The following is a 72,089-nucleotide window of genomic DNA, read 5'->3' as shown; positions in this document are numbered from 1 at the left end:
CACAAGATCATGCATCCTTGATTAGGGTTTCATGATGCACCCCCCTAATCAAGGTCTTCAAACTAAGCATGAAACTCCATATTTAATCTCCCAACACACGGGACCACAATTAGAGTTTAGTGGCCAAATCAATGCTCAAGAGGTCAAACACAAGATCCCAGAGGAACAAAGCCAAAAATTAGGGTTTTCATGCACGTATGAATGTCATGATGTGGTCTCCTTGAATCAAAGTCCCAAAGATCAAGAAACTAGGGTTTTAACCCCATTGATTCCATATGAAGAGTCATACCACATCTTTAGGGGTTGATCCACAAGCAAACCTTAACTTTTTTAGCCACAAACTTTGAATCTATGATGATTATTAAAAAGTGTTAACATGAATGAATGATCCATATGAACGAGTGTAGATGAATTTCAAGCCCAAGGTTAGATGAAAAATGAAAAGAGGAGGAAAAATTTGGGGGTATGACACCTAGTAAATTGATTTTGGAAATAATCATATGCAAACTTATCAACTATCTATCTATTAAAATAACATGCATACAAAACTACCAATAATACCTTTATACTTTAAATCTTTTTACACTTGCCAAAGGTTAAAATAGTAAAAAAATTAATCTCTCAATTAATTCACCTTACTTCAACCAAATGCTACCAAATGTCAAGCTTTTATTTGATACTTTTTAAACTTTCACTTTTTCCTCTAATTCTCACCTTTCACTCATCATATCATTCTTCTCTCTCTTTTCATTTTATTATTTTATCTTTTCACCTAATTATTTTATCTTCTCCTAAATATTGACATTTAGTTTTGTTTTTAAGATAAAATTTATTTATTTATTATTATTAAAAATATTAATTAATCTATTTTTAAATTTTAATAAAATTAAGAATTTATTTTATGAAATTAGATAATACTTAATAGTTGTATAGATAATTAACTTTCCATCTTATAGATCACTATAAAAAAATATCTAATATATTTTAATTAATAATTTTCATTATTTAAAATACAAAATTCATATTTTTAAATGTCAAAATTTCTCTTTTTTTCACAAATCACTATTAACAAAATACTTATTTTATTTTAATTAACAATTATCTTTATTTGAGACACATAATTCTTATTTTTAAGTCAAAATTTCTTTATTTCTTACGGATCATTATCAGTAAAATATCTATTTTATTTTAATTAGTAATTATCTTTATTTGAGGCACAAAATTCTTATTTTCATATGTCAAAATTTCTCTTTTTCTCACGGGTCACTATTAGTAAAATACCTATTTTATCTACTTAAAAATTCATTTTATTTGAGACACAAAATTCTAATTTTCAAATGTCAATTTTTTTATTTTTTTTCCTTTCTCCATTTCACGATACTTTATTTTTCCTATTTGTATGATTATTTAACACAATTGAGTTTATATTATCATTATTCATTTTATAATTAAAAAAATCATCTTAAATTTACATGTATATTTAAATAAAATTTATATCACATTAAATAAATTGACCCGTGCGAATGCCCGGGTATTTTGCTAGTGTTGTATCTGAAACTTATCTTACACGGATTAATGGTTGTCTATCATTCTGCAACTCATCATTCATCTCACGTTGTTTTATTGTTAAAACCTCTCAAGTACTTTTAGTTTTTGTTCAACTTTCTTCCATATTTATTTATTTTTCAAAGCATCAAATTTTATGCTTTCAAGAATGAATTAGTAGAAAATGAAGTGTTGAATAAAGAACTTGAAACATTGGAAAGATTTTAACCATAAAATAACATGATAAGAATGATGAGTTGCAGAATGCTTCAAAATCATAATCAATGTAAGTTGTTCTTCAAATATAACACAATTGTTCATATAATTATTTTCCTAACCATTTTTTAGAAGTTATATGTTTAGTGCAGGGTTTAGTGAAATTAGCAATCCATATTAGATTTAATAAACTCAAAAATTGTTTTACCCCTCGATTTTATGAGATAACCGAGGTGAAAATATGATACATCCTTCGGCGAAACTACAAAACCGAGGGAACATGTGTTTTCGCCATTTCAGAATTCCAAAAAGGTTTCCCTGGGTATCAAACCCATGACCTTTTCACATACCCGTCGATTATTTTAAAATCGGGAGTAAAATATGCACTTTTCACGACGTCATTTGTTACCTCGCCTCTATAGCTGAGGTTAAATGCATCTTGTGTTCGACGTTAAATGTGCTTTTTCTAGTAGTGATTCTTTTATATTTTTGATTGATGACAAAGAGGGAGAAGAGTGGACACGATTTTGATATACTTATTTCCCTTCTGAATCTCAAACATCTGACTCTGATACTTCTTATTTTTATGACTCTGATCACTAATATGGGAACTTTGATAAAGTTCACCAATATTGTTAAGAAGACCTTTTTCAGTCAAGTTAACTAGGTTATTCAGAAGTTAAGCTAACTAAGATCTTGCAAAAGTTAACTAGGACTTCATAATTAAGCATGCGTTCACCAAGCTTATATGGTTTTTGAACCCAGTTCTGATTGAAGACAATTTTCAACTAGGCATTGATAAAAGAAATTGAAATTTCTAATCAAGTTCTGATACAAGGAATTTCTCCCATTAAGATCTGATACAAGTCTAACCAAGACTCTAACACAAGAAATATTTCTGATAATCAGACTTTCTGATACTTGTAGACAAATCAGAAGTTATTTCAACCAGGCTTCCTCGTTCAGAGAAGTTATTTCTTTGATGTTGATTGAAATATTTTGTGTGTTAAGATTATTTTAAGTCTCAAACTCAGGGGGAGCTTTCAAACCTAACTCTGAAGTTCTAAGTTGAGAAATAATTTTAATAGTATAAAACTCAGGTGGGGTAGGGGGGGGATTACAAACCTCACTATGATGTTTTTATATGATTAAACCAAGTAAAAACTGTTCATCAAAATTCATGGTTGTGTCATCATCAAACAGAGGGAGATTGTAAGAAGAAGATCTAGTTTTGTATCAAGCCTTATGTTTTGATGATAATAATACATAGACTCTTAGAGAATAGTTTTGTACCCTAATGATTTTGTTTAGTGCACAAATACTAGATACAAGTTATGACTCTGATTGAGTGACGTGTAACATCATTATATTCTGAACCTAACATACTATGGTTATAAGATATGTGTTCTACAAGACAATCAAGTTCTGGATTTTGTACTCGATGTTTTTGAACATTGTCTATCCAAAGCTTTGTGACTCTGAAGCTTCTAACGATATTAAGCTCTGAAGCCCTGTGACTAGGGGTGTTCGCAGTGTTGTTTGGGAGGTTTTGACGCTAAAAGTCATTCGAATCGCAAGAGAAAAAAGTATGTGGTTCAATTGGATTTTTGAAATAAAACTGAACCAAACCAATGTGGTTTAGGTTGGTTCGTTTTTTTACTTACTGAGTCATACATGCACATACAGAGAACAACATAACTTTGTGTTTAGTCATTCATACATTAACAGATAAAACAAAACTCATCATATTTTGACAAAAACTTCTCATTTAATATACATAAATAAGGTTATACAAAAGTATAACAAAAAAACATAAAATGGTAGCATAAAAAATATTAAAAACATTATAGTAAAACAGAAAAAATAGAGAACATGAGAGATTATAGAAAATGAAAAAGAAAGAACATAAGATATGCGAGATTAGAGAAGAAATGTGCGATAAAAATATAATTGGAAGAAAGAACAGTAGCATAAAAATGAAAAGATGAAAAAGAAAGAATATAAGAGATAAGAGATTATAATAGAAGATGTGAGATGTACATGGCCAAGAAGATGAGAAGAATACATGATACTACTGTGAGAGATTTGAGAAGGCTGAAATTGTAACCCTAAGTTTGATTAAAATAAAAATGCTCGTAATTGTAAGGTTAAAGTATAATAGGTTTAAGTTTTGAGTTAGATGTGAGATAAGTAAAATTTAGGTTGTAACATAATGCAGTTTGATTTGGTTTAGTTCGGTTTGCAAAACCAAAATGAACCGCGCAGTTTTATTGAAAAATGGCACAAACACAACCGAACTAAATATGGTTTTTTGCGATTTCTGTATGATTTGGTTTGCTTTGCAGTTTTCTATGGGGTTGATTCAATTTTGAACACCCCTACTTGCGCCCAGACAACTCTGATGAACTATGTCAACAGACAAGGAACTTTTGTAAGGAATATTTGAGAGAAAAAAAACATACACACAAGGAACTTTTGTTCATACTCTCCATAGAAAATATTTTGTGTGTTATACTTGTAATTCATTCATGTATTATGCTTTTCTTAGAAACATTTTGTAAACAGACTTTGTATCCCAATCTTTGTGATTGTATTTCCTTGAGTGGCCAGGGTTTAGTCAGAATTACTCAAGAAGACATTGACAATTGATCTTTATGTTCTAATCAAGTTTGATTATAATATGTTAAGTCCTTATGATAAGGTGAAATCACCTTGGCGGGTGGATTGGAGATAACTTTGTTAACAGCGAACTAGGATAAAAGTAATTATGTTCATTATTATTGTTCTTAGTTTTCTGTTTGTATTTTTGGGTTGCAAAAGTTTTATTTCTTGAAACCCAATTTAAACCCCCTATTTCTTATGTTTCCATTATCTTCAGTGATCGTGGGTTGGGTTGGATTTGATCAAATCCAATACTTAACCCATTCAATGGTATATGATTTGAGTTGAGTGTTCAACTTATATTTCTAAGACTAAACTCAAATCAAACCAACTTATTCATTAATGAGTTGCGTTGAATTAGGTTCGCGAGTCATCCACTAATAATAATTTATTAAATTCTAAAAAAAATATCAATTTATATATATATATATATATATATATATATATATATATATATATATATATATATATATATATATATATATATATATATATATATATATATATATATATATATATATATAGTCTTAAAGAACCCTATATATTTTTAATGCACCACGTGAATTTCCACAAATGCCCCCCATTTCAGGAGATATATTTTCGGACGCACCTCTTGCACACTCAAGTAAGGTCATTCTGAGAGGCCTCTTATGTGTTGGATAATTTTTATTTCGGAGATGCATCTCCAGAACATTTTAAGAAATACCTTAATTATTTAACAGTTCAGTAGATATTCTGGAGATGCATCTCCAGAATTATGGGCGACATTTTGAAATTTAGATCACCTTTGCATGTCAGATATTTCTGGAGATGCATCTTCAAAATATCTGATAAAAGAACCAACTACATGATCACACAACCATTGTTTACATAGTTGGTTTTCAACCAAACCCTTCACCCTAAAAACCATTCATTCTCAATCCATTTTTCCACTCCAAATCTCCACCCTTTTGGTTCATCACATCATAGGGAGCAAAAGAAGATAGAATTTTAGGTAAGGATTCTTCTTTTCCCTATGTATTGCTCACACTAATCTTCCATTTTTATGGAAAAAGTTACATCGTGTCCGAAAATGTATATCCGGAACGTATATGAACTTGTCCGGAGATGCATTTCTGAAATTTGTTTGTGTTTATTTTTGATGTCATTCTGCAGCAGTAGTAACACTTATGTTCTTTTATAATTTTAATTGTTTTCATTAGATATGGTGCACCTCGATGTTTTCTCAAAACAAGTTGTTTCTCTAGATGTCAAAGGTGTGGTTGTTTCTTCGAATGTTCAAGGTGTTGTTGTGAAGACGGTAGATGTTAGAACACATATTTGGTCGGAGCATCACAATTTTGGAACATAAATTTAAAGACAACACTCTATATTCTCAGTTGGTTGGTAACATTTCTCGGGAGGGTTTGAACTATATTTTTCATGAGACTAAATGAGTTGATTATGTAGGCTCCAATAGCGCAAAGTGTCGATGCACAATTGTGAAAACATATGGCCTCCCACGTGCTTATGTTATTGCTAAAAAAAGTGAAACTTGGTGACCTAATAAGAATGGACGAGGTTTGCACTCATTAGAAGAAACTTAGGTTTGATGATGATGGATGCATGGATGACAGTAAATCGAATATCTCTATTTTGATTGAATGAGAAGTAATATACGAGAGATTTTTGAAAACCTATTACAACATGAAACTCCACATTAAAGAAAATGAAGCTTACACTGAATGACAATTCGACTACACAATATCATTCATATTTTAAACATGTTGATAAAAAATTTCCCGACTCACCGACTCCAAAATCTCAAAAAAGTGTTGCCAAAGGCGTTCGCATTAGCAAACCACCTCCGACACCGCTCCCACAGAAGATTCCATTCATCGACGAGATGCCGGTTTTTATGCGCAAATATATTGAGTGGATCGTCAATTTTATGCGGGACGATAATTGCGGTTACCATGCCGTTTCAGCTTTACTCGATAAAGGAGAAGATAATCATACACTTGTCCGACATCAACTTATTCAAGAGTTGAAGACACATAAAGATCATATACACGGTTGTACGGAAAGAAAGAAAAATTTGATGCAGTTTATGAGTCTCTTGTTCCTTGCTTGAGCAGTACGACACAAGAGGCAAAATGAAAGCGCTTATCTTAAATGGGTCACCTAATAGCATGTGCGTATGATAAAGTGTGTGTTGACCTGACACTACAGTTTTTTGGAAACCTTTTTCCCACTATGCACTGCCCATCCTAAAATCCAAATGATCGTATCATGTGTATTGAATGACTTTCAAAATCAAGTCATTTTGTTCAAGTTTACTTGAAACTGGGATGCCCTATACCAGTTACATCACCAGAATGGATGACTAATTCAAATACAAAAGCCAAGAGTTGGCCGAATCATTTTATGAAAATGATGCAAGAATTCGAGAGATTGAACAACATTGAAAAAGAATCAAATGCACAAAATTCTAAGGAGGTACCACCTATAGATTTCGTCGGCAACATATGTTTTGATTCGTTTTAATTTCTTGTTTAGCCAGACAAATAATTGTATGTAATTCTGTCCCAATATAAATGAAGTGTTTAATATTCATTTTTTGTTCATATTTTGTCTTTATACATTTTTTTATCTTCCCCATGACAATATTTATGTTTTTGTCAATGAAAAAATAGGTTATTTTTAGTGTTTTGTTTTGAAACTGGTTCAGGATAAGTTCCGGATATGCATCTCCGAAACAAGATAATAGGGTGCGATTCCGGAGATATATCTCCGGAATCAATATGTTAGTTAATGAATGGTCAATATTGATCTTTGCATTCTATAAATTAGGTGCTCTTATGTTATATTTCACGTAAATTGGAAATGTCTCAAATATCACAAATAAACATCCATTGGTATGTCGCAAATGTCTCCTTCTCCGGTTCTACATCCAGGCGAACGTTTAAGCTCACCGATTTCACCTCCCTCGAAGATATCTAAGACGGAATCCACTATCTCCTACCTTACGGAGATAAATTAAGGATTGTGAAGCTCGAGTACCATTCACCATCAATTGACAACGGAGGGAAAATTGAGTTCAGCAAATTTGAGCTCAAGATGCAAGCAGATGTTAGGGCTATGTGGAATACGTATTTCCGTTTCGAAACAAAAACTCCGCTCGAGTTGGAAGCGACACTACAAAGATCAGTCGAAGATATTCTGAAGATGCGTAAGCGTCCATAGGGATATTGAAATGTAATATTGTAGTTTATGTTGAAATCATCATTGTAATGCTTGTTTTATGTTATGAATGTCAAATTTATTTTGGAAAATTACTTTTCTATTGATTCTGAAACTAATGTGTCTCTCTGGATATGTAACTACAAAATCATTTCGGAGATGCATCTCCGAAATAAAGTAAACAAAAAAAGGCGTAATTCATAATGATCTTTGTTAAGTGTGTGTTGCATCTTCGGAAGGGGAGACATTTGTGGAAATTCACATGGTACATTAGAAACATCTAGGATGCCATAAGAAGTTCTCTAAATATAAAGGTTAGATTAGATTGGGTGATATGGTTCACGGGCTGTGAACATCCCTATATGCCACTTTTAACTTACAAATATATACATTCTTTTTATTTTTTATTAATTTCTATCTTACAAACATATACATTATTTTTATTTTTTATTAATTTCTATCGTTATTAAAAAAACTATTGATTGTATTTTTTAAAAAATCATAATAAATTATTATAATATAAATATATTGATTATAGTTATAATTTTTTTTAAAAAATAATTAAAATTTAATACAAAATAAATTAAAATTAATATTAATTATTTTCACATCATTAAATTTTTTTATATAAATTGTCACAACAATATTTTTTAAGTTTAATTCTAAAAAATAATATTTAAATTTTATTTTTAAAATATTCAAAAATTAACAAATAAAATATAAAATTTACACATCATGCTGGTTATATGTATTTTAAACTTAAAATTATACATCCAAAATAGATACAAATATAAAAAAATGAAATCAAATAAAAAATAAATCATTGATCACATCTCTTATAATTATTTATATTTTAAAAACTAAATCTTATACATCACACTTAACTTACAAGCACATACATTTCTTTATATTTGTGATTAGTTTTTATCGTTGTTCAAAAGAAAATTAATTATGTTTGTACAAAAAATTATAATAAAATGTTGTATTATAAATGTATTGACTAGAATTGTAAAAAAAAAACTTAAAATATTTAAAACTCAACACAAAATATACTAAACTAATTTGCATCCACACGAACTTAGTCTAGTTTCTATTTATTGTTATTTCTATTTCTTTTCATTTAAATCATATTTATTGTTATTATTTCTTATGATTTTTATAACTGTTTGTTTTTTACCTTTCAAGTTCATATGTTCTACTCAATGTATATCATAAAATTGTTGAAGTTTCAAATCCATTTTGATAATATTTTATTAGTTTTATAATATTGTCTATATTATTTTTTATGTATAAACAATATTAAAATTATGTATTCTGAATATATATTTATTTGTTGTATTCATCTTATTGCATTTCAGTATAAATGTATTGTTCAAAATTTTATTTACATAGTCATTTATATCTTATAATAATCGATATATAATTGATTAATTGTATTCTTTAAATTATATATTTAATATAATATAATACGTACAACACACTTAAAAAAATCATGTACTTGATATATATGTACAACACATTATAAAAAAAATCATGGAAACTCATTTCTGATATAAAGATTATGTACTCTAATGATTTTGTTTAGTGCGGAGATATTAGATACAAGTTATGGTTCTGATTGAATGACGTGTAACATCATCATATTCCGAGCCTAGCATACTATGACTATAAGATGTGTGTTCTACAAGACAATCAAGTTCTGGATTTTGTACTCAATGCTTTTGAACATTGTCTATCCAAAGCTTTGTGACTCTGAAGCTTCTAACGATATTAAGCTCTGAAGCCCTGTGACTAGGTGTGTTCGCGGTGCTGTTTGGGCGGTTTTGACGCTAAAAGTCATCTGAACTGCAAGAGAAAAAAGTATGTGGTTCAGTTGACTTTTTGAAATAAAACTGAACCAACCCAATGTGGTTTAGGTTGGTTAGGTTGGTTCGTTTTTTACAAGATTTTTATTGAGTCATATATACACATATAGAGAACAACATAACTTTGTGTTTAGTCATTCATACATTAATAGATAAAAACAAAACTCATCATATTTAGACAAAAACTTCTCATTTAATATACATAAATAAGATTAGACAAAAGTATAACAAAAAAACATAAAATGGTAACATAAAAAATATCAAAAACATTATAGTAAAACAAAAAAATTAGAGAACATGAGAGGTTATAGAAAATGAAAAAGAAAGAACATAAGAGATGCGAGATTAGAGAAGAAATGTGCGATAAAAACATAATTGGAAGAGAGAACAGTAGCATAAAAATGAAAAGATGAAAAAGAAAGAATATAAGAGATGAGAGATTATAATAGAAGAGGTGAGACGTACATGACCAAGAAGATGAGAAGAATACATGATATTACTGTGAGAGATTTGAGAAAGCTGAAATTGAAACCCTGAGTTTGATTAAAATAAAAATGTTTGTAATTATAAGGTTAACATATAATAGGTTTAAGTTTTGAGTTGGATGTGATATAAGTAAAATTTAGGTTGTAACATAATGCGGTTTGGTTTGGTTTAGTTCGGTTTGCAAAAACAACCGAATCGAACCACGCAGTTTTGTTGAAAAATGGCACAAACATAACTGAACTAACTGTGATTTTTTGCGATTTAGGTTTGATTTGGTTTGTTTTGCGATTTTTTATTGGGTTGATTCAGTTTTGAACAGCCCTACTTGCGCCCAAACAACTCTGATGAACTATGTCAACAGACTCTAAAGACAAGGTTCTGATGAACTGGATAAAGACCCTGAAGACCAAGTTTATGAAGATTCTCTCAACCATACTATTCTTCTTCTTTCTATGCACACTACATCACATCTCTATCATAAGCCTCTGAATATTGAAGATAATATAAAAAAAGGTTTTATGTGATAAAATAGTACATAATACAAAATCAAATATTCATTCCACTACATTGATTTTGTGGGATAAGGATTGTATTATTGTACCATTGTGTCTCCCCTTTTAACTGACCGTTATGCAAGGATACAATTGCATTTAAGTATTCTAATTCTACCCTATAATGAATCTCTTCATTGTCTATATAAAGAATACATGGAAGAATGAAAAAATGCTACACTCTAAGAGATTATCATATACATGAATAATTCATTTTGTGAAATATTTGAGAGAGAAAAAACATACACACAAGGAACTTTTGTTCATACTTTTCATAGAAAATATTTTGTGTGATATACTTGTAATTCATTTATGTATTGTGCTTTCTTAGAAACATTTTGTAAACACATTTTGTATCCCAATCTTTATGATTGTATTTCCTTAAGTGGCTAGGGTTTAGTCAGAATTATTCAAGAAGACATTGACAATTGGTCTTTGTGTTCATATAAAGTTTGATTATAATAGATTAAGTCCCTGTGATAAGGCGAAATCACCTTGGTTGGTGGACTGAAGATAACTTTGTTAACAACGAACCATGATAAAAATGATTGTGTTTATTATTATTGTTCTTAGTTTTCTGTGTGTATTTTTGGGTTGCAAAAGGTTTATTTCTTGAAACCCAATTCAAACCCCATATTTCTTATGTTTCCATTATCTTCAGTGATCGCGGGTTGGGTTGGATTTGATCAAATCCAATATTTAACCCATTCAATGGTATATGATTTGGGTTGAGTGTTCAACCTGTATTTCTAAGAGTAAACTCGAATCAAACCAACATTTTCATTAATGAGTTGCGTTGAATTAGGTTCGCGAGTCATCCACTAATAATAATTTATTAAATCCTAAATAAAATATCAATTTAATTAACATATTTAATTTAAAGAAACATTAAAAAACCATCAAATTTTAGTACTTAATTTGAATAAAACATTTATTTTAATATCTAGAAGCTCTTTCACAATTCGAATAAAGTCCAAAATCAAATACAAATTATATAAAAATATAATTTAAAGGGGAAAATGCATCTCTCTATTTTAAATAAATGAATTCGGTCTCTCAAATTTTTATTTATACTTAGGTTTTTATAATTAATAACAACTACAATTATATATATATATATATATATATATATATATATATATATATATATATATATATATATATATATATATATATATATATATATATATATATATATATATATATATATATATATATATATATATATATATATATATATATATATATATATAATCTCTTAAAGCATCCTAGATTTTTCTAGTGCACCACGTGAATTTCCATAAATACTCCATATTTTAGAAGATATATCTTCAGACGCACCTCTTGCACACTCAAGTAAGAATATTCTGAGAGGGCTCCTATATGTTGGATAATTTTTATTCCGGAGATGCATCTCTGGAACATTTTAAGAAATACCTAAATTATTTAACAGTTCAGTTAATATTTTGGAGATGCATCTCCAGAATTATGGGCGACATTTTGAAATTTACATCACCATTGCATGTCAGTAATTTCCGAATATGCATCTTCAAAATATCTGATGAAAGAATCAGCTGCATGATCACACAACCATTGTTGCCATAGTTGGTTTTCAACCAAACCCTTCACCCTAAAAACCATTCGTTCTCAATCCATTTTTCACTCCAAATCTCCATCCTTTTGGTTCATCACATCGTAAGGAGCAAAAGAATCAAGAGTTGGCCGAATCATTTTATGAAAATGATGCAAGAATTCGAGAGATTGAACGACATTGAAAAAGAATCAAATGCACAAAATTCTAAGGAGGTACCACCTATAGATTTAGTCGGCAACATATGTTTTGATTCGTTTTAATTTCTTGTTTAGCCAGACAAATAATTGTATGTAATTCTGTCCCAATATAAATGAAGTGTTTAATATTCATTTTTTGTTCATATTTTGTCTTTATGCATTTTTTATCTTCCCCATGACAACATTTGTATTTTTGTCAATGGAAAAATAGGTTATTTTTTAGTGTTCTGTTTTGAAACTAGTTCAGGATAAGTTTCGAATATGCATCTCCGAAACAAGATAATAGGGTACGATTCCGGAGATATATCTCCGGAATTAATATGTTAGTTAATGAGTGGTCAATATTGATCTTTGCATTCTATAAATTAGGTGTTCTTATGTTATATTTCACGTAAACTGAAAATGTCTTAAATGTCACAAATAAACATCCATTGGTATGTCACAAATGTCTCCTTCTCCGGTTCTACATCCAGGCGAACGTTTAAGCTCATCGATTTCACCTCTCTCAATGATATCTAAGACAAAATCCACTATCTCCTACCTTACGGAGATAAATTAAGGATTGTGAAGCTCGAGTACCGTTCACCATCAATTAACAACGGAAGGAAAATTGAGTTCAGCAAATTTGAGCTCAAGATGCAAGCAGATGTTAGGGCTATGTGGAATACGTATTTCCATTTCGAAACAAAAACTCCGCTTGAGTTGGAAGCAACACTATAAAGATCAGTCGAAGATATTCTGAAGATGCGCAAGCGTCCACCGGGATATTGAAATGTAATATTGTAGTTTATGTTGAAATCATCATTGTAATGCTTGTTTTATATTATGAATGTCAAATTTATTTTGGAAAATTACTTTTCTATTGATTTTGAAACTAATGTGTCTCTCTGGATATGTAACTACAAAATCATTTCGGAGATGCATCTCCGAAATAAAGTAAACAAAAAAAGGCGTAATTCATAATGATCTTTGTTAAGTGTGTGTTGCATCTTCTGAAGCAGGAGACATTTGTGGAAATTCACATGGTGCATTAGAAACATCTAGGATGCCATAAGAAGTTCTCTAAATATAAAGGTTGGATTAGATTAGGTGATATGGTTCATGGACTCTGAACACCCCTATATGCTACTTTTAACTTACAAACATATACATTCTTTTTTATTTTTTATTAATTTCTATCTTACAAACATATACATTATTTTTTATTTTTTATTAATTTTTATTGTTATTCAAAAAAAAACTATTGATTGTATTTGTTAAAAAGTCTTAATAAATTATTATAATATAAATGTATTGATTATAGTTGTAATTTTTTAAAAAAATAATTAAAATTTAACACAAAATAAATTAAAACTAATATTAATTATTTTCACATCATTAAATTTTTTATATAAATTGTCACAATAATATTTTTTAAATTTAATTCTACAAAATAATATTTAAATTTTATTTTTAAAATATTCAAAAATTAACAAATAAGATATATATTTTCCGCATCATGCTGGTTATATGTATTTTAAACTTAAAATTTTACATCCAAAATAGATACAATTATTAAAAAAATGAAATCAAGTAAAAAATAAATCATTGATCACATCTCTTATAGTTATTTATATTTTCAAAACTAAATCTTATATATCATACTTAACTTACAAGCATATACATTTCTTTATATTTGTGATTAGTTTTTATCGTTGTTCAAAAGAAAATTAATTATGTTTGTAAAAATAATTATAATGAAATGTTGTATTATAAATGTATTGACTAGAATTGTAAAAAAAAACTTTGAAATATTTAAAACTCAACACAAAATATATTAAAACTAATTTGCATCCGCACGAACTTAGTCTAGTTTCTATTTATTGTTATTTCTATTTCTTTTCATATAAATCATATTTATTGTTATTATTTCTTATGATTTTTATAACTTTTTTTTTTACCTTTCAAGTTCATATAGTCTACTCAATGTATATCATAAAATATTTTGATAACATTTTATTAGTTTTATAATATTGTCTCTATTATATTTTTATGTATAAACAATATTAAAATTATGTATTATGAATATATATTTATTTATTATATTCATTTTATTGCATTTCATTATAAATGTATTGTTCAAAATTTTATTTACATAGTCATTTATATCTTATAATAATCAATATATAATTGATTAATTGTATTCTTTAAATGATATACTTAATATAATATAATACGTATAACACACTTAAAAAAATTATGTACTTGATATATACCTACAACACATTATAAAAAAAATCATGGAAACTCATTTCTGATATAAATATTATATCTTTAGTATTCTTACTTGTTTTCTTTTATATATATATATATATATATATATATATATATATATATATATATATATATATATATATATATATATATATATATATATATATATATATATATATATATATATATATATATATATATATATATATATATATATATATATATATATATATATTCCTACTAGACTGAATCGTTTGATTTGATTTAGGCACCCAACCAAAGAATAAAAAGTATACATTTTTTTTTAATCGATGACTTTGATATTCGGTTCCTCGTATCCTTTTCCCCCTAGCTCATCAATCAAAGTAAGAATATTGTCCTTCTTTTTTTTGTCGAAGAAATCAAGTAAGAATATTAAAGATGTGGTGTTATATAGTTTAAATGAATTTCCAGGAAATTTCGTGCAACCAAAACTTGATGACTAGTACATGTTATGTACGTGTATGAGTGGAGCAATAACGTCGACATATGCGCGTTGTTAAAAGCAAATCCTTTGATTTGGTTTTAAAGTGGATTTGGTTTAAAGCTTCATTAGTGATATAATGGTGTTGGTTGTGGTTGTTCAGTGGTCACATTCCCTTTTCTCTTTATGGTGGTGCAGACTACAGACATGATGTACTATATGTACAATTATGTACACTATTAGTAACTTCCAAGAAGACCCCCCTTAGTTCCTACCGTGGCCAACAAGTTAATACTAGTATTTTTGTATTGTACTTTTTTTAAATGTTTTTTGGTGACATAAATCTATCATAAATATGATTCACTTTATTTCACTTTTTATTATAATTTTTAATATATTTAAATTTTAATTTGTATATAATTCAAAATATTTACATTATTATATTTATTATATCAAACTTAAAAATGAATTTCATAAAATATTTTTTAATATTTTCAAATTATTTAATTTATATTTGCATAGTGCATATTTGAATAATCATATTAATATCAAATCCGCTATATTTTACATTAATTTTTTTTTATATTTGTATCAATAATGTAAATGTTTAACGAACATACAATATTTATTATGCTAAATTACAGTTTTGCTCTCGCCTATTATAATCCACTCACAAAATCGGTTGTCCTATTTTATTGTTAAACCATTTTTCTCTCCCTTTACCATTTATGGTAAAAAAAAGTGTAGATGTACATACTTTTTTTAATTGTTCGCACATTTTGAGTGGCATGTATGGATAGGACTGGACAAAAACCCGTGGCCCAGTTCAACCCGCCAAAAATCGGACAAAAAAATGGAATTAGGCGGTTATAAACGGGCTCATAGTTTTGCGGCCCAATCCATCAGTTTAGACTGGGTGGAAATGGACGTGACCGGATAGGAAAAGTGTATCCGCGGGTATCCTAACCCGCCCGCAGAAACTATTAAAAACAATGTTGCTTTTTATCCGCCTCATATGTCAAATCCCCCAGAATTCAACATGCTCTTCTCGGTATAAATCTGAGGTAACATAGCAACAAGAAAGAATCTCCAAGATGACTGGAAGATGTAACCAGGAATATAAGAAACAAAGAGGTTTTTAGAGATTCTATGTATCAATATTTTTCGATTCTATATCTTGTAAAAAATGGTAGGGGAATATCTATATAAGAGAGAGAAAAGTTGACTAAGTCAAGTCAAACGAATTAAATTTAATTATTTGACCAAGTTAAATTATTATAAATCATAAAATTAATAATAATAAAAATAATTAATATTGTAAAAATATTTTTCCTCATATTTGTCTTTCAAAGATGTGACAAAATTTATTTAGAATTTTTGAAATATAATCAAAATTTCCAACACTACTTTGGTATGTGAATAAAACCTTTTCAAGTGATTTTTATAAAACGGGAGAGGATTCAAAAGTATTTATGTGAGATAGAAAGACAATTGTATTAGTATCTTAGGAGATAGTCTTATACTTTTTAATACAATGATCACTCAGATACATGATCAGACGAGTTTTCACACTTAATTTTGTTCACAACCTTGAAACTTCAAGATTCTTGATTGATACATCATTTATTCAACATTTCATATGGAATTGACTTATTCTAACTAATGAGGCTTGATATGACTTATTTGATAGACATCATCTTCAGAGGATGTTTGATATGAGATCCTTAAGAACTCCACTGAATGTCATTTGACATTATGTGTCATCATCATGAACATTTGACGGTTGTAGATAGGGGTGAGAATAAGTCAGACCAACTAACAGGGACCTACGACTTAGCCTACACAGGCCCAAGTCAGACCAAATTTTTTTAAATAAAAGATACCTAAGCTTTTTATAAGTCTAATTAGCTAAAAAGGCTAGGTCACAGACTATAAAAAACCTTTTAAGCCTATCAGACCGACCTATTTAAATATAAATAAATAAGTTTATTATTATTATATTATATTTTATACTTAAAATTAAAATACGAAAATAAAGCTTAATTATCTTGAAGAACATAAGTTCTCTAAAATAAATTGTATCACAAAACTTATGTTAATATGTAAACTTGAATAAGTCAATAAAAACACGTTGAGTGTCATTGATCTTTTAATTTATTAGTCTATCTATCATTAGTTGAATTTCTTATTTACAAATGTTTAAATGAAATAGACTTTTAAGTATGCTAGTAGGCCAACCAGATATTCGAAAAAGTCAGACTCAGACATAAAAATAAGCATATGATATGCTACATACCAGACTTAAGTTTTGAATTTTTTAGTAGATCAAGCTCAGACTTGGTAAAGTCTAACTCTATTGTCATCTCGAGTTACATACAGTTGTACGTGCAAACACATAGATCAACATACTCTTTCTATTTCTTTCTTCAATCTATCTTGAAGTTTTTATGCAAAATAAAACAAAAAACCTATATCAGAAGACAAAACTCAATATTGTATACAAACCATAGGTTAGAAGACAAAACTCAATATTACGTACAAATTATAGGCAGGAGTCAAAACTTAATTCTTCAATCTCATTGGCATCATAGGCATAGATATTGAGCGAAAATTCTTGAAATTATCATAATCGATAAAATGCATGAAGAAATCAATTTGGTGTGCGCACATGCATAACTTATGAAGATTTGTTATCGTTTGAACTCCAAATTAGATTGAAAATGGTAGAAGAGAGAAAGTATAGAAAGGTAGTGGAAGGAGTGATGAATCTAGATTTTCCATTTTGAAATGAGGGGTTTTATGAATTGTATATGTTTTTACTTAATTTTTATTTAATTTATTTATTATTTTGCAATTTATTTTAATTTGCAATTATATAATTAATGATCTATAATTCAATAATATTGTTGGACTCTTTCACATCATCGAATTTTGTGTCATGTCATTAACTAAATGACACATAGTCAATTTCGAGTTAAGAAGCATGAGGGAATGACTAAAGTTGTATGATTTTGAAATCAAGAGACTAATTTTGTAAATGAGTTTAAGAGTATCAAAATTATGATTTAGTATTTTTATTATTACAAATGTCAAATAAATATGAATTTTAATATTATTTATATTTTACCCACACAATTTTTAACATATAATATGCATGAATTTATGGGTTGATTTTTTTAATTATTATTTTTTTAACTTCATTTATACGGTATTTGGATATTGTATCAATTTTTTTATTTCAAATAAAACTCCTCTTATTATTTTTATTTTGAAACTGTAAATACTTTCTTTTCAAATAAATCTTCAATTTGAATAACACATGAATAAATACAATTAATAAAAAAAGAATAAAAATAAAAAGGATTATTTTTTTCTTTATAAAAATGAATAAAAATATAATAACAATGAAATATAAAAAAAACATATTAAAAATATTATTTACGAATTTATTTGCAATTTTGACACAGTATTTTTATAAAATAATATGATTTATATAAAAAATTACATTTTAAAGTTGCAAGAAATTATAAATTTATCATTAATAAAAATTGTTTATCTTTTTGTTATTATTATTTAATTTTCAAACTAAGAACCAAAACCTCTGAAACCAATATTTTTTTAGTTTTCAAAATGCATTAATAGAGGGTAGTTTTAAAAAATAATTTTGTAAAACTAGATTACCAAACAAGTTTTATCATTTTAAAATTTTAAAAACTGAAAAATTATTTTACAAAACTAAATCAAACAATGAGTTTTAACTTTTAATTTTTTAAACTATTTTGTAAATTAATTTTAAAAAATAGTTTTAAAATAAACAAATAAAAGAAAACATATTTCACTATCTTATTTTTAAAAACTCTTTTAAAGTTGCATAATATTATTAATTTGCCATTAATTAAAAAATATATATAAAAATTAAACCTCTAAAAACTATTTTTAAAACTCTTAAATAGAGAATATTTTTCAAAAATAATTTTGTAAAATTAGACACTCAAACAAGTTTTATTCATTTTAAATTTTAAAAATTAAAAAACAATTTTACAAAATCAAATCAAACGGACACTAAGGGCTTGTTTGATTCAATTTCAATTTTTTGTTTTTAAAAACTGTTTTATAAATTAGTTTTAAGAATTATTTTTAGGATGAAAACAAAATAAAAATTCATTTCGAAGCTGTATTTTCTAAAATTATTTTTGAGATGATAAAAGAAAAAAACATGTTTGGCTGGTTTGTTTTTAAAATCCAATTCAAATATTATTTGATTTTACTTTTAGAAATAGTGTGATTATATAAGTAAATGATAAATAATTATCTATATTAAATAGTTATTAAAAAAATTATAAAATCATTTATTTCAATCTGTATAATAGTAATCAATTATGTATCAATTAAATTAATTATTATTTTTTAATTTAGAATTTTAAACAATTATTTTATAATTGAGAAAATGGATGATACTCTGATATTATAAATTAATTTTACACTATCAATCAATAACGATTATATCCCACTAAGTCAGATTAATTTTTTTAAAATTATTTACATGAGATAGCATAATGATATATTTACATTGGATGACTGTGTAAAATACTCTTTACAAGTTAATTTTATTCCGATCATATCATTTTACTTGTGTTTTTTGTTAAAATTTAATTTATTTACAAAGGATAAAATTTATAAATTATTATTTTACAATTTTACTATTTTTTATTTATTTTCTATAAGTTAAATATTTTTCAATGTAATTTCACGACGTATTGTAAAAAAAGACAAACAATCACAAAGAATGATAATTAAATTTTATTAAAAAATAAAAAGTAGTTTTCGTGTGTTTTTAATTTTGATGTTTTACGGTCAATGTAATAGCAAAACATATTTTTTATTACAAATTCATATTTAACAAATCAATGTAATTACGGTCATGCCATTAATAAAAATTTACAATTTTTCGTGTGTTTTTAGTTTTGATGTTTTAAAAATTCAAAAACAAAATAATTTTTATAAATTTTGGTTTTTTAGTTTTTAAAACTAAAAAATAAAAACAGTTTTCAAAACCATTTTCTTAAAAATTATTTATCAAATAAATTTTTAGTTTTTCAATTTTTAAAAATTAAAATACTGTTTTTAAAAGGGACCCTAAATATTTAGTACAGAGTTTTGATAAATTAAATATGAAGGCAAAGGTAAAATAATAATGTAACTAAGTTGAAAGAAAATAATGCATACAAATTTTTAAAACTAAAATTCCCACAAATTTAAATACATTAATAAAAAAACTAATTAAAATAATTAATTATTAACATTCTAAAAGACACAAGTAGATTGAGATGTAAATAAAAAAATCAATTAAATATTGAAGAATAAAATTACATACGTCAGTAAATTTTTAACTGAAAGTAGTCAATATTAAGAGAATGAACGTCATAGAGTTAAAACCTTGATATTCACAATTGTGTGTATGATTCTAGTAGTTATTACCACTTTGTATACAGACTAAAAACAATTTACATGCTTGAACCACAAAATTAGATTTAAAGGTTGAAAGAATTATAAATATTGTTGTTTTGGATCGAGTTTTTGGTGACTTAAGTCTAATATTTTATTTTTAAGGTTATATAATTATAATATCACTATCATGTAAGACACACATAATTCTAACCTTAAAAAACTCACAACAAATACTAGATTAAATGTTGAAGTACTCGCATAACTCTTCTCTGAGGTCAACAACGTGAATCCTGTCAGTATTATCATTCTCAACAGATCTGCCACTACCATTGCGAACATGAGTAATTTACTCGAACAACTGTTTTAACGAATTATAAAAAGCAAGTAAAGAAGAACATGAATACTTATTAAATAAAAGGTGAAATAAAACAAAACAACCAAATGTTATTCCATTAAATGGAGTCAACTATATTGATTAAATTGCACCATAATATTTTATCAAAGACCAATGAAGTAAAGACACGAAGTAAAATCGAAGTTAAGTAAATGCATACTTAAAATTATAGAGAGTCCACTATCATTATAGTTAGATGTGATTTACGAAAAGTTAAGCAACATTTAATACATAGTTTTCAAGACCTTTTTATAATTTTTTACAAATTTCCTATTGACTTACACATGCGACTTGTAACCTAAATACAGTCAAACGAATATTTGATATTGATTTCTATCTCTTGACAATATTTTCTTTGATATAAGCTTTCCTTGTATAACTCATTTGTTAGTTAAACATATTTAATTTCATTCCTTAATTTTTCAACATTCATTTGTGTTAGAACCAAACTAATTTAAAGAACAATAACCTTTAATTCTTGTTTTAATTATAACAAAATGTAAGAGAATAATTGTATCTTCTAATGTGTGTTACATGTGTAGAAAGCCATTTGGAATAGGATAAAGAATATATGCTATAGGATAACACATAAAAATTAAATATATACTTTCTTTATGACACTTATATTTTCACCATAAGAAACGAGATCAACATATTTTGATGCCATGATCATCAGAAATAGCAAGCTCATTGTTGTCTAGTGAAGCATCGTTTGCCCTTAGCACCATGTGCAAATTTAAAATGATCATCATACACTATCTTTGTGGTAGTGTATGAGGATAAACTTTTATATATAAACTCTCTTTTATTTCTTTACCTTTAACATTTACTTTAAGCATTGGAATTACTTATGTGCACAAAATTAAAATTGATATTAATTATAATAGAAATTGTACTTACACATACCATAACTATAGTATCTTTATGTTTAGCCACTCCTTTTCAAACAAAAAGTTATGTATATCTTTAGGATCAATATAGAAAACCTATATATTTGGATCATGCTCAAATTGAAGAGGAACAAATTCTTTAATATCCATGATGAAACATACCAATTTTATTAATGAATCATCAGAAGGAACTGCCCTCTCATTTTTGTTATGGTTATGAGTGGCTGTACAACTTCCTTTTATGCTCGCAGCACCTAAAACAACTTTTTATGGCAGTTCATTTTCTTCATTTTTACTCGGTTGGATGATTACACCCACCAGTGTTAATTTTTGCATCATAAAAACAACAACAACACACAATACATATATCATGTTATAAGACCATAAAATAGATGCAACACACAAAACATTGTTTTCACATACCACATAAAGCTTGTCCAACTTCTTATCGCGCAATTCCCGCTCTTGTGCTAATATTTCTTCTAACTTCTTATCATACATCTCGTCCATATCTTTCTTTTGCAATTCTCAATGTGCTAATATTTCTTCAAACATCTTATCATAATGCTCATCCGTCCCTTTCTTTTAGGATTACCATTCTTGTACTAACTTCTTATCAATGAGTTCGTCCATCTCTTTTTTCCTAAATCTTTACTCTTTATTGGTGTACCAAAGTACAATCTTAGGTTGATGTCTTGTCCAACGTCATATACATGTCCACCTTGCTTTTTTATTCCAATTATTTCTATTAATATATCATGTCATGTATGTGGTACAATGGAACATTGACTGACCATATCAATCAACATATCCTACACACAACATTAATAAGATATCAGTACCAAAGCAATTTAAGTTACACATGATAAATCCTAAACACAACAAACCCTACATTTAATATTCTAATTGACCAAAAGGATATTATACTAATAATCTTCTCAACGACTGCACGTAAGGCATATGAAGTGAATTCTCCAGTTGGTCTTCGTTGGATCCTATTCCACTTCTCATGTCGTAATGGTGGAGATGGGTTGCGAACACAACTTATTTAGTCATCTCCCAGTTGTTGTTTTTTACATTAATCATTTCTTCCTCAAGTTTCATGTAACCTCCACGAGATAATCTATGGGGATATTTATTCCTTTCCTTGTTTTTATTTGTTGATTAACTTTTAATATATTATAAATATAGCGAAAATATTAATTTACACAGTTGTATCTAAAAAGAATAAGCATAAAAGCATAATAAAATTATTATTCAAAAAATAAGATTACTACTAACCACGAAATCAGTAGAACTACGAGACTTGATAAACTTATCTCAAACGTGCTTCTCAATATAGTTATATTTTATAGTTGGATGCTAAAGATCAAACCTAGTTGTCATAATGTAATCATGTGTGAGTTGTGACTTAAAGCCCCTCAAACGCTCACTAACATAAGAGATCCACTTACTTTTCAACTTATCATCATCATTAATTTTTTCAAACTCAAAAACATACTACAATTACATTAATAAATAGGTATTAATAATTCAAAAACTTTCAAATAGTGTAAATTAATATTAATACCATAATATATGTCCATATGCTTTGTTTCAAATCAGTTGCTACCTATGTTTAATCATCTATACAAAAACTCATTTTGTTATATCCAAGGAATGTTAAATAACTCCAAAAAAGGGAAGCATTCTTAACATAACAAGTCCAAATTTTATGATCAAACTCGATGGATAACCTAACACCTAAGTTTCAGACTTTTATTAATTTATCCTTCATTAATGCATCTCTTCTTCTTAGTAGAACACCCATTTGTATGAGTGATGCTAGATGAATAGTCCATATATGTTCACCACGACAACAAAAGAAAAAAATAACAACACATTAAAACTTTATAGTTTAAGCTCTTAACAATAACAACAACAACATTATCCTCAATCATTCAATATAGCAACAACACTAAAAAACCTTCAGTAAACCTTCAATAACACAATAACAACAACAATAAACCTTCAATAACTCAATAACAACGAAAACAACAACAATAATATTAAACCTTCATTATCTTAATAACAACAAACTACAATATCTCAATAACACAAAATATGCAATAACTCAATAACAACAACAACATTAAACCTTCATTATTTCAATAACAAAAAAACTACAATACCTCAATAACACAAAACCAGCAATAACTCAATAACAAGAACACTAAACCATCATGATCTCAATAACATTAACTCAATAACAATAACAACATTATACCTTCATTAACATTCTCATCAACAACAACAAATAAACCTTTAGGGTTTATGCATTAAACATCATCATCAACAACAACAAAATCACAATATATCTCAACAACATTATTGTTACATGCATGGTAGAGATTATTTACTTAACATGAATGTGATGAAGAAGTCAAAGAGCTAAATATCGTATGAGTTTCCTATTTTCTTCTAGCAAGTTTCATTTGTGTTTCTCCTTCAAGTTTCTTCTTTGTATTTATTGTTTTGTACAACCTGAAGCGATATTGATGGAGTTTTTTCCCCATGTTTACTGAAGAAATAGGTTGAAAATATATAATGGTAAATAAATAAAAATGACACGACGGTGAACAATTTGGAGATGAAATATATTTATAGTTCTCTTAGTTAATGAAAATGAAAAACTTGTTAGGGTTTTAAATGACTTTTCTAAGCGTTGAATGTGGGTTTTGTAAGGAATTGGAAACTGAATAGACATGACAAAGTAGACTTTGTTTCTTGAATAAGAATAACACATTTCACCACTTTGTATATTCTAATTGCGGTGATATCCTATTTATTTAATTTAATTTTATCAGAGCGCCAATTTTTAAACATTAATATTTATTTTTAATAAAGTAAAACATTTCACCACTGTTGGAAATTCTAACAGTGAAAAAATATGGATTATATTAAGTTTACAAATAAATTAAAAATAAGTGTTCCACTATAATATTAAAGAAATCAAAAAAATTTAATTACTGAGATTCGAACTCATGAACTTTACGATATTCCCCACAGTTGCTATGTCCTACTGTGGTAAAATGTAAATTATTTTTAAATAAACAAAATGATGGAGCCTGATTTTCAAGATGTCACAATGGTCCTTCAAACAAATATGGTGGAATGGGCTTCATAGTATGTATTATTTATAGTAGTGTTTGTAACTCCTCTCTCTTGGGACCCATCATAGGTGCAGACTCTGGTCCTTGAAGTTGAAGCAAAAGGGTTTGCTGATTTAGGGCCTCACTGTTTTCAATTTATGCTTGCGAATTGCATTCCTTATATGATCAAATTGACAATTTTAATATGTAATTGCATTGCTTCCGATGATACTCAAACATTGAGGAATGCATAACTCAATGGCAAATTGGATCAAGCGAGATCAAAAGCTTAAAAGAATTATGAGACTCTTCTTCAGGTTCATGTTAAGCTGGATGAAGTTAATAAGAGACTGATGAAACGTGATGAGGAACTTTGTCTTTATCACTGAAGTTTGAAAACAATTGTTTAAAATTACTGGACGATAGAGAAGTTTTTAAGGATCATATCTAATTATTAAATGAAGCGATAAACGAGACTAAGGTTCTCATGGCCATTAGAAATAAAGAGACGAAGATCATAAAGGTACAAATTTTGGATTCATAAGATAGGTATTCTTCCCTCAAGCGTGAAAATGAAATCTTAAAAAGGCATTCTTGTCAGTTTAGATTTGAAGGACCAAAATAGGAGGTAGTGTCATTTGTAGGTGACATATCTTCTCCCTAGTGGAGATCCGGGGAGTGAGGTCATTTTGCCATCGATGGTGACTTTGATATTATATTCTATTTTTCATACGTGGCATTTTATTCTTTCCGCCACTATTTTCAAACAAAAAATACCACTTTAAACTGTGTAAATTACGGAAGTTTGCATGGTGTTTAATTTAAACCGCTACTATTTTCCTCGCGGCAGACAAATTTATGGCATTTTTAAAAACGACATATTTGTGCTTTGTGGCGGTTTAAACCACCACAATTTTCTTGAATTAACATTTACTTTTTGTGACAGGTCAGAGTTTTGGAAATAACATAAGAGCAATGATATGCAGAAAATAATTTTAACACCTACGTCGTATATTTATCCAATACAATATACTTTTTTCTTTTATTTTTATTTTTATAAAAATTAAAATTTATGACAATTAAAAGTAAAGTTTTAAGAGCAACGGTATATAAGGTATTACAGTTTTATCGTAAAAAAGGGCTGTTTAGTTTAAAATAGAGTTGGACATGAGTCGAGTCGAGTCGAATTCGTCTCAGTTTGGTTCAAGTCGTTAAGAATTGGTTCAACTTAAGTCGTAGCTTGAGTTCGACACATTTTTTTTAGCTCAAACTCGATTCATTATAAATTCACGGACAACTCAATTTAACTCGTTAGATTCATCTCGTTAGATTTAACTCATTTATTTCACGAAATTAAAAACAATTTTTTTTAAAGTCTATTTTTTTAATATATATGATATTTTAAATCAATACTTTTTAAAAATAAAATAAAAGTTATCCGATTGAAATTTAATTTAATTTAAAAAATCTATTAATTCAAAAATTACACAACTTTCAAAAGATACATTTAAAAGTCTAATTCTAAGACTAATCAATTAGAGTTTATATGATGTTGATTTTATTTGTATAATTATTTTTAAAAATATATTTTGCTCACTTGAGAATATAAATTATCAATTAAAATAGTTAGATTATAAGAAAATAAAGGATTAAGATTTGAAGTAAATATTTTTAAACCAAGACAATATAATCATTCTCATATATGATCGAGTTGACTCATGAACCTTACGAGTCGAATTATGTATAGTTTAAGTTTGATTCATTTAGTTAACGATCTTAATTTTTTCTCATATTCAACTCATTTGATTTATAAATCTACTTCAACGATTTAATTGTCAAACCGAATACTAAATTATTTTCGAGTCAAAATAATAATGTTTTGTATGGCTAAAGTCATCAAAGCTTAACATAGATTAAAACAAAATAAAGAATGATATCTTTAGGGCTTCCATTGTTTTGGAGCAGTTGGCTGATTTCTTTGATATGTCTCAATTGATTTTATTTGGAGATCCTTTGCTTTTGCTTTCCTTTGTCCTTGATTCTCAGCTCTGTAAGACCTTTCTTATATTTGACAATCAACTGTTGTTTGTGTTTGGCGTGAGCTCTCTTTTGATGGAGCTTGAGCAATATATATTGCTTTTATAATTCAAAATATTTAATTAGTTATGTTGGTAATTTTTTAGAATTAATTACCTAAGTTTTTTTAACATAAAAGGTTTAATAGTTATGTTTTTTGTTCAATAAAGTTTAAATTACATTAATGTTAGTTCTTATGCAAAACGAAAGGTTCAATTTTATAAAATAAAAATTAGTGTCTAAATATTATTTGAAGTGCATCAATTTTATCCCTTCTCATTCATCTGTTTCTCATTCTTCTTAAAAGTAGATAAAATTATTAGTTATGGGACTCACCAACTTTTACTTCTATCTTCTCAAATTCTCACCTTACCAATGAGAAAAAGTTTGAGTATTTTATTTTATTTCTCTCTTCTCTTACCAACTTCTCTCAAACCTATCAAGGGTAAGTGAGAAAGATGTGGTTTTAGTTTTAGCCGAATCAAGAAGCCAAAGACAATTCAATATACATATATATATATGCCAACCCTTACCTAGCAACCAACAACTCACTATCACACCTAATATAATAATGGAAAGTGCACTTCACAGTTTCTTTGTATTTCAATGACATCTCAATAAGTCGTTGTAAATTCCTTGCTTGATCCTCTAGAACAATGGAGCCAACAAACAAAGTTGAAACTGGCCCCATGATGCATATATATTAATCATTATGTCAGTGTTAAGAACGGATATAAATATATGTTGCATGCAATATTTATTCTACGACATTATTAAAGCTTTAAAAAATTCAAAAGCATTGAAGAGGCGTAGTATTCAAGTTATACGAAAGAAAAGTCCAGATTAATCATATTAAATAAGACTATAAATTAAAAAGAAACTTATGCAAATAATAAATCATTGCTTATTCTTATATATTAATCTAGAACGCATCAGTCAAAATTCTAATGTTGTCTTTATTATTCTTATATATTATTTTAGAACGCTGCTTGAGTCAAATTTTAATATTATTTATACAAGAATACATCATTGCTTAATTTCTTATATATTAATTTATAATGTTTAATCAAAATTTAAGTTAATGAATGTACGTATATATATCTTTTAAAGGTGAAATAATATATATATATATATATATATATATATATATATATATATATATATATATATATATATATATATATATATAATTCTATGACTAGACAAAAACTATAAATGATACAAATTATATTAAGATAAAGGACCAATCAGTCAAAATATAAAAAGGAGAAAAAATACAACAACAAAACCGCAACTAAGGAGTAAGGACTAAAATAAAAAAGGAGAAAAAATACAACAACAAAACTGCAACTAAGGAGTAAGGACTAAAAGAGAAAATTCCAAAAAGAGCATCACTCACCGAAGTACCGTCCAACAAGAAACTCCGTTAGAGTTCAGACAATCATTTTCATCAATAGGGGAACACAAAATTTCTAGCAAAATCAAAACCGTTGAACATCTCTTGGAGTAAGTCTGAATTTTTGACTTGCTATCAATCTCGACACATGATAGAGTTTTAAAGCTAATTAAAGAAGGGGCTTGGCTTGAATTCAATAAAGACATGCTTAGAAGTCAATTTCAAGAAAAAAAATACTCTCATATTCCAATTCTTTCACATTTTTTAACGAATTAGAAAATAACTTATCATTATGAACCGACCAAACGGTCCACACCACAAAATAGCAAATGATAGAAAAATCTCCTATACTCTTAAACTTAGAACTTAAAGATATAAAAAAAACTCAAAATGAATCATAGGTTCCCAAGGAATAACCACATGAAAAACCTACCACTTAAAGATTCTATATCACGCAACAGAAGCTAAACTACAAGTGATAAACAAATAAGAGGCAAACTTTAGATGATACCATCATAAAATACAGGAAAGGCCATCAGGATTAACATAAACCTTGTGCATGAACAAAATCTCTTTAGATGGAAACCTGTACAACAATAGTTTCCGATAGAAAACCACAACCTTATACGAGGAACCCAAATATCCCAAATACAAGGAAGCCCCGAGATAGCCCTCACACACTACAAGAAAATCATGTATTAGCTGCAACAAATTAGCATCGCCTTTGACTCTGATGCTTATAGCGTCGAATATATGTCTCCTAATTGGCTAAATCATTTTTCTTATTTTTATTCTCTCTTTAAAACTCGTGTCAATCACAACCGACACTAACTATGAATTTGATTTATCTTATATTTAATAATTTATTTATTAAAATCTTAGCAGCAATCGTGGCCAACACTAATTCATAAGTGTGTAATTTTGTTAATTTCTATTTATTTACTAAATTTTTTTATACTGTGGCAATATAAGTCGACGCTAAAGTTAGAGCGATAAAATTTGTATTTTCTTCCACAAATTTTGTTTGCCTCCTTTTTGTTAGTGTAATAAGTAATTATTTATTTTTTTATATAGCGGCAGCTAGGGTTGATGCTAACATATATTTAAATATTTGTTTATTTAGTTTTTATTATTTTTTATTTTAGCAACGGCCTTATGTGACGATAATATTGGTGTGAATTTTTTTTTTATTTTTCTCACAAGTTTCGGTTGCCTCCTTTTATTGTTATTTCTAATTATTGATTTGTTTTTTAAATAGCGGCGACTTGGGCATGGTGAAAAAAATAATTTTCCCCACACATTTTTAAGTTGCCTCCGTTTTTCTATTTTAAATTAATAAAACAAAATAATTTAAAAATAAAACCAAATAAAAACAAATATTCTTTAACCAAATAAAACTAAAATTAAAAATTAAAAATAATTAAATAAAATTATAAATCAAAACTAAAGCTAAATTCGTAAAATGAAATTTATAAATTAACAAAATAAAACCAAAACTTAATTAAAATCAAAATTATAAGATAAAACCAAAATTATAAATTAAAATAAAATTACAACTAAATTAATAAAATAAAACCAAAACTAAATTTAAAACTTAATTATAGAATAAAAACAAAATTATAAATTAATATAATGAAATAAAAATACAATTAAATTAATAGAATCAAATAAAATTAAATTAAAACAATAAGTTAATAATAAAGTAAAATAAAAACAAAAATAAACCTTCAATATCTCTCTCCAGCATCCTATTAGATACCCTCAAACGAAAAAAAAGAAAAACCCTTGCTTTCATTACTCTTTAATCACATCCTCAAATGAACCCTAATTCTCAATCACTCCGCCTCTCAACTTTCTCTCTCGCTGCAAAATGAATGACTTAACCGAGAGAAACGGGAAAAGGGGACAATAGAATTTCTGCGTTTTATTACCCTTCTCCCAATAACCCAAACCAACACTCTCTCTCTTTCTCTTCTTCTCGTCTTCAAAACTTCTTCCATACACACTCCGAAAAATGCTTGTTGCTTATTCGAGGTACGTCAGGTTACTCAATTCCCACCACAACAGGTTACTGCCATTGTTACACTAACATGATCAGTTTCAATAACCGCAACACCAAAATATCCCCAAGCTTAATTTTCTATGTTAAAGAGTTTCTCTCTTATTCTCATCATCATACGACAGAGTAACTAATCCATTCATACCATAATTTGTTTGTTCAAATACATGACTTAATTTTTCTTTTTTCATTTTGATTTTTTAATTGTTTTGATTTTTAATGTGATTGCATGTATCGAAGGTAGATGGAAGAGCGTTGTTATCGATTTTAGTTAAAATTGATGATGAAAGTCAAAACCAAAAAAGTTCTATTGTTGCTAAATTGCCTCCAGGTGGTGGATAAGTTGTCGATATTAAGATTCTTCGTGTGCTTGGGATTCACCTTTGGAAGAAGATAATCTCGAATTTTGGTTTCAGGTTGTTGCTGCATTATTTTTACTTGTTTGAGCTAAGTTAGTTATATGGTCACTTAATGTCCTTTGGTAAATAAATAAATTGCTTATGTAGAAGTTGTCGATAAAAGGAGATGCTAAATAATCACATGCTACAAGCTAGCATTGTGAAAAACCAACACTACAAGAAAACCATTAATACAATGGTGTTGATCAATACCAACACTACATGATAACGTGTAATATATTTGCGTTGCCCTTGACCGATGATACATGATGACATGTATTATACCAACCTTGCATTGAACCGTCGCTACAGAATAACGTGTAAAACATAGTTGATGTGGGCAAGCTAACCATATGTAAACACATATCACCTGCTAGCGTTGCCAAAAATGGACGCTAAAACTTGCAATAGCGTTGCCTAACCTAATTAACCATATATTAGTGTCACCTTAGCGTTTCTAGAAGTTGCGCTAGACCTAGTGTTTGCTTGACGCTACCCTTAGACTCGAGCTTTGAGGCATCCGCCCTGACACCAACGCTAACTATTATTAGCGTCAATTTTTGTCTTTTAGCAAGGGTATATGGCCGACGCTAAAACACAGTTTTCTTGTAGTGACAAGGTTGTACTCAAATATTGGATTGGCCTGAGTATGCATATATCACTGAAAAAGTACCATACTTATTATGCTTCCAAGTCCACTTATATATCTCCTCACTAAACTATAACTAGCTGAGGAAAGAGAAAAACTCAGAGACTAAAGGTTCTTCATGAACGAAAAGCGATTTCTTCCATATAAGATTTCAAACGATCCTCCTATCTTCATACTTCCCTATCTCACTCACCTTACCTTCTTGAGTTTGGGAGAGAGAAAAAAGTCTAGTAAACCTAATATTCAAAGGTATACCCTCACTCCAAGACCCTAAAAAAGAGAGGTGAAAAGGCCATACTCGACCCTCTTAACCAGCCTCACGCTCAAACCAATTATGATGGTCATCTTTTTTGGACCCAATGAGGGAGATTTCTCTCTACCACGAGGACACCAAGAGAAGGATCAAGTCCTTACCCCCACATAAGAAGTGACTAGGAAAACACCATATATGGAGGCAAGAATATCAAACCAAAGGCTAGAAGCATCCAAATAAGATCCTTCATCTCCATTTGGCTAATAGAGCTACATTAACTAGTCAAAGATCTCATACAACCAATCCCCATCGTTCTTAGATTTGCAAACATCATATGATTTCACCCAATAAATCTATTCCTCATTTGCATCATGGTCGTCTCTTGTTGATTTTAGAGGGGGGTGTTGAGTATAATGTTGGAAGAGGAGGTATGATGGATGTCAACATCTTCTTCTTGTTGTCGTGCTCTTGATGGTGCTTTTTGTGGTAGTGGAATAATTTTCCCATTTTTAATTATGAACCTCGTAGAGTGCTTTTTCCTATTCCTGAGTGTCCTGTCTCCTCCTCCCCCTCCTCTAAATCTTATCCAGTATGCACCAAGATTTTTGTGACTAGTTCATTATATGGTAGAAGCATGTTCTTCCGTTTGCTCCTCACCATATGATAGATTACGACGTCAACCAAATTTTTGCTCAACTCTATTTGTAAAAAAATAAACTGAAGCTATGTCGAATTTGTTTATATGACTTAAGTTTCTTTTCCTTGGGAAAAGAACATGATTCACCATATCATAAATTAAACGAATATCTATATGTATTATACCTGAAATTCTGGTGTAGTCAGAATTCAGATGTTCTACTCCAAGTCATGACATCTGATCCAACATTGTAACTAATACAACAAGATAGTTATTAACCACTGTCCTAATATGCACACGTTCACAGATGTTGTAACACCCCGATAAAATAAGATAATTATTTAAATTGAGTTAATAATATATTTATTAATTTAATTAAATAATTGGAATTTTTATTATTATTGGAATAATAATTATTGGAATATTATTGGGATTATTATTATTGGATTATTTTTATTGTTATTATTGGAATAAAAGTAGAAATCAATAAAAAGGTTCCATTTGGTAAAAAGAGTTATTTTCATGTGAAAAGGGAAAAGAGGCAGAAAAGTGGAAAAGGGCAAAGAAAGCCAGAGAACAAGGGTTGAAGAGGGAAAAAGCTTGAAGCTCAGAGATTTGCCGGATTAACTCAGGTAAGGGGGGTTTATCGTCGATTAATGGGTATTATGGGATAATATGTCATGGGTAGTGATAAACCATTGATTTACCTCTGATTGGAATAATTATGCTGAAAATTGGGAACTTTTGGGATGAACGAATCTGGATTAAAATTGAAGGAAATTCGTAGGAATTAGATGCAATAGTGTTAGAAATTGTGAGATCGAATAGGTTATGATTCGTGTTAGATGATATGAACAATTATTGTGAAAAATTGGACTGTGAAAGGTTGAATTGGATAGATCTCGTAGCAGAGAAAGCCATAGCAGATTTAGAAGTCTGGTTTCTGGTCATACGCGTATGGCACTAGGCAATACGCGTATGAGATGGCATGGTACGCGTATGGCACTAGGCAATACGCGTATGGATGAGGAAGATGATGTTTTGAACGTAGATTGGTCTCTGTTGGTACGCGTATGGAGAAGTGGTACGCGTAGCATACGCGTATGAGATGGTGTTACGCGTATGGGATTTTGTCAGGAGATGGGCCATACGCGTATGGGGTTAGGCAATACGCGTATGGGCAGGATTGTGATTTTCCTGAGCTGTTGTTGTGCAGTTTTTAACTGTTCAGCTGAGTAACGTAATGCAGATGATGTATGATATATTAGGGATCATTTCCCGTTGTTTTGAGTAGTATAGGTATTAGTAGAGTGTGCTAATATTGTGGTTGTTATTTGGCATGATATGATATGCTTATGTGATAAAATACTGCTGATGTGTGATATTATGCGTGATACTGTGAATGTATCAGTTATGTGTGCATTGGTGAATAGACTGTTTTATGGCTTAGAGTGTGAGCATATATCTATTCTTGAATTGTTGTTGATGATGTAGCATTGCTAGGTGATTAGCATGCATGTTGTGGCCTTTATGGTGGTAGCTAATTCCCATGGTGAGGAATTAGTGATGAGTTATTGTGGATTGTTGTTGATGTTTGCATGCTAGGTGATTTAGCGTGCATAGCATAGCCCTTGGGGTGGTAGCTAATTCCCATGGTGAGGAATTAGTGATGTGAGTCACTAGGTCTCAAATGAGTGGGACTAGTGAGCTTGGTAGCCGTACCTGGATTTGGTCGGTGAGGTTGAACTATATGTTCACGAGTAGTCGGTACCGCATGCATGGAGTCTCATTGTATAATATATGTATGTATGGCGTATAATATGAATGGATGTATTCCAATATTATACGTGTGTTTTATGGTTGTTTTGAGTTTGAGTATGATGATGGTGATGATTATGAGTTGATATTGCTGTTGCTGAATATGTGTAATCTGATTAGGGTAATGATATGTGTTATATTACTTAGCATTACATGATATTTTATAATGCTTATTATATCGATTGAAGGACTCACCCTTACAACTATGTTTTCAGGTAACGAGCAGTGATCGAATAGAAGCTAGTCCTGGGAGTCTAGTGTAGTCCTTAGTGGGTCATGCTCTGGTAGATGTAACATCGGGATGGGATGTTTTACTATGTTTTCTTTTGGTTGTTGAACAACTTTACATGTAATGTAGTACATGATTTGAATGTTGTTCTTTTGTATCCGCTGCGAATTATGCAAAAGTGTTCTATTTTGATTGAATAAATGAGCATGACAGGATATATTGATGATTGGTGTGAAATGATTGTGTGACACCCTTCAGGGCATAATTACTCTGATTGATATTTTTATTATTTTAATTAAATATTTGGGGTATTTTAGAAGGGTGTTACATTAGTGGTATCAGAGCATAGTCGGTCGAGTCGAGTCATAATTATTCTGTTCCCCTGTACGTGATAGGTGTTGTGTAACCCTATCAGTACTTATTGTTTTAGCTTGTTGGGTTTTCAGAATAGAGATGGCTGGAAGAGGTAGAGACGATGCTGCGATTGCTGAGGCTCTGGGTATGCTAGCTGGAGTACTTGGAGGGAATCCGAATGTTGTGGGAATGGGAGCTGCTCGTCAACTGAGTGAGTTCCAGAAGAACAATCCTCCAATGTTCAAGGGAGCATACGATCCAGATGGTGCTCAGAAGTGGTTGAAGGAGATCGAGAGGATCTTCCGAGTGACTGAGTGTGCCGATAACCAGAAGGTCAGGTTCGGTACGCATATGCTGTCAGAGGAAGCAGATGATTGGTGGGTTGCTACCCGCGCTGAGTTGGAATCTGCTGGGAATGCTGAGATTACTTGGGCAGTGTTCAGAGAGAGATTCCTGAGGAAGTATTTTCCAGAGGATGTCAGAGGAAAGAAAGAGATAGAATTCTTGGAATTGAAACAGGGTAACAGGTCTGTTACTGAGTATGCTGCTAAGTTCACAGAGCTGTCAAAGTATTATACTCCCTATAACGAGGCTACTGGGGAATTTTCGAAATGTGTGAAGTTTGAGAACGGGTTGCGTCCCGAGATCAAGCAGGCTATTGGGTATCAGCGGATCAGAGTGTTTTCTGATGTGGTTGACTGTTGCAGGATTTTTGAACAGGATTCCAAGGCTAGAGCAGAGAGCTATCAGCAAAGGGTTGATAGGAAAGGCAAGAATCAGAATGATCGTGGGAAACCGTATGCAGCTGGCAAAGGTTTCCAGAGACAGAGTGGGATGAAGAGGCCTAGTGGGGGAGACTCCAGTGCCCCTGCCAAGTGTTACAGATGTGGTCAGGCTGGACATCGTTTCCATGAGTGTACCAGTGCTGAGAAGAAGTGTTTCAAGTGTGGCAAGGGTGGTCACTTGGCTGCAGAGTGTCGGTTGAAGACTATGACTTGTTTCAACTGTGGAGAGGTGGGTCATATCAGTCCGCAGTGTCCTAAGCCGAAGAAGGAGAATCAGTCGGGAGGCAAGGTCTTTGCTTTATCGGGTTCTGAGACTGCTGCAGATGATCGGTTGATCCGAGGTACGTGTTATATTAATGGCTTTCCTCTTGTAGCTATTATTGACACAGGTGCAACTCATTCCTTTATATCTTTGGATTGTGCTGTGAAACTTAAGTTAGAGATATCTGAGATGCTTGGAAGTATGGTGATTGATACTCCTGCGAAGGGTTCAGTGACTACTACTTCAGTTTGTTTAAATTGCCCTTTGAGTATTTTTGGTAGAGACTTTGGAGTGGACCTAGTGTGTCTTCCACTAGTGCAGATCGATGTTATCTTGGGTATGAACTGGTTGGTGTTTAACCGAGTTTCTATCAACTGTTTTGATAAGACTGTGATCTTTCCTGAGATTGAGGAAGGAAAGAGTTTGTTTCTATCAGCGAGGCAGGTGAATGAGGCAGTAGCAGATGGGGCAGAGTTGTTTATGCTGTTAGCGACTTTGGAGGCTAAAGATAAACTGGTGATTTGCGATCTAGTCGTGGTGTGTGATTTTCCTGATGTATTTCCGAAAGAAGTGAATGAATTACCGCCAGAGCGTGAAGTTGAGTTCTCGATTGATTTGGTACCTGGTACTAGGCCGGTGTCGATGGCTCCGTACCGTATGTCTGCTGTTGAGTTAACTGAATTGAAGAGTCAGCTGGAAGATCTGTTGGATAAGAAATTTATTCGTCCGAGTGTGTCACCGTGGGGTGCACCAGTGTTATTGGTTAAGAAGAAAGAAGGTACTATGAGGCTGTGTGTGGACTACAGGCAACTGAATAAGGTGACGATCAAGAATCGGTATCCTTTACCGAGGATCGATGATTTGATGGATCAGTTGGTTGGTGCGAGTGTGTTCAGCAAGATAGATTTGAGATTTGGGTATCATCAGATACGTGTGAAAATTGAGGATATTCAGAAGACTGCTTTCAGAACAAGGTATGGACATTATGAGTATTCTGTAATGCCTTTTGGTGTGACTAATGCGCCTGGAGTATTTATGGAGTATATGAATAGGATTTTCCATCAGTACCTAGACAAGTTTGTTGTGGTGTTTATTGATGATATTTTGGTGTATTCGAAATCTGAAGAAGAGCATGCTGAACATTTGAGAGTGGTTTTAGGAGTTCTCCGAGAAAAGAAGTTATTTGCTAAACTGTCGAAGTGTGAATTTTGGTTAGAAGAAGTTAGTTTTCTTGGTCATGTGATTTCAAGAGGTGGTGTTGCTGTTGATCCTTCTAAGATAGAAGCGGTATCTAAGTGGGAAGCTCCGAAGTCAGTTTCTGAGATAAGGAGTTTTCTTGGACTTGCAGGTTATTATAGGAAATTTATTGAGGGATTTTCTAAGTTGGCGTTACCATTGACGATGTTGACTAGAAAGGGGCAAGCGTTTGTTTGGGACTCAAAATGTGAAGAAGGTTTCCAAGAGTTAAAGAGAAGGTTGACTACTGCTCCTATTCTGATATTACCGAGTTCGTCGGAATCATTTGAGGTTTATTGTGATGCTTCATTGTTGGGTTTGGGCGGTGTGTTGATGCAGAATAAGCAGGTTATAGCTTATGCTTCGAGACAACTGAGGGTTCATGAGAGGAACTATCCGACGCACGATTTAGAGTTGGCAGCCGTGGTATTTGTTCTGAAGTTATGGAGGCATTACTTGTACGGGTCAAGATTTGAGGTTTTCAGTGACCATAAAAGTTTAAAGTATTTGTTTGATCAGAAAGAGCTGAATATGATACAGAGGAGATGGTTAGAGTTTCTGAAGGATTATGACTTTGGTTTGAATTACCATCCGGGTAAAGCAAACGTAGTGGCTGATGCATTGAGTCGGAAATCGTTGCATATGTCTATGTTAATGGTTAAGGAATTGGATTTAATTGAGCAGTTTAGAGACTTGAGTTTGGTGTGTGAGAGTACTCACAATAGTGTTAAATTGGGAATGTTGAAGTTAACAAGTGGTATTCTGGATGAGATTAGAGAGGGTCAGAAATCCGATGTGCTTTTGGTTGATAAGATGACTCTAGTGAATCAAGGTCAAGGTGGTGAATTCAGAGTTGATGAGAATGGTGTTTTGAAATTTGGTAATCGGGTATGTATTCCGGATGTTACCGAACTTAAGAAGAGTATTCTTGAGGAAGGACATCGTAGTGGCCTGAGTATTCATCCTGGGGCTACGAAGATGTATCATGATTTGAAAAAGTTATTTTGGTGGCCGGGAATGAAAAGAGAAATTGCGAGTTTTGTTTATTCTTGCTTGACTTGTCAGAAGTCAAAGATTGAGCATCAGAAGCCGTCTGGGATAATGCAACCGTTAGCTATTCCAGAGTGGAAGTGGGATAGTATCAGTATGGATTTTGTTTCTGGTTTACCGAGGACAAGTAAGAATTTTGAAGCTATTTGGGTGATTGTTGATAGATTGACAAAATCGGCTCATTTCATTCCGATCAGAATGGATTATCCGTTAGAGAGATTAGCTGAGTTGTATATTGAGAAGATTGTAAGTTTGCATGGTATTCCGTCGAGTATTGTTTCGGACAGAGATCCTAGATTTACATCGAAGTTTTGGGAAGGGTTGCAGAAGGCTTTGGGAACTAAGCTGAGATTGAGTTCTGCATATCATCCGCAGACTGATGGTCAGACTGAGAGGACGATTCAGTCACTAGAGGATCTTTTGAGGGCTTGTGTTTTGGAAAAGGGAGGTGATTGGGATTGTTATTTACCTTTGATTGAGTTTACCTACAACAATAGTTTTCATTCGAGCATTGGTATGGCACCGTTTGAAGCTTTGTATGGTAGGAGATGTCGGACACCTTTATGTTGGTATGAATCCGGTGAGAGTGCTGTGGTTGGACCGGAGATTGTTCAACAAACTACGGATAAGATTAAGATGATTCAGGAGAAGATGAGAATTGCTCAGAGTCGTCAGAAGAGTTATCACGACAAGAGGAGGAAGTCACTTGAGTTTCAAGAGGGAGATCATGTGTTTCTTCGTGTTACTCCGATAACTGGGGTTGGTCGAGCTTTGAAGTCGAAGAAGTTGACACCTCGATTTATTGGTCCTTATCAGATTTTGGAGAGCATAGGAGAGGTAGCCTATCGTATCGCTTTACCGCCGTCACTTGCGAATTTGCATGAGGTTTTTCATGTGTCTCAGTTGAGGAGGTACATTCATGATCCGTCGCATGTGGTCCAAGTAGATGATGTACAGGTGAGAGATAACCTGACTATTGAAACATCACCTATGAGGATCGAGGATCGAGAGTTGAAGCAGTTGCGGGGTAAAGAAATTGCTTTGGTAAAGGTAGCTTGGGGAGGACCAGCAGGTGGCAATGTAACTTGGGAACTTGAGAGTCAGATGAAGGAGTCTTATCCTGAGTTATTCACTTGAGGTATGTTTTCGAGGACGAAAACTATTTTAGTGGGGGAGAGTTGTAACACCCCGATAAAATAAGATAATTATTTAAATTGAGTTAATAATATATTTATTAATTTAATTAATAATTGGAATTTTTATTATTATTGGAATAATAATTATTGGAATATTATTGGGATTATTATTATTGGATTATTTTTATTGTTATTATTGGAATAAAAGTAGAAATCAATAAAAAGGTTCCATTTGGTAAAAAGAGTTATTTTCACGTGAAAAGGGAAAAGAGGCAGAAAAGTGGAAAAGGGCAAAGAAAGCCAGAGAACAAGGGTTGAAGAGGGAAAAAGCTTGAAGCTCAGAGATTTGCCGGATTAACTCAGGTAAGGGGGGTTTATCGTCGATTAATGGGTATTATGGGATAATATGTCATGGGTAGTGATAAACCATTGATTTACCTCTGATTGGAATAATTATGCTGAAAATTGGGAACTTTTGGGATGAACGAATCTGGATTAAAATTGAAGGAAATTCGTAGGAATTAGATGCAATAGTGTTAGAAATTGTGAGATCGAATAGGTTATGATTCGTGTTAGATGATATGAACAATTATTGTGAAAAATTGGACTGTGAAAGGTTGAATTGGATAGATCTCGTAGCAGAGAAAGCCATAGCAGATCTGGAAGTCTGGTTTTTGGTCATACGCGTATGGCACTAGGCAATACGCGTATGAGATGGCATGGTACGCGTATGGCACTAGGCAATACGCGTATGGATGAGGAAGATGATGTTTTGAACGTAGATTGGTCTCTGTTGGTACGCGTATGGAGAAGTGGTACGCGTAGCATACGCGTATGAGATGGTGTTACGCGTATGGGATTTTGTCAGGAGATGGGCCATACGCGTATGGGGTTAGGCAATACGCGTATGGGCAGGATTGTGATTTTCCTGAGCTGTTGTTGTGCAGTTTTTAACTGTTCAGCTGAGTAACGTAATGCAGATGATGTATGATATATTAGGGATCATTTCCCGTTGTTTTGAGTAGTATAGGTATTAGTAGAGTGTGCTAATACTGTGGTTGTTATTTGGCATGATATGATATGCTTATGTGATAAAATACTGCTGATGTGTGATATTATGCGTGATACTGTGAATGTATCAGTTATGTGTGCATTGGTGAATAGACTGTTTTATGGCTTAGAGTGTGAGCATATATCTATTCTTGAATTGTTGTTGATGATGTAGCATTGCTAGGTGATTAGCATGCATGTTGTGGCCTTTATGGTGGTAGCTAATTCCCATGGTGAGGAATTAGTGATGAGTTATTGTGGATTGTTGTTGATGTTTGCATGCTAGGTGATTTAGCGTGCATAGCATAGCCCTTGGGGTGGTAGCTAATTCCCATGGTGAGGAATTAGTGATGTGAGTCACTAGGTCTCAAATGAGTGGGACTAGTGAGCTTGGTAGCCGTACCTGGATTTGGTCGGTGAGGTTGAACTATATGTTCACGAGTAGTCGGTACCGCATGCATGGAGTCTCATTGTATAATATATGTATGTATGGCGTATAATATGAATGGATGTATTCCAATATTATACGTGTGTTTTATGGTTGTTTTGAGTTTGAGTATGATGATGGTGATGATTATGAGTTGATATTGCTGTTGCTGAATATGTGTAATCTGATTAGGGTAATGATATGTGTTATATTACTTAGCATTACATGATATTTTATAATGCTTATTATATCGATTGAAGGACTCACCCTTACAACTATGTTTTCAGGTAACGAGCAGTGATCGAATAGAAGCTAGTCATGGGAGTCTAGTGTAGTCCTTAGTGGGTCATGCTCTGGTAGATGTAACATCGGAATGGGATGTTTTACTATGTTTTCTTTTGGTTGTTGAACAACTTTACATGTAATGTAGTACATGATTTGAATGTTGTTCTTTTGTATCCGCTGCGAATTATGCAAAAGTGTTCTATTTTGATTGAATAAATGAGCATGACAGGATATATTGATGATTGGTGTGAAATGATTGTGTGACACCCTTCAGGGCATAATTACTCTGATTGATATTTTTATTATTTTAATTAAATATTTGGGGTATTTTAGAAGGGTGTTACAGATGTCACGACATCTCATTCTATGTCACCCTAGAATGGATGAACACCTGGTTCTGTGCATCAGGGAGAAAGACTCAACAGAGATCAATCCTAGCACTCACTTTTGTTGTGTTCTTACACTGTTATCAGCATGATGTCTTACTGTTGATTTTGGACATCATATGTTACATTGTTCCTGTGTGTTTGTCTTTTACTTGTATTTCCTGAATTACAGGTTGAACACTTTAATCTAATTTCCACTTATTAGATTGCTAACAACTAGGTTATTTGTTAGGTTCATTAATTGTAGGTTAATAGTTGGTTTCCTGGATTTTAGCTCAGCTGTTGAATCCCTGAAGAATAGCCTGAGAAAAATACCTAAACAGAAAAACCAAACATCCTACACTTTAGCACATGCTGTTGAGAATGAATGTCACAACATTCAGTTCGACAGTCAGAACATATGTTGATTCTGTTATGTTCCTGGAACCATGCTGTGCTAAGTTTGCAGTACTGTAAAAGACCAACTAGTCTCTACTTCAGTATCAGCCTTCAGTATCAACTGTCAAAACATCCAGTTTAACAGTTTCACACTGATCCTTCGGCCAAGTCTGTTATCCTTGAATAGAACATACTTAAATAAATACTGAACTAAAATAAACCTGCTTATTATTCAGTATACGCTGTCACTGATGAATGTTACAACATTCTGATTGACATTCAAACAGAAGGCTATATACCAGGTCTGTTATCAGCTTGATAAGCTGACTGGAATACCTGCTGAGTTATGACAGTAATAAACACATGCAGAAGGATAACAAACACAGGAACTTGTTAACCCAGTTCAGTCCAACATGACCTACATCTGGGGGCTACCAAGCCAGGAAGAAGATCCACTATTAGCAGTATTAATTCAGAGTTAAACTCACCCGTTTACAACTCTTCACTTAATCCCTACCCAATGCAATCTATACCTAGGAACTCCTAGATAGAAACCTCCAGTTTCCATTCCTATCACTACAAATACAATGTAATGTTACCACACCTTGAACTTGCTTCACAGCTTCATTCAAGAACAAAATCACTCTTGCCTACAGGCTTTGAGTTACAAATACTCTCAGCTTTTACCACTGAGAAACACATGGTAACCTTCCCACAGACTGGGAGGTTTACCTCACACACACCCCTAAAAATTCATTCTAAGAGGCTTACAAAAACTAGGTTACAATTAGCTATTTATAACCTAATCACCCAACTGGATTTGGGCCTTCAGAAATCGCAGCAGACTTGTTCTTTGCTGTTACAACTTCAGCAGAAAAATTCTGCTACAAACAAGGTCTTCAATCCTAAAATCTCTCCATATATATCTCCTTGCTTTGAGCCTATATATCTTCTGATTGAGTCTTCAAGACCTCCACATGGGAGTTAGGATATTCACCAGATATCCTTGCTAATCCCAGAATATATACTGAATTAATTAATTCAGTTTTCTACACATGTACGATGTCACAGACCTGATGTCGTGACATCGTACAAGACATGTTGGTCCAGATGTTGAATTTCTTCAACCTAACATATTAAAACAACAGAGGTGATTACATTATTTGTTTTACTAAAATTAATGCCAATCCTAAGGTATTAACAATACCAATGGTGAAAGAAGTGGGAATGATGAAGGTTCAATCAGTCAGAAAAGAAATAACAACATAATCACAATTAAAGTTGTTACCTTCTTTAGTGTCATCATACTCGAAGTCGCTCTATGAAAGATTGCAAATCTGTGTGAATTCTTCAAGGCTTAGCTGGATCAGAAGCTTCTTTATTTCAGATATGAGGGTTCCATCTACATAATTAAAGTTTGCATAGAATAATCTTGCTAAGGTGGGAAATCTTTCTTGGGGCACTTCAAAGATGAAGTTCTTAAAACTGGCCTCTACAAAAACTTGGACAAAGTTGAAATCATTAAAGATTTTCTCATCCAAGTAGTGAGACTCAAATATTTCTCTTTCAACATAGTATTGGTTGAAGTTTGTTTCTTGATCTTAGGTTAAGAAGGCTTAGAGTAGTAGGAGGATGAGGCTTTAAGGTGTGTGCTCTTTTAGGTGTCATTGTTGATGAAGATGATGAAGAGACGAAGAAGATAAATTTCTCTAAAAACACCTAAGTATGAAAACAATAGAAGGTAGAATGAGATGAAAAGGAAGAAGAGAAAATACCTATTTATAGGGATTGTTTAATCGACTATAAATGTCTTCTAATCGGTTATATCATTGAATGCAACAATTGAACATTGGGAACTAGCTGTTATGTTTTTTTCCAAAGTCCTAATAAGTTATTTCCTTCACCTAGTCGATTATTTGGTGCATGGCGTGCCAAATTTGAAATGAATTCGTCTAATCGATTAGATCCTAAATCTAATAGATTAGTTAGTGCATTTTCAGACTTTGGTGCTTTTAGGCCTTGATTTGAGTTTTGGCTTTGGCATGCCGTTTTTTACACCATTTCATCCTTTTTGCACCCCTTTCTTAAAAAATGCTAGAAACTCGTACATTTTATTAACATTTATAATTTTTAAATGATGAGCAAATATTAAACCAGTTCTTTAGATGGTTAATTAGATTTTTATAATTATTCAATCTCTAAAAAGTGTACTACCTTAAATATTAAGCAATCTTGATAAAGTCTCCCCCATTTGAGGGAACAACAAGATAATGTCATAAATTATACTCGATAAATTAGATAATGCAAATAATCGATTGTTGTTGCCTAAAATGGAAGGTTTAGATGCATAATCGTTACCAATCTTTAAGAGACTGTAACAATTGATTATATACTTAATTATCCATCATCTGATCGATTAGGGAAAATAAATAATGAATTAGGTAGTTGCAAAAAGTCTTCTAATCAATTGAATGATTTCCTAATCAATTGGCTAGGCTCCAATTTTTTGGGGTGATTTTAATTAAAAAATGATAGACTTTAAAATATTTTTAGTGTGTGATTAGCCATAATACTTCCAGAAATGCCCATTGTGTCTTTACAAAATACTAACCACTCAAGCAGACACGATCATACGAGCTTTCACACCTCATCTCTTTCAAACTTTGAAGCTTCAAGTCTTGGCATTATCATCTTTGACTTTAGCATCAAACAAGAGCCTTGAATCTTCTAGATGAGGTTTGACATATCTCCATGTTAATTACCATCATCTGGGAGATTAACATTTAAAACCACTGATAATCATAAACCCTAAGTCTTCACTTGAGAGTCATTAAAATACAATGTTGACTTTAAGCAAATGTTTTTCTTGATTGTAAAGATATCTTGATCAACCATATTGTACATCTTTGACCGCTTGAACTATCTTCAGAAATTGCTTGACTTTAAATGCGCTAATAATCAAAATTAAACAACTACTGGTTGACTTATATCTTTGTTACCATATGTTTCACCATATTGGATCAATTCTTTTTTATACATGCAAACACATAGATATACATCTTTTATTTTTCTTCAATGAACATTTCAATATGCATGTTCTTAGGAGCTAATTCATTCAGGTTATGGAAAACTTGCTCCGCTAACTTTCGTCTAAGCTGAAAACGTATGCCACTAATGGCCAACTTCAGTCTAAGCTGAAAACGTATACCACTAATGGCCTTTGAAGAACACTAAACATCAAAGAATTAGATATGACACTTTCTTGCCTTTTCCTTAACCTACTGAAATGCCTTGAGTTGATTCATTTATTTGTTATTTCAAATTCATCATGCCAACTGCCATCGTTTCAATTTGAGGCTAATGAAATATCCCATGAAAACACATTTCTACTTTTTAAATTTTAAATTTTGTTTTAAAAGTTATACTAATGAAATTTGCACCTTAAATATAAAAGAAAATTGTAGGAAATTCAAACATGCAATCCAACATATCGAATCAAATATCATTGTAACTTTTTATCAACTCAGCCCCTCTTACATGACCAATTTGTTCTATTTCTAGTGTGTTTAAATTAATCATTTTAAATAAGAAAATATATATCACTACTACAGAAAACACCTCTCATAATATTTGGAAAATGGATACAACCACATCCGACAAACCGTTGTGAAGTAAGGTATGATTGTATGTATGATTCTTTCCACCACTATCTTGCGACAATGATTATAAGTAAAGTATCACGCAACCTATCACAACGATTACTTTAAACAACCATTGTTGTATGTCTCAACCTATTACAACGATTACTTTAAACAACCGCTATTGTAATGTTTTTTAATAAAATAAAAAAAATGCAGCAGTAGAACAACAACAACAACAATAGCAAGACACAAAAACAAGAACAAGAACAACAAGAACTACAATAAGAACAAGAACAAGAACAAGAACAACAAGAACTACAACAAGAACAAGAACAAAAACAACAACAAGAACAAGAACAACAAGAACAACAGTAACAACAAGAAGAAGAACAACAAGAAAAACAAGAATAACAACAAGAACAAGAACAAGAACAACAACAACAAAATGAACAACAAAAACAACAACAACTAACATTGCTAACTTGAATCCATGTTTTCCTTGTCTAATTAAAGTTGGAGAAAAGGTGGTGGAGTTCTGAAATTTGTTAATGAAAGAAATGATGTTTTCGAGTTTTGTTTATGAAAGAAATGGGCTTTTCTAGTTTGGTTTAGTGGAGAAATAGAGTGTTGTAAATGGAAGATGATGTTTGGAGGTAGAAGATGTAGTTCGTATAAGTTGGAAGTTCATCTAAATTTTAGGTTTCACGCAGATCACCTATGGTAGTGTCTTGAGCGTTGATACTCACTAAATGAACGATAAATATTTGTTTAAGGATGGTGAAGAAACTCAATAAATACACTTATATTTCCCCATGATCCTGAGTGACTTTTCACCACGGTTGAAAGATCCAACCGTGATAAAAAGTGGCTTAAAAATTAATTAAAATAAAACTGTAAATGCTAGGATTCGAACACATGACCAACGCCATTTTTTCACAACGGTTGGAAGTTCCAAACGTGGTAAAAGTGACTTAAAATAAATAAAAAACAAAGTTGTGGATACAAGAATTCGAACTCATGACTAGACACCATTTCTCACCACAGTTGGAAGTTCCAACAATGGTGAAAAATGACTTAAAAATAAATATAAAATAAAATTGTGGGTGTTAGGATTCGAATCATGACCAAACGATCATTTTTCACCACGTTTGAAAGTTTCGATCGTGTTGAAAAATGACTTAAAATGAAAATAAAAGAAAATGACCTAAGTGAATAAATTCTAAGAGAGTGAATACTTTAATCGAAGAGAAATGCCATTACAAAAGATATTTTTTTATAGAATTAGATTTAAATATCATGAGTTTTTTTAATAAAAAAAGCATGAATTATATTACAACTTTACTATTTTTTAATTTTTTTGCTTAAGTATTCATTTTAATCAATACTGTACCAAAAAAAATTAATACATGTTTTTTATTTAAAAATAACCTCATTAATGTCATTTATTCATCATTAATTATAATTATCAACATAACTGTACCACAAACACCCGTGTTCAAATAAGTGAAATAATTCAAATAAAGAATATAATTTATTTTGAGTATGGTGTGAGTTTGAAGGAAAGAGAGGAGAATCCTTAAAATGAGAGTAGTAAAAAAAAAATTAACATTTTTTAAAAAGTGTATTATTTTGAGAATAATAAATAAATATATCATTAATATAATTCTAATTTAAAAATATTATAACAAAATAGATTATATTTAAAAATATCTTTTATACAATTTTAAATTTCTCATTTAATTTTTTTTATACTATATAAAAAATTAACCTCCTAAATTGAACACTATTATTTCCTTCATTTTAGTTCCTTTTTCTTTTTACCCAAACCCATCCTCAATTTTCTCCTCCAAACTTGAAAAAAAAGTATAAAGCTGAATACGAATTTTAGGATTATACAAAGCACTTTCTTATGAGAATTATATAGCTAAAAAAACTAGTTTTCCAAACATGATACAGTAGTCTTTGTTTATTCGGTTACCACACAGTCAAAAGATAACATGACTTTTAGATGAACATGAACTCAGGTATAAGTTAAGAATCAAGCTACCTATATGCTTGCTCTGTTTTCACGACTCATATATATATTTATACTTCACCATACTTTCAAATCGCATGCAATAACCATCATTCATTTGGTTAGATTCAAGTGGACACAACAAGATATTTGGTATGAGGAATTAAGAGAGTTGAAACAACATATCCTTCTGGTGGTTTCTGAAAAGGGAAGTAAATTATCAAGGTTAGTAATCATCTCTAGTCTTTACTTTTCTTTTACTCTGCTGCTCTAGAATTTCAATAAACTTTGAAATAAAACTAAGTATATTCGGCTGAACCCGTGAAAGTTAACAAAAAAAATTAACAATTTTTATTTATTTTGTTTTCATCTCAGTTTTCATATGCAATTCATTTTTCTTTATATGTTAAATAAAAGTGTTGAATTTTTTTATTATTTACAAGTCAAGTTTAGGAATTGATACTAATACTGCAGATGCCAAAAACTTGTTCAGTAAATATAACCATTATAGTATTGTTGTAATTTTTCTTTTTACCCCATCACAATGATAAGCATCCTCTGAATCTATCCAATCATACACATTTTTCCACGCATTATATGCAAACGAACAAATGTAAAATAAGTTAAGTAAAAAAATAAATATTACTTATACTATATTGATGATCTAGAGAGAACATACGTGACGTGATAGATGATGGTTTGAAGGAGATTGATGGACCCATTTCATTTGGCTTCAAAGAAAGAAATTTTACATAAGAAACACAAAACTTATGAAGCTGCTTCTGCCTTCTACCGAAGAAGACCTATCAAAGAGGAATTAAAGACGAGTTTCATTGTTTGTTGTCTCTAAATTAAAGCTAGGACCACCTTACACCGACCTACATTCGGAGTAGGTTTGTCATTGGGACGGAGTGGGACTATGTTTGTTGTCCTCATCTCTGAAGTGCATTCGGAATGAACTTTGTTCCTCGTCCCGTCTCTACTGGAAAAATTTTCATTTCTTCAAACTTCTAAACTGCAAAATTTCTACAAAATTTCTACAATGATCTCCATTATCGTAGATAAGTTGTCATCCTTAATTTTGAGATCATACTTTTTTCTAAATAGAGAGGACTTTTTTGTTTTTAAAAAAAAATCTATTTATATATATTTTAAATAAATAATTAAACAAACGAGGATCAAGAGATTATGTGTCATTTTTCTTAGAAGAGCATCATATTTATCATTGATTGCATTCATCAAATGTAGATATTTAATAACTTCTCTTATATTGGACGATTCCATATTTTCAATGAGTAGATACTTTGTGACATGAAATGTCCTTTTTATGTTTAAAGGTGTTATATTTGGAATGAGTGATCACATGATAAGATAGTGTTGCCTCCGAGGTTTATGATGGTGGGCTAATTGAAGCATTTAATTATGAAAGTTGTTGTTAAGAGTCACATATCGGGTTAATATGTCATTTGAAAATATGTTTATAAATCGAGTGACATTCACTTTATAAGTCAGGTTTGTCCGGTTATGTTAGACCTAACCACAATTATGATATGAGATGATATCATAGCCTAGTTCAAAATCCGTTGAAGTATCTTTTATCAGGTTTTCTCTATCAGATCATCTATCATTTATATCCAGACACCAAATCCAATAGTGATAGGTGTGAGAGGGTATGTTAAGAGCCCCACATTGATAATATGTGACTCAGACATAAGTTTATAAGTGAGGATAACCCTCACCTTACAAGTCAGTTTTATAAAATTGTTTTAGGTTCAACCACAATTCTAAAAGATGTTGAATAAATATAGAGTATTACTTAGTGAAGTATTGGTAATAGAAGGACCCTAATGAGTAAGTGATGGTTGTGTCGAGGATGTATATTTGGTGAGGATGAAGAATAATTTGACGATGGACTTTTGACAAGTTGGAAAGGTAACATGGTGCGAGGTTGTTGGGTAATGTTACTTAGTAAGTGGTTGAAAGTTAAAGTATAGTTAATATTTTCAATGTATGGAAAAACATGGTAAAAAATTTGACATGTCAAGAGATATAATTTTTTATGTGATATGAAGAGTTAAGGAAATGATAAGCATATCGAGATTAGACATAACCTATAAAGATGCTTGTTTTGGAGTACAAGTGAAGTTCATGAGATTATGTAAAGAAAAACCAATAAAAACATAAAAAAAAAACCAACACCACGAAACTGTAGAGGATTTGGTTTGCTTTGGTTTAGATATTGGAATGGTAATTTCATGTTAGGGACCATGGTTGAAATTTGTTTATAAATTGAACTACAATGTGAAAGGTATAACTCTAGAGGTATTAAGGTAATTTGGATGTAAGAAGGATAACTTTGTATGTCTCAACTATGTGTTTCTGTCTTCTCTTAGCACACGAGCATTTAGTTCAAGTCATAACTTTGACTGTCTCAACTATATGCCTATGTCTTCTCTTTTAGAAAATTTTAATTTTTAAAACTCTTCTCCATTATTGGCGTTTAAGGTAATTATTAGAAAATTGAAGTAGTTTTGAACTAATATTTTAAATTTTGAAAAGATTGAGGATAGATTTGGTTTTATTTTTCAAGATAAAAATTCTAATATATTTTTATAAAATGGTTAATAATAACCAAGTAATAATAATATCCATCGATGTATTTTATCGAAGTTGGTCTCATACATCATTACACATTACTTCAAGAGGTTTTCTACTAGTTAATCTAAATATATAGAAAGGTAATATATGACTTTTAAGGATATTACATGAAAAGAAAGAGGGTTGATTTTTTAAGGGTATTTGTGGAAGAAAATACATTTGTCTCATAATTTGACCCGACAAATATCCAAGGATATGGTGCCAAGGTGGATTGATGGTAATGGTTTGTGAAATGAGCTTTGGGATCACCAAAAATTTATATTCACGCACCAAGCTAAATAATGAAAATTGTGAGAATCTGAATTGGAAAAATCACTCGATATATATCAAGGATTCAAACTAAAATCATGTTTTACATATCATTCCCAGACTATCCATTATCTATATTCACACACTACAGTCCCACATTGATTAAAGATAGAATCTGAAAATTGTCTATAAAGAGTGACACCATTCACCTTATAAATCGATTTTGCAAGGATGGACTATTTCAAAATAAAAATGAGAAAATAATAAATACAATATCTTAGATAATTTTAAAAATTATACAACTTTGACATTATTTTAAACGATTCAAATGTGATTGGAGACGATTGTAAAATAGTTATTAGTATTATTTTAATTAAATAAAAAATAAAATTTTATTTATTTTTATTAAATATCAGAGACAAATATTTCATATAAATATCTTACCCTAATTTTCTTTTGAGCAGATATCTTTTATTGTATCTGATAAAAAAATATTTTTTCGTGCTTTATACAAATAAAAATAAAAATTATTATTATTTTAATTTAATAATTTATTAATCAAAATTTTATTTTTAAAAAATGAATATATAAGATGTTAAGTATTCGAAGCGATAATTCCGCAACTAGCATAGAAGTTGAATTAACTGAATATATTGTGAGATTAATTTTATCTACAACAATTTATCACAAATCAATATTTGCATAAATTTTAACATAGATATAATATAACTAGGGTCAAATATTTTAAAATAAATCAGCAATTACACGCGGAAAATAAATTAAATACCAATAGTATTTGCATGTTTGTAAGGCAGGTATACATTATAAGGAAAGTATGAAAACCATCATTAATTACTTCATCTTATTTAATGATTTGAAAATTTCACCGAATATAATACTTATCCTAATTTCATCTCCCCATCACCATTGCACATGGAGATTACAGTGCTATAAATTGCTATACATACCAAACATTGTATCACAGCATGAGGGTTGGGGGTATCTTTCAAGACTATTCATTTTGTTATTAGGTCTGAGTTTGCTTTGCACTTAATTGATTGAAAAGTTTTCCAACCTCTTACTAAAGAGGTACTAAAGAGGTGAGTCATCAACCTCTGATACCTCTTGTTTTTTACTTCAAAATAGTATAATAGTATAGTACAATCATATTCATGGTTCTTTTATTTTCCATGTGTTAATATTCTCATATAAATGAATGTATGAAAATAAAATTATGTTATAATTGTGAAGATTATAATTTGTCGACAGAGTGATTCACATTATTATTAAGTCTAATTCATGCGTCTTATCATGCACTATGCACATTATTGGGACCTCGTTGCACTATGCACCGCATTCACAAGTCGTTTTCCATTAAAATGAAAATCCATATATTAAAAAAAAACATATAGTATATTTTTTTCAAAGACTAAATTGAATTTCATTATTTTTTAGGAGACCAAATGGATCTTTCGCTCTCTTAATTCAGGAATAACACTCTTTTTCACAATTTGTCAAAAGTTAAGGTCACTTGTAACAAAAGCATTCTCTTGACTTTATACTATCTTATACTACAATTATTAAAGTGTAATTGAATTATTAGCCACGTATTATTATTGAGTAGAAAGAATAATTATCATCAAAAGTGAGAATTCGCATTCTTGCAATCCTGGCTATAACTTACAAACACTACCACCTCCGATCTATGTCGACAGCCGACATAGAATTTGAAACCGCTGGAAAGGTTTCTGCTGTGGGTGGGTGGGACAAACATCTTGAATATGGTACACCTGTCTCTACGTGGGAAAGACACATAAAACTTTGGATAAAAAATAAAATAACAAATTTTTAATTGATCACGTAGTTGAGGACACCGAAACTGTGATATTTAATATCAGAATTGTTCCCAAATCAAATTAATCAGATCAGTGAATCAGATACTATCAAATTAATCAGTGTATCAGTATGTGAAAAAAATAAAAAAACAAAACCAAATATATAAATTACAAAAAATATAGAGAAAAAAGCAAAGAAAGGAAGCCAGCACATAGAAGCAATCAAAAAGCACGTTACACACGTCACTCGCAAATTCAGGACACCCACACTCCTTTTACTCCATTTCTCTTCCAAATAATAATTACATAAAACGAAAAGTGTACATATTCTTAACTTGTTTCACTCGCTAACTAGTTACTATTAATTATTAATTAATTAATTAAATATTATGCCATTCTAATTTTTTTTTCTTCAGGTTTTTAGGATTTAAAGAAGAAAGTGCAGCTTTGATTCTTTCCCTTATTACACGGCAATTAGTCAAATTAAAAAATCGGTTTCTAATGTTTGACGGTGAAATATTTTTTTATTTCTCTTTATTACTTTATATTTTTTTGAAAATTTTTAAACAAAAACTGAAGACCATGTGAGTGAAGTAAACATTACTGACTGTTCACAACGATTAGTCCGTGATTGGTTGAAACTTGAATTGAACTGATAAAACCTCTATTAGTTTGCGCTCTTTCCAAACAAGTCTCTGGTTAAGTTTCAAACGGATTATCCGATTTTGTTTTCTACTCATCTACTTAGATATAAGAGATATTCTTTTTTCTACTGGCTTTGTTTGCGAGTGTGGGATAGGGTTAAAGAATAGATTGTTTATGTTATGATTTGGTGCGAAAAAGCTTTCTAGTGGTTGTAACGGTTTCATCTCTCCTGCGACAGTTATTTTAGGGAACTATGAGTTTCCTGAACGGTTCTTCACCGCGCCGGAATCCGGCGGAGAATATGGATATTGAAGCTGGTCCGTTGTCTCGCCGTTCTTCGGATATTGATGACGACGGTGATTTTTCCGATCCGTTTGATATTGCTAGAACAAAGCACGCTTCTATTAATCGACTGAAACGCTGGAGAGTACGTTTTCTGTTCTTTCTCATGCTCGTAAATACTGTTGTTGAGTTTATCTGTGCTTTGTTAAGTTTATATTAATCTATATGTTTGTTTTTGAAGTTTTTGTGAACTGGATACACTGATTGCTGTTGATGTTTCTATTTATGGCAGATTTAGGGTTTATGAGAGTGGTTTTTGCATGCTGTTTTTGAAATTCGTTGCTTAGGGATTTAGTTTTAGTTTATGTGTATTGAGGAAACAATGGAGTATTGTAATTGTGACTCTTATTATAATCTATGAAATTATTGAAATAGTGTTGGTTTTTGGATAAGGTTTTTGTTGTTGTTGTTGAGGATGGAGTGAGTTAATGGCCAGAGGATGAGGAAGTTGGTGGTTTTTGGATTTTGTCTTCATTTATGGGAAGTGTTTTTAGTTTACATTTTGTTTGTTGCAAAATTTTGTTGAAATTACTTCTTGCATTGCATGATGACTTTGGAGTGAGGTTTCTACAATCGCCTCAGTATGTTGTGGTTCTTTGATCTTTTTAGGAACATGTAGGAAGAGAAAAGGAAAAGAGATTCTTATAACACTCCAGAAAGATAAGAGTTACAGCTTACTTGTTCTGGTTGTTATCACATTTAGGAATAGTGGTGCAGATTAGGGTTTTATTTCATAGTTATATAGGGGAAACTGATTAGGGGTCTATCATGCGGTGATGTGGAAGAAGTGGAACTTCGGTTCGTTTTCGTATTGGAGTACAAGCTTTAGCTTTTAAGTAGCTGATTGTTGTACTAGTTCATATACAATTTTGATTGGAGTTGTGGTGACTCAAATTCCAAGTTTGTTTCAATGGAGAACCAACATTATCCTTCCCTTTACAAATGGTGTTGGTTGGAAACCACCCTGCCTGATTGGGTCAGTGGCTGGAAATGAAAGAGGCAGTACTTTGTCTTAGGTTGAAGTTGAGTAAATGTTGTGTGTTCTGTGGCAATGTTGTTGCTGCAGAATAACCAAAATTTATCAGTGTCATGAATCCTCTAGCATTTTCTTACCAGTACAATTTTCTTCTTCTTTCTGCTGTACAAATGTTGTTTTCTTATTTACTTCATTCAGACAATAACTAGTTTCATACTTTCATTTGATTATTCTGTATTTCTATTACTGACATGGGAGCAATCCCTTGTGTCTTCAGCAAGCAGCGCTTGTACTAAATGCTTCCCGTCGATTTCGTTATACCTTGGATTTGAAGAAAGAAGAAGAGAAGAAACTAATACTGAGAAAGATTAGAGCGCATGCACAAGCCATTAGAGTACAGTTCCTTCATTGGACTTTCCTTGTTATGTTTATGTTGTGTATGTGTAGTGCACCACTTATTCATTTTGTCTTAATAGGCAGCATATCTTTTCAAAGCAGCTGGGGGGCAGGGGCAGAGGCAGGGACAAGGGCAAGGACAATTGAATGGTGAGTAATTTATTGATGTTCACTGTTATTTGTAAATATCTCTGTCATTGTTTGGAGTAATGTAGTCATTCTGAAACCAATGCTATTATCTCTTTTATTTGTTAACAATTTCTGCTTATGAATTATTGGTCTGTTTGACTAGATGAAGATTGAGAGAAAAAGAGAATTTGAGAGAGAAATATTATGATAATTGGATTTTCATTATCTAACTTTATGTTAATGAAATAGGTATTATTGTACTAAGAAGTAGCCAATGTTGACTAAAGTGAATTGCAACTACTCTAATGTCTAACTGACAGCGACCTAGCAACTACTTATAACCCTATGTAACATTGACACTCTAGGTTGAAGGTGTGTTTGACACGTGTCGAAAACCTAACACTCGTACGACCCTTACATGTGATTACATTCAATCACTTCTATTTTTTCTCTCTTATTATTACCCATGTCGGCGGTTGTTAGGAAGACTCTGTATCACCATGAGTACTAATAGAGTGAACCAGAGAGTGAACAGAGGCTTGGGGAGTGAGAGCATCTGCAAGTTGATAATATGCTGTTAGTACAGGACAATGAAGGACTTAGCAAGAGCTCGTTCTCGAACAAAGTAAAAGTCTAGCACCATGTGTTTTGTCCTTGAGTGAAGCCCCAAGCTGTATATATTGATTGCTACTCTACTTTGATTGTCACAGTAAGCTACAAGAGTTGTGCACTGAATTTTCAATTCAGAAATAAGAGACTGAATTCCAGTGAGTTCTATAGCCATGAGAGCAAGACTGTGAAACTCTTTGCACAAGAATGAATAACATTGTTTTGTTTCCGTGCTTACAAAGACACCAAGTTTGTGCCTAAGAAAATGCAAAAGCCCGAAGTTTGAGTGTCTGCCCTCAATGTTAGAGGCCCAATAGTATCACATAATGTGTTTTAATAATTTTCCAGTGCTCCAAACAAGTGGCACATTTTTTTCTGCATTAAATATACTTTCGCTTTGTGATACCTGCTTCATGGACTTACCCTGGTATATTATATTGATTCAGTATAGATAACTTCATAAACTTTTTTTGTCTTTTCTTACTCAATATTAATAATCAATTATTTTAACTGTTAGAAACTACAAAACCTCTTCAAACCTCTACTGGTGAATTTCCAATTGGACCGGAGCAACTAGCTTCCATTTCAAGGGAGCACGATATTGCCTCATTGCAGCAATATGGAGGGGTATGTTTGCCAAGAATAATTTTTTAAACTGGGTAATATTATCAATGGAAGTCATAAATTTCATGATTTTTCTTTCTAAATTACTATCAGGTTGCAGGGGTATCAAATTTATTGAAAACCGATTTAGAGAAGGGAGTTGATGGTGATGATGCTGACTTACTAAGACGGAGGAATGCATTTGGTTCCAACAATTACCCTCGAAAGAAAGGAAGAAGTTTTCTGGTAACTTCTATTGTTCTTGGGCTATTGGAATCATAAGTGTTTTATGGTAATATGAAGCATAACTAGTTATTTTTGGGGGGTTGGGTTACATTACATATATTAACCTGCTTAACTGCAGGTGGGAAGTGGAGCGGGTTAACTTGTTTATTTTTTTTATTGAACTTCTTAATGTCAAACTTCTTAGACCAACTCCAAATACAATTTTTCATTGTTTTCAATTCCTAATCCCAATCACTTTTTTTACTTCAACATGTTCATTTTTTTCCTATTTAATTTCTTCGATTTCTATTTTTTAATATTTGGGCAGGTTGACTGGCCAACCCATTGTAAAACAGCGGGGGTTGATGATATTGCCAATTTATTTTTAAATAAGGTCAACCTGCCAAATTTTTATGGGTTGGTGATGGGGCCGAGCGGGGCGAGTTAACTTGCATTGCAGCAACCTCATTATGTTTTGCCCGGGGGAATATTGCACTGACTTCTTTGTTTTTGATGCCTTAACAGATGTTTATGTGGGATGCTTGCAAGGATCTGACCTTGGTCATTTTAATGGTAGCTGCAGCAGCTTCATTGGCACTGGGGATAAAATCTGAGGTGAGTGTGGCTAAGACAGTTCTGGTGCAATTCTGTGCATTTTGTTGGGTGCCAACAGTGATTATGTCCTTCCATTTGTAATTTAGGATAAGTGGTATATTTTATTAATTTTGAAATTTTTTCATACCATTCATAAATATTTCTGTTGCAGGGTATTAAGGAAGGATGGTATGATGGGGGAAGCATTGCTTTCGCAGTTATTCTTGTTATTGTTGTTACAGGTATCATATTATCTTTTTGGGGTACTAAGATTTAAAATGGATGGAACATGGCCTCGGATCCCTTAAAACGAGCCTTCACTTTTGAGGGGAAAATAATGCAATTCAGCTGTTGATGACAATCTCAATAATCAAAATTTTCAATACACATGTGGAACAAATCATTGAACTGTTGAAATATCAATAGTTGGTTTTCTTATCGGGTTTAGATGTTTTTCTTTCCCCTCAAGTTTAAATAATAAATCATTTGAGAGTTGCCAAATTCATAATGCATAAAAGTTGTTTTTTATTACAAATTTTAGACTGTTTTGTACTTTCCTATTTGGTATGAGGTCTTTGGTGATGCAACTCGTTCATGATCCGCTGCCCACTTTGTCCGTGTAGAATTTGTCAGTAATTTCTCCGTTGAACAGCCCTCACCCAATTTCATTAATTTGTTTTTGAAATGACAAGTGTTGTTATTTATGTTAGTGAGGGAGTTAAACACACGGCCTCCTTATCACTCTAATCTTATGTCCCCCCCTAAATCACCAAGCCACCTTATCATTAATTTCATTAATCATATCTCCCTCATTTTGTAGCTGTAAGTGATTATAAGCAGTCTCTTCAGTTTCGAGACCTAAATGAAGAGAAGAGAAATATACACTTGGAGGTTTGCTTTTATTTTTATTTTTTATAGATTGTTATTTTTTTGGATATTTGATTTGACTTTTTTATATTCATATTATATTTTACTCACAATTTTCTTGTCACATTTTTAACTATGTCTGAATTTGTGCTTGAGAAGGTTGTTAGAGGTGGTAGAAGGGTTGAGATCTCAATATATGATCTTGTTGTTGGGGATGTTATTCCTCTTAATATTGGTAACCAGGTACATGATCTTGGTCATTTGTTGTTTTGCTTTCTATACTTAATGATTAGATTTCCTTTTTGTTATTAAATTTTCTGTTCTTTCCAGGTCCCTGCTGATGGAATTGTGATCAGTGGTCACTCTCTTTCCATTGATGAATCGAGCATGACAGGGGAGAGCAAAATTGTTAGTACTTCTTTCAATATTGTCAGAATTTTAGAATATTGCTTTATTGTAATGAATTTTGTTTTTGCAGGCCGACAAGGATTCTAAGGATCCCTTTCTGATGTCCGGCTGTAAGGTTGCAGATGGCAGTGGTACTATGCTGGTAAGTTAGACTTCATTTTTCCTTATTTTCTCTTTTAATTTTATGCTGTCCTAGTTTAATTTGTGCCGGAAGTTTTGAAAGCGGCCACTTAGGTAGTTAAGGGCATGCAATAGTTGCTTTGCTAGAAGTGTGGGTGGTAATTTTCCAATGGCGAAAAGTTGTGCACTAACTGGCAAAGTATTTCTGACTTGATTCATAACAATTTATTCATCAAATGTGAATACATTTGTTTTTTTTTTGTTGTAAATGACGCAATTATTTTGCAAGGGATTTTGGTTAGAATTTGAATTCTAATATCAAAACAATTGAGTTGCAGAGAAATTGGAGTCGGCAAAATATGATTTGATTAGTACTGAACTTCTCACAACAATTCAATAGATCTAATTAACTGTATTTATTTTCTTGTTCAATCTGTTTTGTTGATTAAAGTTAGCATGTTGGTGTCTTTTCCCTCACTTGTTTATATATTTTTGCAGGTAACGGGTGTTGGAATTAATACTGAATGGGGCCTTCTAATGGCTAGCATTTCAGAAGATACTGGTGAAGAAACACCTCTGCAGGTCTTCTTCTTATCTGTGGTTTCTGGCTCTGTTCTTTTGTTTCTTATAATTCAATTATTCTTATAAGTTCTCATTATAGGTCCGCTTGAATGGCGTAGCCACCTTCATTGGTATTGTTGGACTCACTGTTGCTGTTATTGTCCTGATTGTGCTACTGGCCAGGTAATTAGTGGATGACTCATGTTTGCTAGATTTTTCTTAGTTTGAGTCATCAAAGGTGTTGTTTTGCATGCTTCTAAAGTGGAAACTTCTTATCAGATATTTCTCTGGGCATTCGAAGAATAATGATGGGACAAGACAGTTTACAGCTGGCAGGACCACAGCTAGTGATGCCGTTGATGGAGCAATTAAGATAATAACTGTTGCGGTAGGTGCCTTGATAAATACTAATTTACCATAGCATGAGTGGTGCAGTTACCCATAGTTATTAATTGACTGGCTTTCAAATTTAATATCTGTTGTTATTGTAATTTGTAACCCATTGAATATTTAGGTCACCATTGTAGTTGTTGCAGTGCCCGAGGGGCTCCCGCTTGCAGTCACTTTAACGTAAGTATTATAATTCTTGTCCAAGCATCTAGTTTTTACTTCGTTTGTTGTTGTGAAGTCTTACCACTAGTCTGTGTTTTAAGTTTTACATTAGTGCCATTGCACATAATGATAAATTTGCCATGGTTCTTGTTCTTCATTATGATTTGAATTTGCTCTGTTAATTCTTTCAGCGGTCATAATTTTGTAACAATGACCCAACACTTGGTCCAATATATAGAATATTCCATTTTTCTATCTTCAGTAGGATTTTATTTTCTCGTTCTTTAATATATTTGTTTTCTATTCTTCTTCAATTTTCCTTTCTCAAATCTTTATAATCTATACTTACACATTTTTTCTGTCAATTTTGTTGTAGTCTGGCCTACTCAATGCGGAAAATGATGGCAGATAAAGCTTTGGTATGCCAATTGATGTTTGTGCTTTGACTAGGTTTTGATATGATTATATGAGTAGCATAACACAATGAATTGTAGGTGAGGAGGCTTTCTGCATGTGAAACAATGGGCTCTGCTACAACGATATGCAGCGATAAGACCGGCACATTGACTATGAATCAGGTTGGTTGTGGTGCAGTATTGGATTTGGAACCATTGACTTGCATGATAACTTTTTATGACAAGTTACTTAAACTTGCCGGAGGGTACTTGTTGCAAACGTTTTTTTCTTTAGTGGCTTGGCTTTCTTGCTTGGCAGCTTATACAATAAATCACAACAATTGAAGTGTGTTTCATGTAAACTATTGTATCAATATGATGTGATATCCAATCAAACTTTTGTTTATATCTTTAGGTAGTTCATTAATGTTGGCATTGGTTGGTATATAATTATGTTTGTACAGAAGGTTCTCACAGATTCTTGATTTTTATGAATTCTGTGACAGATGACTGTGGTTGAGGTTTATGCTGGGGGCAGTAAGATTGATCCACCTCACCAATTGGAGAGTTCTCCTAAGCTACGCACTCTACTCATTGAAGGTGTTGCACAGAACACTAATGGCAGCGTTTTTGTCCCTGAGGTATGCTTGAATTTATTCTAGTGAAGCTGTTCTTCCCAGAAAATTATTCTTCTCAGCAGAAAGTTAGCTCGTTCAATTACTTATTGCATACTGTTGTCTTGTACAGGGTGCTAATGAAGTTGAGGTTTCTGGATCGCCAACAGAAAAAGCAATTTTACACTGGGCACTAAAGGTCTGTTTTGGAAAAGCAGTTATTTCTGATTTTTTTTCAGGGTGATTTATGTGCTTACAACTACTTGTGACTTGTATCGTATCTCAGGTTGGGATGAATTTCGTGAATGCTCGGTCAGAATCATCAATACTTCATGTCTTCCCGTTCAACTCAGAGAAAAAGAGAGGCGGAGTTGCAATACAGACGGTACTATCTTATTGGCATTTTAATTCAAATATGTAGATATTTTACTTCCTTTGAAGCCACATTGGTAAAATATTAGGTTGCAAATTCATGCTTAAATGATTCACTATATCTGCCAAATAAAGTAGTTTTATACTTTTTTTTGCAGGCTGACTCTGTTCATATACATTGGAAAGGTGCTGCTGAGATTGTTCTAGCCTGCTGTACAGGGTATATTGATAGAAATGACCAGTTGGTGGAAATAGATGAAGAGAAGGTTTGACAAACTCATTGCATATTATTGGAGCATATTTAATATCGATATTTGGTTACTGCAATTGTTTCTGTTCATATTTCACAGCACTGTACATCTGTTTTTCTGTTTGGTTAGTCATTTCTACCTATTACACCAGATGCTTCTAGAAACGCTATCTGAAACACAGCCAGTTAGTGATAGTTACATCGTATGATAGTTATCTCTAAGGCTGAACCTAGGTATATGAGTTTCTTCTCACTAAAAAATCAGATTCATAATATACAATAAGGATCTCCTTTTCAATGATCTATTTCTACTACCATCATCTCAGTATGGTATCAAGAGCATGAATTTATCGAACATGGCCTCATTTTTTTTCTTTGCCAGCTTGACATTGAACAGCGACAACACCACCTCTGCAAGCTCCTCTAAATTCCCACTCAATGGTGGTCTATGAAGCTCTGACACGCCATTCACACGGCGTGTCGCACACGTGTCCGACACGGATACGTGTACGGCACGTATCTGACACGTTTTTGAAGTTTCCAACGATTTTTTTTTTGAATCGTAGCGGACACGGATATGACACTTTATTTCAAATAAAGGACACGGTCCAATTCAAAACTTTCAGAATTTTTAAATAAAAGAAAAAGCCCAACTCAAAATTTTCAAAATAAAAAAAAAGGGTTTTTAACTTTCATATTTCACTTCTCTACTGTAAAAACAACACAAGTAGGATTCCTTATTTTTTTATATTCCAATGCTTATGTCTCCAAACATATTCATTTATCCATTCTTTGAAGAGAAACAAAATGACATCACATCGAGCGGAAACTTTAGTATATGTGCATAGTAATCTTCGACTTCTATCCAGGAGCACTCCCCAATATCATCAAGAGGAAACTAAAATGTGGGATGTCGCTGGAGATGAGTTTGGATCATTAGATGACAATGGAGATGACAATGGAGATGAGTTTGGATCATTAGATGACAGTGGATTTCTTAAAGTTGCTGATTTTCTTAATATGGAGTGACTATGAAATAATTTATATAATCTTGTTTTAGTGGATTTATGTCTTTTTTTTTGTTGATTGAAAGTACTAAGTTTAAATAAACATAAATTTTGCTTTTCATTTTAAACTTTTTATAAATTTTGCTCATAAATTTCATTATTATATTAATATATAAAATATATATAGTCGTGTCCGTGTCCTATGTTTTTTTACATTAGTGGAGTCCTCGTGTCTGTGTCGTGTCCCGTGTCAGTGTTTGAGTCCGGGCTTCATAGATGGTGGTTTTGTCTTGTATTTTTCATTCTGTTGCTTAAAATGAAATATCATATCAAAATCATGATTGTTACCCCTGTCATGGGCGCCTCTCATCTTCTATTATTGCCAGCGCCGGAAAACGATTTCATTTTAATACCACTTTCTGTGCTGTCAAATTTTAAGGACTCAAGTGAAATTCTCGTTGTGTAATTGTTGACCCGAGTGGTTTGTTTTTATCAATCTGCTACCTTAATGTACTTCTCCCGTGCTTTCTATTGTATTAGTTCATTCATCGAAATTGTTTTCATCCGAATACAACATCATTGTTGTCTGTGTCTTTCCCTACATCTTGTAGTCAATAGCAGTGGTGGTGGCCTACGTGGAGTTTCGGTGCTAGGTGACTAGGTTAAATGTCATGACGGAGCAAACCCTAGTATCTGTAGCGCTGCTGTGGCAGTGAAATCGCAGAGTGGCGGAGAAGACAAGATGAACACAACTGATAAGAAGATAGGAAAAAGCAAAAAAAGACCCTCATTTTTATTACAAAGAAGACAAAATTGCCCCCACCTTTTATCTTGTATAGGTTTTCTTTTCTTTGTGGCCTCTCCTATCTTCTCTTTTGCGATCTCCTCTTCTCCTGTGAGACTGCAGCCTTCTCTCCCTTGCTCTCTGCGCCTCCAAATCTCTTCTTCCCTATTTTTCTTACTCCTAGGATTTGAAGTAGTGGCCTTACTGCTACATGCTACACTGCTATAGCATTTTGGGGGTTGTTTGCTACACTATTCTATCTGTCACAGACTACGTATCTCTACATAGAATTCATTGATACTAATAAATTTGTATTCATTAATTGTAATATTAAAAAATACCGAAGTGTATTTCAAATTCTGGTCAGCTTGTTGCTGGAGTGACCCATCATTTACCATCTAAGTAGTCAACAACTCAGTCTTTTGGTCTTGTGTTTGAACCTTTTGGGACAAGCTCCCCACCCATACCTCTGTCGTGGTTTTGCTTGCCAAGTGGAACAAATCACAGTCATGTGTTGATGTGTTCACATGTTTTATTCTTCTACAATTTAAATTGAAAGGGTTGTGTATCATCAATTTAGAGTGTGCAATAGCGCCACCCTCATGTCTGAGCTTTCTTTCTTTACGTATCATTGTGATTGAAATCCTTCTCCTTCCTCTCTTCGAGCTGAAAATTTGTGTCTGCAACACCTTTTATCCAGCTCCGCTGCAAGATAGCAACCTCAATTTCGCCATTTCCGTCTATTAGAGTAAGCAATAGGCCTAGACTCAAGACTGACACATTGAGTGATGTTAAAACCTCTATATTGCAGGTCAACTGGTTTGCTACATATAAAACAAACACAGTTGCAACTTGTTGTAACTAACAATTCAGAAATTCAAAAGTTAGTTAGAAACATAAATGCATCTTTCTAATCTACCTATCAATTCTATCACCGTCCTCCAAATGCAATCCCTCCTTTTTGCAGTAAGCTGCATTCTATTTTCCTCATAGCTGAATCAGTTAGTGGCAGCTAGCTACCAGTTAGGTAATGACATTTTCTTTAATTTTGTTTTTCAGTTTTCTCTCTGTTCCCAGTTAGGTAATCATGACAGCTTCCCTCCATTCGTCTGTCCTGTATTTTGTATCTTTTCCATTTCATTCGTCTGTTCTATTAGTACCCAATCTTCTGTGACCAGAGAATTTTGAAAGTTATCAATTTATAGAACAGGGCAAAGCAAACAAATTAGTATATTTTGAAATGTCTTGATGACCTTTTTGATTCTTAACAGTAATTTTTGTTATTTTGCCGAAGTTTTAAGTATAATTTTCTGGGCATGCAGATGACTTATTTCAGAAAAGCTATTGAAGACATGGCTTCTGATAGTCTACGTTGCGTTGCCATTGCATATAGACCATATGAGGAAGAAGTTCCAGATACTGAGGAACAACTTGCTCACTGGTCTTTGCCAGAGGATGGACTTGTTTTACTAGCTATTGTTGGTATCAAGGTTTGTATTTTCTTTAGAAGCATGCCTACCATTTTCATGTTTGCTATTCTTTTTCTAATTATGTATGATAGTATACTCACAGTTTTATTTTTCTCTAACTTAAAGTTGAAGCTCATTACCATTCATAAATGAATGGCTTTTACACTTGCATACTTTCTTTGCTTGGGAGGCAGCAGGGAATTTTATTGTAGTTTATTTTCTTTGTTGTGCTTTTTTCCTTGCTATTGACATTACTATATAGTTGGGGATTTATCTACCTAAAACTTACGAAAGGGTTGCCTGTCTTTAGATTTGGACTTCACAAAGAAATGTAGTTTCTGACACTTCCACGGGTTAAATTTATATGGCTCTTTTTTGTATATCATTTGTGTATTGAAATACAGGATCCTTGTCGACCTGGTGTCAAAGATTCAGTACAGCTTTGCCAAAAAGCCGGGGTTAAGGTATTATAAATCTTTCGTTTTGAAATGTTTTTTAATGTCCCAAAATCTGCTTATTGTTGAATGAACATGTTCAGTTTTCATTTCAAAGCGCTACCATTGGCATGATGGTGGCACAGTGAATGTAGACGTATGCAAGTCATGTCAAAATTGTGACATGTACAATTGAACTTGCATAATGCATAACTCTAGCCACTTACATTGAACATAACATCTTCTCTATTGTATTGAGCTTACTGAAACTGTCAATTTAGGGTACTTTTGAGAGGACATTTCTCTTGTGGAATATCATTTGATGGATTGCGTCAACATCTGTATTTTTTTTAAAAGTTTGATCTCAAAGATTGCAAATTGATCATCTGAAATAAGAAAGTTTCCTTATGCAGTTTTATATATCATTTTTTAATTTCATTGTTTCAATTTCTAATCCTAGGTAAGGATGGTCACGGGTGACAATGTCAAAACTGCAAAAGCAATTGCTGTGGAATGTGGAATACTTAGCTCACTTGCTGATGCTACTGAGAGAAATGTCATTGAAGGAAAAACATTTCGAGCCTTGTCAGATTCAGAGAGAGAAGAAATTGCAGATTCGATATCGGTATAGTCCAGCTACTATGGGCCTTCTAGTTCTTGTTCTCTTAGTGATATACATTGTAAACGAATATTGTCTAACAGGTTATGGGAAGGTCATCTCCCAATGATAAACTATTGTTAGTACAAGCATTAAGGAGGAAGGGCCATGTTGTGGCTGTAACCGGGGATGGAACGAATGATGCTCCTGCACTTCACGAGGTTTGTGTAACTTTCTCTTTCGGCTATATGATTTTTATGTCTAGTTCAAGAACACATTATTGATAATCAAAACCAAAATGATAATTGACTGAGTATATGTGACTGCAACCATATTTTCTATCTTATGTTGTAGAATGTAAACACATTCTGTTGTTTTCTTCCAAATTTCAATAGTTTGACTATATTGTTAAATGTAGAGCTATCCATGGTTCTTTTTTCCCCAAAGATTATACTTTTCAGATAGTTGGCTCATGACTTGGTATCCATTCCAAGTCTCTAAGGCCAATTGGTCATGAATTTGATCTTAGTTGCCCTATTCTTTTCTAAAAAAAAATTAAATTTCAGTACAATGGATGATAAATTTCAAAACCAAAGGATAATTGATTGAGGGTAGATGCTTAATGAATTGGCTTAAACTTCAACCCATTGTTGTGCTACTGACAGCTTGAGCTTTTGAAATAGTTAGTTCATGACATATACTATACTGTATCCAATGCAGGGATTTTTTGTTATAATAAAGTTGACTACTTTTTTTTTGTGTTGTAATTATCTACCTTTTGGCACATAGGCGGATATTGGTCTTGCTATGGGTATTGCTGGCACGGAAGTTGCCAAAGAGAGCTCTGATATCATTATATTGGATGACAACTTTGCTTCAGTTGTAAAGGTAGAATCCTCTTGTATTTGGGTACTTGTGCACACATGCCTGAATGCACGATAATTTGTTGGTGATTTAATTTATTCTTAATGAATGAGTAGCTCTTCATAGCATCTTGAAAAGCTATTTATGTTATTACTAGAAGTACAATTGTTGTTTTTCAATATCAACTGCAAATGATGGGTTTGTAGAGAACTGATGCAATTATATTTTGCATAGTTTTGGATATTTGGTTAAGTAAATTGATATGTGAAGCTTAACTGGCAACAACTTTCATGTTTTTCTTCAAATTTAGGTTGTCAGATGGGGTCGGTCTGTTTATGCAAATATTCAGAAATTTATCCAGTTTCAGCTGACAGTCAATGTGGCAGCTCTTGTTATAAATGTTGTTGCTGCAGTTTCCTCCGGTGAAGTTCCACTGAATGCAGTGCAGGTATACCCCCCCCCCCCCCCCCCCCCCCCCCCCCCCCCCCCCCCTCTCTCCACTCTGGCTTGTATTGCTGACATATTTGGGACATTCTTATATCTCTCTGTTTGTAATGTTACTTTCTTTACAGCTTCTCTGGGTGAATCTTATCATGGATACTCTGGGAGCACTAGCTTTGGCAACTGAACCACCAACTGATCACCTCATGGATCGGACTCCTGTGGGTCGAAGGTCAGAATTTAATTTTTTTCTGATTATTACACGGTAGTCAAGATTCTTGGGTTGCACAATGTATTGAAAATAGGAGAAGTGATTCAATATGATTGGGATTGGGAATCCAATTTTTTGGAATCGAAAAACTTTTGGTATAACCATAACCATATGACATACGAGCGATTTGGTGTGGTTAGACAATCTTACATCAGGAAAAAGAAACAGTTTCCCATAGCCAGCGAAGGTTGAATTTATGTGCATGCATTTCCTGAATCTTGGGTTACATAGTGCTTTGAAAATTTGGAGAAGTGATTCAATATGACTGACTTTAGTTCTTGTAACAAATTTGTAAATATCTGCCGGGAAATGGAAAACTTTTGGTATAACCATAACCATTCAAAATACAATCTATTTAGTGTGGTTACACAATCTCACTTTAAAAAAAGAAACAGTTTCTCGTAGCCATGAAGCTTAGCCAGTGAAGGCTGAATTTGTGTGCGCGCACAATCGCTGAATGAATTAGTGAATTGTTGTAGAATTTCATCCCGGGTTTATAGTCATCACAATAGATTTGGACTGTGAGAGTATTTTACGGTACCATAAAGGAAATGCCCTTAAAGTAATACAACAACATGTGGGTACGAACAAATGAATAACACTTGTGGTGAAGCATGTAGATCCTTTTAACCAGTGAATTAAATGTAAAAAATGGCCAATTTTTTTTTGAGGTGTAGTTGACATGCCTTTGATGCTTTTCAGGGAACCTCTCATAACAAATATCATGTGGAGGAATTTGCTGATACAGGTGGATTCTGTTTCTCATTTTATTAGTATTCCTGTTTGATATTTTGTTAGATATGGTAGGAGCTTGTCTGTTGGCTCATCCACATGCGGCCTGCTAAATGATTTCACGAAAACAGTCTTGCATCATTATTAATACTGTTTATACATATTAAACATTTTCTTTTGGATCTAACTCTTGCAATGATAATTGGAAATTTTCAGGCGATGTATCAAGTGTCGGTTTTGCTTGTTCTCAATTTCCAAGGTGTACGCATATTGGGTCTTGAGCATCAAAAAAGTGAACATGCTATCAAAGTAAAGAACACTTTGATCTTCAATGCTTTTGTTATCTGTCAAGTAAGTTATTATTTGTCCTTTTATTGCTACTAAATCCCTTTTCATGTCAGAAAAGGTAGCATATGAGATATTATGTTATGCTGCTAAATCATCCTCTGCATGCTTTTGAACTGCAGGTCTTCAATGAATTTAATGCTCGTAAGCCAGATGAATTCAACATTTTTAAAGGAGTCACTAGAAACTTCCTCTTTATGGGAATAGTGGCATTTACTGTTGTACTTCAGGTTAGGCTTTTTAAATCGCCTCGTTGTTTAGCTTTCTCGGTAACTTTTTAGCGCCACTATATAATTACTCCTGTTCTTCAGGTTATCATTGTTGAATTTCTTGGGAAGTTCACTAAAACTACTCGGCTTAATTGGCAGCAGTGGCTCATTTCTGTCGTTATTGGATTCATTGGGTTAGTTGAATAAACAAATTGAAAACCTGATTCTATCTTGTTCTTTCGTGATTTTTCATCTTATTATAGCTACTGTATCAACAAATATTACAGGGTTTGGTTGTGCACAAATAACAGAAATTTCTCCTTACTAATGTCTTCTTTTGACCCCCCATTTTTCAGTTGGCCTCTTGCCGTGGTTGGGAAATTGATACCAGTACCAGCAACTCCCATCAACAACGTTTTCTCCAAGATTCGAAGAACTAAAAAAAGTAAAGAACCTGTGGCTTCTCAGTAGTTGTACATAGGCGTCGTGCTGTCTCAGACACTTACTGCTGTTTCATTTGTTTTTCTACCGATGGTTTTTGTAAAGGGGAAATAGTATATAGTACTATATACCACGTTTCTTTTGCTACTAGCCAACATTAACATGCTAATCTCAGGAGAAATTTGGATTTGTTTTACACTTAGGTTCTAACAAATATACGGAATTTCAGCTAGTTTTGGTTTTTGTGGTTTGTATTTGTTTGACATCAATACTTCCGTGGATTTGATGAGAAAATATTGGTTATCACTTCAAAATCAGCTTTTGATTGTTGATTGTATGTTTGGATTTTGATTGCTCCTGTTATATCCTTGATTGTAAGGAATTTTTTTTTCTCTTGTTCAGTTTGTTAGTAGAGTCTGTAATAAAGCTTTGAAGCTGTTTATGTTTTTTTGGGGGGCTTCCCCCACTTTAAGTGGTGGTACCCTTAGGAAACTTTAAAATGCTCATGAGAATGAGAATGAGAATATGCATTTTCGGACACATTCATTTCACATGTAAATGAATCACACATTTCTTTTTGCCTTACATTAATTTGGAGATACACTTCCATATTAATTCTATGCGCATCCTATGCATTACTAAGATACTCATTTTGTCTTCTTAAATTGATACGGTGATGCATTTTGTTACATTAATTTGGAGATACACCACCATATTAACTTTGCCTATCCAATGCATTACTAATTGATATGGCGATGTATTTTGTATCAATCCTATGTGCATCTCAGGCATTTTTATAGGACACATTCATTTTTTTTAAATTATTTTTTATTTTTATGAAATAAAATACACCGATGTAATAAAAATGTGCATTAAAGTTATACTATTATAATAATTTTTTTATATATTAAACCATACACTTAATGCACAAGGTGAAAATATAATGTATGAATAAATCAATTCATAATAGTCACAAAAATAAAATAATGAATAATAACAATTTATAATGTCTAATACAAATACTACACTACTGCGTATGTTTGACTTTCATGTTCCTACAAAATGTCCCTCTCATCGGAGCCTTTCGGAAAGACTCCTACTCCTCTGTCTATATCCTCCTGTGCAACTAAATAACATGATTTGCCCTAACGTGCTCATCCTCTAGTATCTCCTGATGAGCAAGCTTAGGTGGATCTCTTGAAGCATCCAATGTCATATAAAGACGTGACACTCTGAAATACCATTGGACGTAGCCCTATGCACAATTCTAGTCGTAAGGAGTTAAGGTAATCATCATACATGACATCTACATCTCATCGGGTTATAGGAGGAGATGAATCAGAGGGGTTCATAGGAACAAACTACATATACCCGAACTGGGGCATGACGCGCTCAGGAAGACGTGGATACATCAGACGTGACCCACAAGTCAACCATAAAGAGTAGAAGGTTATGTCGTCCAAGGAACACATTTTACGGTGATCTAGTTATGCCTGAAAGTGCATATCATCTGCTACCATGCAGTCAAGATACACCGAAGGGCTCCGTCGCATGATTCCTCTGAGCGGGTTGAATGCACAAGCACTAAACATATCCTTAGTTCAGGTATCAACATATGACCAATACATAGCACGAGTGTTCTGAAAATGGTACAAAAATAGTAAATGATACAAATATATTAATTGTTAACAGTATGTAGCTAGCTGTCATCTGTTTGTCCTTTCACATACAATCTTTAGCTAACTTGGAGTACAAGTAGACCAAACAAGTGAATCTCAATTGTACTCATGAATTCACTCCAAGTAAATGAAGTATATAAGGTCGACCACATCCATGTAATAGACACTATTGTCCACAAAAGTGGACGTGCAATCCAAGTATAACAAGTATGCTTTCATTGTATATGCTTTATAATACATAACATGCCCATCATCACCAGAAGCCTGCTCTGTTGCTGTCAATTGTTGTGCATATAACCTCTCCAGAAATTTAAACCTAGCATGACACTCTCATACATTTTCTACCTCTTTCAGGGAATCTCCTAGGTTACCTTCTAAATATGTCACCATCATCTCCAATGCCTCATCTCTAAGAATCTCGTCAGGTTCCAAAAAAATTTCTCTGATCAAAAGATGCATCTGACATGAGACATAGTCCAGTGTGATGGACATCTCATCATGTGGAATATGAAAAGATGACGTTTTAGAATGCCATTTCTCAATAAACGCGAACATTATACCATGGTTAATCGTACTGGTCCTGCATAAGTCTCACATTTCAGATAGTTGCATCACATCGCGAAACCACGCCCTTGAGGCTGAGGCAGTTTCACAATATTTTGGTCATGGTTGATGCATTTTAAAGCATCACGGTCCTGCATAAAAATAGTTCATCGTCAGAAACTTCGAATATTTTAAAAAATGTGCTTCAAAGAAGAAACACAATTAAATTTTACCTCTATATCCCACAAATATCTAGTAACATGGTATGGATATAAAGGAAATAAGATAAGTCAGACGAGCCTCCTCCAAACCCCTGGGTGCCTGAGATGCCTCAACATCTACTAATAAGGCTTCATGGGCATTATGAGGTAACACATGCATACTCTAGGAAGACGAAGGCGGAAATGCATGAGCCCCAGAAGTTGACGCCTCCATATCAAATGAACTAGAACAAAATAATGTCGGCGAGTGTCGAGTTCTTTCCCTCCGAACTGATGCATGATGCAACACTCTGTCGTGCCTCAATCGTTCTTGGTTATCATCCTAATGCCTATAATTAAATCGCACAAGATTTATCCAGATGCAACACAATGAAAATAAAGACAAACAATGTGGACAAATTAAATACATGAATGCATTTTTGGATTTTTGAAAAATCAAATTTTGATCAAATACGCAAGTGCATTTCCGTATTAACCTGCAACTTAGAAAAACACGAAAATGGTAGAAGTGCATGGAAATACAACATGCTCAAAACACATTGCTCATCTAAACCACTTATATAAACTACCTATTACACAACCTAATGCTCAATTTCTACAAATGTATAGAGAAATAAAAAATGTATAGAAAAATCAAAAACAAATTTACCATATGTAAGTTTGATGTTGAGCTCTTTGATTGATTGAATGTTGAGAATATAAACTTGAAAATCAAATGAGAGAGTTTTAGAGTAAAAGTGAAATGAGGAATGAGAAGAGTATGACGCGTATTTCATTAAAAACGCGTCCAAAAATGCATCTCTGTAAGTTATATAGAGATGCATTTCCGTATTATTATTTGATATAAATTGGGGTATGACTAAAAAATGAATGCTTCATGTGTGAATAAGGTGTGTCCGAAAATACATTTATGTATTTTAAAAATAATATTAGTTTTTCACTTGAGTGTGATAGGAAGAATAATTTCCTTTTTTTTCTTAGCCTCAAAATTTATTGGGCCACATTCAATAGGTGAAATTTTCCTAGAGCATTTAACTTGACACCTCCACTTAGACCTAGAACCCTCCATCGCGTAAGAAAAGACGATATTGCCCTTGTAAAATTATTTTCAAAAATTTCGAAATTTACAGTGCAGAGGCGTGAATTTGTAATTGCTGGGGCAATACCGGAAATTTGGAGTAATTACCGGAAATTTAAAAAACAATGAGTATTTATA

The 72,089-nt window shown here is 32.0% G+C and overlaps 1 protein-coding gene and 1 long non-coding RNA gene across 2 annotated transcripts; both read left to right on the top strand.

Moving 5' to 3' along the window:
- Positions 1-47,218: 47,218 nt before the first annotated feature.
- LOC127136804 (uncharacterized) lies at positions 47,219-48,458 on the top strand. Its single transcript, XR_007808684.1, has 3 exons — positions 47,219-47,445; positions 47,562-47,660; positions 48,104-48,458. It is a non-coding gene; the product is annotated as an uncharacterized LOC127136804 (long non-coding RNA).
- A 4,295-nt stretch (positions 48,459-52,753) lies between these two features.
- LOC127136795 (calcium-transporting ATPase 8, plasma membrane-type) lies at positions 52,754-68,767 on the top strand. Its single transcript, XM_051063318.1, has 33 exons — positions 52,754-53,249; positions 54,418-54,534; positions 54,617-54,686; positions 55,792-55,901; positions 55,992-56,123; positions 56,628-56,717; positions 56,869-56,938; positions 57,517-57,587; positions 57,723-57,806; positions 57,894-57,971; positions 58,042-58,113; positions 58,590-58,673; positions 58,753-58,835; positions 58,932-59,040; positions 59,167-59,222; positions 59,581-59,623; positions 59,699-59,782; positions 60,106-60,240; positions 60,347-60,412; positions 60,500-60,598; positions 60,744-60,851; positions 63,949-64,116; positions 64,500-64,559; positions 64,990-65,154; positions 65,232-65,348; positions 65,917-66,015; positions 66,302-66,439; positions 66,564-66,664; positions 67,406-67,451; positions 67,652-67,786; positions 67,903-68,010; positions 68,092-68,183; positions 68,346-68,767. Exons 1-33 carry the CDS (start codon positions 53,076-53,078, stop codon positions 68,458-68,460), a joined length of 3,279 nt encoding a protein of 1,092 aa, XP_050919275.1. The 5' UTR covers positions 52,754-53,075; the 3' UTR covers positions 68,461-68,767.
- Positions 68,768-72,089: the final 3,322 nt, after the last annotated feature.

This window comes from Lathyrus oleraceus, chromosome 1 (genome assembly GCF_024323335.1).
Source record: "Lathyrus oleraceus cultivar Zhongwan6 chromosome 1, CAAS_Psat_ZW6_1.0, whole genome shotgun sequence".
NCBI lineage: Eukaryota > Viridiplantae > Streptophyta > Magnoliopsida > Fabales > Fabaceae > Lathyrus > Lathyrus oleraceus.
Note: the sequence above shows the minus strand (reverse complement) of the source record. Positions and strands in the feature narration are given on the sequence as shown.

What these genes read in the sequence shown, in the direction of transcription:
- LOC127136795 (XM_051063318.1), top strand. Translation starts at nt 53,076, where the DNA reads ATGAGTTTCCTGAACGGTTCTTCACCGCGCCGGAATCCGGCGGAGAAT. An exon ending in AGAAAGGAAGAAGTTTTCTG is followed by an intron (nt 56,124 to 56,627) that starts GTAACTTCTATT and finishes ATGCCTTAACAG; the next exon opens with ATGTTTATGTGGGATGCTTG. An exon ending in TGATGGCAGATAAAGCTTTG is followed by an intron (nt 59,624 to 59,698) that starts GTATGCCAATTG and finishes AATGAATTGTAG; the next exon opens with GTGAGGAGGCTTTCTGCATG.